Source organism: Sorex fumeus, unplaced genomic scaffold (assembly GCF_029834395.1).
Source record: "Sorex fumeus unplaced genomic scaffold, SorFum_2.1 ptg000240l, whole genome shotgun sequence".
Classification (NCBI taxonomy): Eukaryota; Metazoa; Chordata; class Mammalia; order Eulipotyphla; family Soricidae; genus Sorex; species Sorex fumeus.
Window position 1 is genome coordinate 10,048,056 of NW_026606297.1, and position 72,089 is coordinate 10,120,144.

At 36.6% G+C, this 72,089-nt stretch overlaps 1 pseudogene; it reads right to left on the reverse strand.

Annotated features, from left to right (window-relative positions):
- Positions 1 to 29,300: 29,300 nt before the first annotated feature.
- LOC130018204 (uncharacterized) lies at positions 29,301 to 29,443 on the reverse strand (annotated as a pseudogene).
- Between the last annotated feature and the right edge of the window lie 42,646 nt (positions 29,444 to 72,089).

A 72,089-nucleotide genomic window follows, 5' to 3' on the forward strand; every position in this document is an offset into this window, starting at 1 on the left:
TATTCTTATAGGATCAAGCCACCAAGCAGCAAGATTTAAATTACCTATGGCTTGGTTATTTTCTTTTTATAACAAGAATCTTCAGTTGACATATATATCATAAATTCAGAACTCCGATCCCTTAAATATAATGAAATACAAGGAAATTCCTATGGAAACATATAGTTTCTATATTTTGTATCGTTAGAAGATAATACTTGAATCATGTTTCCTGTGCTTTCCTCCATCATTTCACAATTGGATTCATTTTTATAAGGCATGAGCATACTAATATCTCAGAAACAGTCCTGATTTATCTGCCTGCATGCTAATTTCATAAAGTGAAGTCACTTGGATCTGCTTTCAAATATTTCCCAAATGAGCCTTCTCCTATGTCCACTGTTTGCTTTTTTTTAATTACATGACCTACCTCTCATATCTCTAGTTAAATTAACACAGGGGCCTACTCATTCTGTAGATTTGGATTGAAGTTTTAAATAGACAAAATCATGCCAACAACTGATTAAAATTATCCAAAGACTTCTGAAAGGAATTAGAGAAAATTTAACGTCTATGATATAACTGGTAAATCAGATGTCTATCTCCTCTTGCCAAAGTCTCTGCAGCTTCACTTGTTGTGTTGAAGCTAAACTATCACATTTCCTCTGACTCTTTGGATATTATTAATTTAGTCCTATTTTTGGGCCTTTATTTCTATGGGTTTCCTACTGTGTGTGTGCCTGACTCCTTTTCATCATTAACTAGGTAAAGGTAAAGGTAAAGGCCCTCCCGTTGATCGTCGATTTGCTCGAGCGGGCCCAGTAATGTCTCCATTGGAGACTTTGTTGTTACTGTGTCTGGCATATCGAATACTCTCAGTAGCTTGCCGGGCTCTCCGAGAGGGGCGGAGGAATCGAACTTGGGTCGGCCATGTTGGCTGCTTGTAAGGCGAATGCCCTACCCGCTGTGCTATGGGTTTTTTTTTAATTTTTTTATTTCAATATAAATTTTAATTTAGATTTATCTTAAAAGTTTTAACACAATTTTTTTATTTTTAGTAATTAAAATACATAAATTCTAAAAGATTATTAGATTTTAACTAAGTGTAACATTTAATTTTTTTAAAATTTTTATTGGTGAAACACCATGAGATACAGTTGTAGATTTACAATTTTTTGTGCTTGGGTTTCGATTATACAATGATCAAACACCCATCCCTCCATCAGTGCCCATTTTCCACCAGTGCCCACTTAATTTAATTAAAACATTAAAACTAATGTTTTAATTGCTTCACTTCCCTCATGGTTTTATTTAACTTCCCAGTCACTGCTTAACTCACACTAATTTATCGCCATGATGCTTGCTCTAAAGTCTCATATTTATTTAGATAATGTATGATTAATTTTATACTTGATTAAGTTTCCACAAAGAAGCCCCACGTGACCAAAATCTTTCTCTTGGTCAGTTATGTATGTGCTTCCAGTTCTTACTTGGCGACTGACAATTATGGAGAAATAGTGATACATATTTGACACATAAGATATGGGTATATGGCCAAATATTGATGTTAAGTGACAGATGAGAAATTTAATTTCCCACAAATAAGAGTCAGGCACAGGCTTAAAAAAGAAAGCTTGTAATTGTGAGGTACTTGTGTCATGTCTTAATGACATGGTTTATTTCAGTTGACTCTTAACTTCGACTTACAAGGAAGGTAATAACATTTTACTTTGTATCACATAGGGCATTTATCTTGCATGCAGCCCTACGTGGCAGACCCAAGTTCGATTCCTTTGCCCCTCTCGGAGAGCCCAGCAAGCTACTGAGAGTATCTCATCCACATGGCAAAGCCTGGCAAGCTCCCCGTGATGTATGCGATATGCCAAACACAATAACAACAAGTTTCATGATGGAGACTTTCCTGGGCCCGCTCGAGCAAATTGATGAACAATGGGAAGACAGTGCAACAGTGCTACCATGAAGTAGTTATGGAGAAATTTAATTAATTTACAGAAAACTTACTATTAAGTTACGGAACAAATAATTCATCATTCATACTTACCAGTCCTTCAATTTTGAATGTTAAAGAATCAAACTCACAAGTATACCATATGAGACTCACAAGTATATCCTTTGGGACCATGCATATGACTGACAGGTTTGAACACATTATGTATATGAATTTCTAAGGTCCTGGGTTCAATTCCCAGCACCACACTCACACACAGTGAACATTTTCTAAAGAATAATATTTTTTGTCATTGTCTTCATAAATTTTATCTGGGTGAAATTTATGTAGTATCAGACTTATAGCTTTTTTACATCCTAAAAATATGATTCTTCACAAGGCAAACAAAATACAATTTAAATGATCGAATGTGAGCTTTTCCTCTTCTTGTTTACTCTCACAAATCACTGTTCAAAAGACTACAATAAAAGACTACAATGCACTACATGCATTGTAGTCTTTTGAACTCATACTTCATTGAGCTATTGAGCTCATACTTCATTTTGATTTGTTAACATATGAATTAATAACAAAATGAATAGATTATAAAAACAATAAGCATCATTCCAAAAAGCTATACATTTCACTAATTTTTTCTTAATATCCTAAGAAAGTTATCATAAAACAATGAATTACTGTGTAGTTTTTTGCCATATCAATTCTAGAAAGAAATAATGCTCCCAAACAAAATGAGCCATCAAAATTTGAAAAAAATTAGTAGCCAAGACAAAGGTACTATATAATAACAACAGCAAAAAATTATTTCTTTCAAAATTCTAAATCAATAATTACCTCACTCTCACTGTCACAGTCCTCCTGTTGTTCATCGATTCTCTCGAGCGGGCCCAGTAACATCTCCGCTGTGAGACTTTGTTGTTACTGTGTTTGGCATATCGAATATGTCACAGGGAGCTTGCCAGGCTTTGCCGTGCGGGCAAGATACTCTTGGTAGCTTGCCGGGCTCTCCAAGAGGGGCCGAGGAATCGAACTCGGGTTGGCCATGTTGGCTTCATGCAAGGCAAATGCCCTACCCACTGTGCTCCAGCCCCAATAATTACCTAAATGAAATAATTTTTATAGAATTAAGATTACATATAATAGTACATGTATCAATAATGTAAGAAGATACAAAACTATCTATAAAAACAAAGGTAATTACTGCTACTGAAATTTACATGAATGCCTCAAGGTAATTGTATATCTAAGAAAACATGAAGTTAAGGTTCAAGCATCATAAAAACTGATATATTAGATGGTTTGTTCTCAACCTTTTACCAAAATAGCAATATAAAACAGACCTTTTAAAATATTTTTAAAGTAAAAACAGATTTCACTTTGAAGTTTTGAGAAAGAGGAAGTAAGAAAGAGAGAAAAAGAGAGTAATATGCTCAAGAAAAAAATACAGGCTTCTCCGTAGTGGGAAGGGAGGGCGAGAGAGACAGAGAGAGAGAGAGGAGAGAGATGAGAAAGAGAAAGTGAGAGAGAGGGAGAGAGATGATGAGAGAGGGAGATTGAGGGGGAGAGAGAGGAGGGAAGAGAGAGACTAACATACTCAGCGGAAAATGTGGGCTTCTCCAAAGTGGAGAGAGATTGAGAGAATCCCAGTACACTACCTCTTTTAACTATATATTGAAGAGTCTCAAGGAGCTTTTAGGGATATGTATACACATATATGTATACAAACATCTATCTATATATACATATTTATATATATGTATATATATAAAATCACAGTATTTGAGCGAATGTGTGAGGAGGTGTGAGGAAGGTGGATTGATACTTAGTTAATATAACATTAAATTAATCATTTGGCTATTACACATGCAATTCTGCACAATGAGTATTTTTACATTTTTATAGCCATTATTAAAGGTAAAGGCCCTCCCGTTGATCGTCGATTTGCTCGAGCGGGCCCAGTAACGTCTCCATTGGAGACTTTGTTGTTACTGTGTCTGGCATATCCAATACTCTCGGTAGCTTGCCGGGCTCTCCGAGAGGGGTGGAGGAATCGAACTCGGGTCGGCCATGTTGGCCGCTTGTAAGGCGAACGCCCTACCGCTGTGCTATCACTCCAGCCCACAAAATACATCCCGGGGAGCTTGCCAGGCTCTACCGTGCGGGCGAGATACTCTCGGTAGCTTGCCAGGCTCTCCAAGAGGGGCGGAGGAATCGAACTCGAGTTGGCCACGTGGGCTGCATGCAAGGCAAACGCCCTACCGCTGTGCTATCGGAGAGCCATTATTAGTGCCCATTCCTGGAAATTCTCATCATTCCAAAGTGGAAACTCTTATCAACAACAAGTATATTTTTAATTCTAAAAGTGGCTTTAGAATCTTGTACATATGCACATATTATAGTCTTATTTTTGAGAATGTGCATAGTAACAATCCACAAAAGAAGTGCATTATGACAGTAGGTTTTCTCTACATGCATTGTTATGCCAAGCCAAACCCTGTGAACACTTAGTAAATCAATATTTACAAAATTTTTAAATAAAATGTTAAGCCTTGGCAAGACACTATTGTTAAAGTAGAAGCATTATTGGAAACAGATACAACAGCGGCGTGCATTCATGACACCTGTATTTTGCTTTCATTGGTGGAGGATTTTAACCTGACACTGAAAGCATTCCCACCATAAGAGTTGAAACTATACTCTCTTTCTCTCTCTCTCTCTGTCTCATATTTCACTTAGCCCTTCTCTCTCCTCAATCTTGTTATATCCTTCTACCATTCTCTTTGTATGTGTATATATATTTGCTTGAGCGGGCCCAGTAACGTCTCCATTGGAGACATTGTTGTTACTGTGTCTGGCATATCGAATACTCTCGGTAGCTTGCCGGGCTCTCCGAGAGGGGCGGAGGACTCGAACTCGGGTCGACCATGTTGGCCGCTTGTAAGGCGAACGCCCTACCCGCTGTGCTTTATATAAACACACATATGTATAAAATGCCATGCTACACAGATCAAAGATATAGCTAATAATATTTAAAGACATACGGAGATATGGGAGTATTTATATAAATATATATGTATATATTACTTATACATTTAATTACATCTCCGGACAATTCAGGATGAAGAGAAGGCTTCCATGATTCTAGGATTCTTCATTTTCCAAACATGTAATTTGGAAAAATTCTCAAAAACCTCCTGTTGATGCTTTTTCCTTCTTCACCTTAAAAAAAGAAATTTTAGTTAGTGGTACTTACTGAATATAGTTGTTCTGAGAATATAAATAGGATACATTTTATCTGTTTACAATAATACTTTGGATAAACAATGTAATAAACATTAACAATGGTAGAAATATTACCATGCCACTTTCTCATTTATGCAATGCCTTAGAGTGTCATTCTTGACAGAAATACTTCTGTACACAGTCACATACAAAGTTTCATTTTACATAGTTAATGTGGCTTATGCAGTATTCAAAATCTTTACTTTTTCTTTTTAAGATTGTTTATGACATTTTAGTATTAAAAGCAATGGAATGATAAATATCTTGGTACACTTTTCTACAAATTTGAAGACTAATGGGTTATAGAGTAGCTGTCAGCCTGGGCCTATAGGTTCCTAGAAGCAGAATTCTCTGCTACGGATATTTTTAGATTGTTTGTCATGGAAGCATGGAATACTCTACCCTGACTGATATATAACCCATACTTGAAAAAACACAAAATGTTAAGTTTCAGGAGCTAAGATAGAGTGTAAAGGATATTCTTCCTTGGCCTGCAGCTTGCCCGTAGGTTGGGATTAGACAGCAGTAGGACCACTCTCTGCTCGTCTTGGAGCTGCTCTCTGCAGTAGTTGTTGAACGATGCAATGCTTTGAATTGAGCCTTAACTGCCTCAGCCCTTTGATTAGCTCTCTGGCTCCAAGTATATCTTTCCTTGAAGGCAGGTTGGTTCTGTTATAAAATTCTTAAATGTTTTATGATAGAGTACTTTGCATTTTCTTGTCAGCATTTAAAAAGACTTATTCTGAGATCAGAGAAATAACTCAAAGAACACAGTACATTTTTAGCCCCACAGGAGGTTCAGTTTTGATCACCACCTGGTCCTCTGAGTACAGCCAATCAATCACTGAGCACAAAGCCAGGAGTAGCCCTTGCACTGTCAGATGCAGCCAGTTTCTCAGTGCCCCAGCCCCCAAGATTATTCTGATGGAATATCTTCTTCACGTATTATTAAGCTACTTTTAATTTAGACAATTTCATGAAAAGTACCAAGTTTTTCTAAAATCAATAAAACGAATGACTTCAAAATCAAACCCTATAATTGCTGAGAATCTACATAGATTATTTGTATTTAAAATATTTCAGTTATTGTTTAAAGCATATGAGCCATTGTAGAGGCAGAATAAAGTTCTTTTCTCACAAGTTGACTATTATTATCTGACTATTAGTATATTAAATAATGATAAAATCTTAATCAGAACATTTGCATGTAGTAGACCCAAGTTAAATTTTAACTTCAACTTTCATTTTTAGCTTAGTTTTAACTTCAACTCACCTGACAGAAAATATAACATATACTGTGACTCTTGAACTCTCTGTGGGTTTTAAGCTACAGGAAAAGAAAATAGTTTAAAATTGTTTTTCATATTCTAAGATTCTCCTTCTCTTCTCTTCTCAGCTCCCGGAGGAGAAGAGCGCAGTCTCCTGTCCCCGTGCCTGGCTATTCCTTGCCGGGGCCCTTGGAGGGGAGCGGGTTGAGCTTTCCTCCCCACCCTGGCCAGGGTCCTGGCAGCCGAAGACCTGCAGGACCAGCCACCACCATGCTGAGACCACTCTCCGCACACATGAAGGTACCGGCAGAGGGACAAAGCCACGTGGGTTCCGGGGCCGAGATCTCCAAGCCTACTCGGATTGGAGTCGAGCATCCTCCACCCAGATCCTCCAAATTCCAGTAGGCGGGAGTCACACCCACCAACTGGCCCCCTGGCGCCGTGTACTCCCATCAGCGGCCAAGACTCTGAGACTATAAAAACGAGCTCCCGGAACCGTGCGGCCGCATTTGCGGCCGCGCGACATCTTATTATTACACCTCATTCCTACTTTGACAAACTGGCAGGCTACCGAATGTAGCCTGCCCACACGGCAGAGTCTGGCAAACTCCCCGTGGCATACCCAATATGCCAAATACCAGTAACAATGATGGGTCTCATTCTCCTAAAGAACCTTGAATATAATCTCAGGGCTAGGATGAAGGAGACGTTACTGGGGCCTGCTCGAGGCAATCGATGAATAACAGGATGATCTGTGATCTGTGATATGTGATTCTAAGATTATTTTGTTTGTTCAGCCCAATTACAAAAATTGTTTCATTCAAGAATACAATGGATAAGGTGAAAAAATGTATAATAAAATTATCACAGGATAACAGAGCTGAAATTAGTAGCTGAAATTGGGTTGACACAATAATGTATTAAACAAATTAGGATCAGAAAACTAAGTAATAAAATAATACTGAATCAGAATTTAGGATATCATGAAGAAAATTCTAGAAATATCACTAAGCTAATTAATAATACTGAAAATAAGCTATAGGATAATATGGAGGAAAAATAGCACAGCGGTAGGGCGTTTGCCTTACACGCGGCCAACATGGCCGACCCGAGTTCGATTCCTCCACCCCTCTCGGAGAGCCCGGCAAGCTACCGAGAGTATTCGATATGCCAGACACAGTAACAACAAAGTAACAATTTATATTGCAAACTTTATTTTATCTACTCTACTTCTGGGGAACATACCAGCAAATGATCAGCAGTTCCTCCTGACTGCACTCAGGAATCATTGCTGTCTGTGCTTGTAGGACCTTAGGGATACTGGGAATAAAACCCTTATCAACCTCTTCTAAGGTAAGAACCTTATCTACTGTTGATCACTCCATCCCTACCATCCCTATGTAAACATTTAAATATTGTGTAGCACTGTAGCACTGCCCTCCTGTTGTTCATCGATTTATTCGAATGGGCCCTATAACGTTTCCATTGTGAGACTTGTTGTTACTGTGCCATATCAAATACGTTACAGGTAGCTTGCCAGGCTTTGCCATGCAGATGAGATACTCTTGGTAGCTTGCTGGGCTCTTCGAGAGGGGCGAAGGGATTAAACCCGGGTCGGTTATGCTGGTGCATGCAAGGCAAATGCCCTATCGCTGGGCTATTGCTCCAGTCCTTAAATATTATAATTTTTCTTATTTGGAGTGCTTCTCTGTCTTCATTACTCAGGGCAGGGGAATAATCTTGAATAGATGCTTTAGGATTGCTCTTGACAGTGCTCAGAAGGTACCATGCAAAGTTTGGGGTTTTACATGGACTTTCTGAATGTGAAGTTGACATAATAAACTCGAGGTGTCTCCTTAGATCAAAGCCTTTTCTTATTAATGTTCAAATTGTGAAGATTTTTGGTACATTTCTTGATCTATGCTCATGAACCATTCCTAACGGTGTTCAGTGCCAGTATGTGGTAGTGGGGATAGAAGCAGATTGTCCAAGTATAAAGTAATGATCTTAACCCATGGACTTACTATAGCTCAAATTCTCAGAGCCTTTACTTATTAATCAATTCCAAAGAATAGGAAGTACAGTAATATTTCCTCACATTCAATAGAAAAAAATCTTATAAACATACTCGACATATTTTGGCAGCATCACTTCTTAATCACTTAAAGAAGTGATCACTTAATCCCCGTTATTCATCCATTTACTCAAGCGCGTGCTAGTAACATCTCCATTCATCCCGGTTGCATGCTACCGTAACCCAATGGTATCTGTTTGTTCTAGGAACATGCAGAGCCTCAAACCCATCATTCAGCGTCTTGATGAAGAAGTCTGACCATCTTGTAGGTGGGCGTCCACGCGATCTTTTGATGTCCCGTGGAATCCAATCAGTAATGGCTCTAGTCCAGTGGTTGTCTGTAAACCTCATTAAATGTCCAGCCCATCTGATTTTTGATGCCTTAGCAAATGAAACAGCGTCCCTGATTCTTGAGCATTGACGAAGATCAGAACTCCGGATTCTATCTCTCATTTGAGTGAAACGTGATATTCCAAGCATAGCTCTTTCTATTCTTCTTTGGGAGACCTGAATAGCGTTCTCATCTTGTTTGTGTAGGGCCCAGGTCTCTGAGGCATATGTTAATGCAGGAAGAACAGTGGAATCAAAGAGATGTGCCTGGAGCCGGAGGTTCTTCATCCTCTTAGCTATTTCTTCGACGTTCTTGAAGGCGTTCCAGGCCGCTCTCTTCCTCCTGCGCTTCTTGGGTGCCAGGTTATTTGTCATGTTGACTTCTCGACCTAGGTACACATAGCTGTTGCATTCGGAGATGGTCGTTCTGTTGAGAGTGAACGGGGCATCAGGAATGAGGCTGTTTCTCATAAACATTGTCTTCGTAAGATTCAGCTGTAGTCCTACATTTCCACACTCACGGTCAAAGTCGGCCAGGATGTTTGGCTTGGCTGATGTTTGGTGTTATTAGAACAATGTCATCAGCAAAGCGGAGGTGGTGTAGTTGCCGACCATCTCTCTTCACTCCCATGCTTTCCCATTCCAGTCGTTGCATGATGTTCTCAAGGGTGGCACTGAAGAGTTTTGGTGAAATGGTATCACCCTGCCGAACCCCTCTCTTGACATGGATGATTATTTCATTGTAGAATGGTGAGATCCTGGTAGTGAATCCACAATACAGGTCATGGAGGATCTTGATGTATTGGGCTTGAATGCCCTGATTGGCTAGGGCTTCAATGACCGCTTCCGTCTCAACAAAATCAAAGGCCTTCTTTAAATCCATGAACGTTAAACAGAGCAGCATCTTGAACTCCTGAGAAACCTCAATGAGCTTAGTAATCGTGTGGATATGGTCGTTGGTACTGAATCCTTTTCGGAATCCAGCTCGTTCACATGGTTGTCCTTCATCTAGTGTTCTGCTAATCCTATTCAGGATGACTCTAGTGAACAGTTTGTAGATGACAGACAATAGGCAGATTGGGCGATAGTTGCCAATGTCGTGGATGTCTCCCTTCTTGTATAGTAGTACAGTCCTGCTGGTTTTCCATTGGGATGGAACCTTGCATATATATATATATATATATATATATATATATATATATATATATAATTTTCTCTCCTTTTTATTTGTATTTTTAACTGAAACACCACGAAATACACAGTTAAAACTGTTCATAATTATTTCGCTCATGCACCATTCTAACATTCAAACTTTCACCAATATACAGTTCCTGCCACCAATGACCCCAGTTTCACTCTTGTCCCCTCTCCCACCAGCCAGCCTTGATGGCAAATATTTTTTCTCTCCTCTCTCTGTCTCTCTTTGTCTCTCTCTTCCTCTCTCTCTTCCTCGCCCCATCTCTCTATCTGTCTGTCTGTCTGTCTCTCTCTCTCTTTCTATGTGCATATATACATATACATATATATGTATATATATATATTATATATCCTCTTAAGCACTGTGGTTTGCAACACTGCTACTAAAAAGTTGTCATGCATATTATTTTGCTTCCTTTCAGCACTCAGTTCTTGTCCAGAGTGAACATTTCCAATTATCATTGTCACAATGGTCCCTTCTCTACTCCAGTGTGAAATCCTCCACAACTTGTGGGAAGCTTTCTACCATTCAATGGACTCGTCTTCCATTTCTACTGTCTTTGGGTATTATACTGCTTTTAAAAAATATATCCTGCAAGTGAGTGTGATCATTCTATGTCTGTCCCTCTCACTCTGACTCATCTCATTCAACATAATATTCTCCTTGTACATCAATCAAAATAAACAAATTTTATGCTTTTATTTTTCCTAGTGGCTGCGTAGTGTTCCATTGTGTAGATGTCCCCTAATTTCTTTATCGAGTCATCTGTTCTCAGGCACTTTGGTTGTTTTCAGATTCTAGCTATTGTGAATACTGCTTAAGTGGTCATAGAATTGCAGATGGTATTTCTGCACTTGGTTTTGGGGCCTGCAGGCAGTATTGCTATCTCAAATGGAAGGTCAATTTCTTTTTTGGGGGTAAGACTGTACTGTTTTCCAAAAAGACTAGACCTAGACTAGATGATATTTCCACTAGCAATGGATGAGAGTCTTTTCTGTCCACATATGTACCAGCACAGGTTGGTCTTGTTCTTTTGGATGTGTGACAATATCTGTGGCATGAAATGATTTATATCTCATTTGGTTTTGCATTTTCCTGATGATTAGTGATATAAAGCATGTCTTCATGTGCCTTTTGACCATTTGTATTTCTTCTTTGAGGAAATTTTGGTTTTCTCTTGTCCATTTTTGATGGGTATAGAAGTGTTTTTTTTTTTTGTAAAAGTTCTATTGGTGCCTTAAATATCTTTGATAATAAGTTTTTGTCAGATTGATGTTTAGTAAATAAAATCCTCAATCTGTGAGCAGTTTTATCATAAAATTTTATCTTGTACTTATATAAACATATTCTTTAGACTGTTCTATATCTATTCTTACATAATGTGTTTGTTTTGCACTTAGCTAATTTACAGTAACAAATAATTATTATCAGGAGTAGTAAACATTTTATATAGGTCATAGAAAATTTCAGTGAATTGATGAAATATTTACATAGTTTAAAATAATTAACCGGTCTGTAGCAATAGCACAGTGAGTAGGGCATCCCATATGGTCCCCCAAGCACAACCAGGAGTAATTCCTGAGTGAAGAGCCAGGAGTAACCCCTGTGCATCGCCGGGTGTGACCCAAAGAGCAAAAAATAAATAAATAAATAAATAAATAAATAAATAAAAATAAAATAAAATAATTAACCGACTGAACTGAGACTTAAAATTCCCATTAAAAAATAAATATAACTATTGCAATTCTATGTGAGAGTGAAATCTCAAAATCATGCTAAAACACATGTACATTTTTATTTATAAAAGTAGAAGACTGTCTCTTATCATAATTCAATCAAAAATGATTCCAAAAAATATCAAAAATTTTATCTATTTATGGGAATGTAGATAAAGAAGTATATGATTAGTTTCTTCACCAAATGAAAGGTGTTTGGAGGATCCTCCCAGGAGGGGAAATGCATGTTGAAAGTAGACTATGGACTGAACATGATTGCCACTCAATGCCTCTTTTGCAGACCACAACACCCAAAAGGAGAGAGAGAACAAAGGGGAATGCCCTGTCACAGAGGCAGGGTGGGAGGGGGGGTGGTGGGAAATGGGCACTGGTGGAGGGATGGGTATTTGATCATTGTATGACTGAAACCCAAGCACAAAGATTAGTAAATCTACAACTGTACCTCATGGTGCTTCACTAATAAAAAAAAAAAGTATATGATTAGTTTCTTATAGCAAATGTATTTCTTATAGTAAATAAAATGTTTCTTTTTTCATCAGTTGCATTGATATCAATTTATAAATATATGTAAGAAATATTCACTAGATATTTCATGAAATATAAATACAATTGAAAGGAACTACCCAACATTATTATTTTTACTTATTTTCTATAGAAATAATCAAAAAGTATGATGACTAACTTTTTAAGTTTGTCTTGTGTTAATTACAGTGCCAGATCAGAAAATACATACAAAAGTCAGCTTCAAGTTGCTTGTTGTGATATTTAATGGGAATTAGCATTATATATATATATATATTTAACATATTATTTTTCCTTGTGAAGGAGACATGGAAAAATATTTGTATGTATTGTGTTATATATAGAAAAAGAAGAAAATTCTCTCAAATATGCAATTTTTAAACAACTCTTTCCTAGAAATTTATCATAAATAATAACATAGAAATTATTTCTAGATTTGGGAGTAAAGGTGGTTTCAGTAATAATAATGAGAAATTAATAGCTTTTTTAAATCATTGGTCATTATATGCTCCTAACTCCTCTGGGCCTTTGCCTTGTATGTGACTGACCTGGGTTCACTTCCTCTGTCCCTCTCAGAGAGCCCGACAAGCTAACGAGAGTATCCCACCTGCAAGGCAGAGCCTGGCAAGCTCCCTGTGGCATATTCAATATGCCAAAAACAGCACCAACAAGTCTCACAATGGAGACGTTACTGGTGCCCAGTCGAGCAAATCAATGAACAACGGGAGGACAGTGTTACAATTACACAACACCTCTGGGAATTTAAGAATTATCAAGCTTGTTTCTGATATAAAAATATGAAACCAAATAACCAACCACTAAATAGTCCCTTGAGTGTGAGTGATTAACAAATTCATTTCCTTGTGTGACTCTCTCAGGGAATAAAACTTTAAATCTATTGAAAGTATCCACCTATTTAAGTCTTTAAATCCTTAAGTTTATATCTGGTTTACGTACATTCGAATACAATGGCTATCTGATAGAAGGTATAAATTGTGACATTTGACACTTTGTTACCCCTCTTTACATTGTGTGGTAGTGTTTAGACATACAAAAGCATATATTCTGTCAAACAATCCTGACCATATGTGTATGTTAATAACAGAAAAAAACTTCTGTGTTTAATTTTTAAAAGTTTGATATCCACATATAGAGTGCCATAGCTTTTTACCGTTTATATAAGTTTAAAACACCTCACATTTTTACTAATTTTTGAAATAAAATAATTTGGAATAATGTATATTAAAATTCCACTACTATATAGTTCAAGTACTGAGAATAATACATTCCACAATGATGACAGTGAGAACTAAAAGCAAATTATATTTCAAATTAAAATATAGGAACTCGGCCACTTGCTTTTCCCTTACAGTTGGCCCTCCCGTTGATCATCGATTTGCTCGAGCGGGCCCGGTAACGTCTCCATTGGAGACTTTGTTGTTACTGGGTCTGGCATATTGAATACCGCCCCTCTCGGAGAGCCCAGCAAGCTACCGAGAGTATTCGATATGTCCCTTACAGTTAAAGTATATTAAAAAGAATCTTAAAAAAGTTGTGAAGAAAAATATGGCTTAGAGTTCAAAGAGTATTGTATAAAAATCTAGAAAATGTCCTATTCTTATCATAGAAAATATCTATTTTCTTCCGTCTCATAATCTGATTAACCAAAGATTTGAAATATTTTATCATTAAAATTTGACTTTGAAGAAATTTTAACTATTTAAAATAATAGAACATTTCAAAGTTCTATGGTACTCATCAGAAGATTATTATAAAGTAATAATTAAATGCACAAAATAGTTCTCATATTCTAGACTAAGATCTGTTACTAGAATTCAATTTGTTTTAGGAAGAATTACTGCATAATAGATAAGTTTTGAGGTTACACAAGTTATATTTCATTTTTCTTATGTTATGATAGGTGTTAGTGCATAGTTTTTTGTTTCTTTTAACTGGTAATGTACTATTATAGATTTTGGATATAATACTTGTAACGACAATGCATAGCCACAGGAATAAGGATAAAAGCATTATTATAGTAGCCTTTCACCAGTAACAGAATTCACTGAGCATTATAAAGCTTCCTTAAACAAAAATACAACATAACCATAACTACCTTTCCATCAGCAGAAGGAATAACCCACTGCCATTTATCGAATTAGATGCATTTCAGTAGTAATGGCATTCTTGAATCATTTTACTAGCTTTCAAGCAGTACTCATGAGGAATTCAGAAAGGCTGAAAATGTCTCTCTTTTTCTTGAGTCATTCATCTCTGTAGGCAGGCATCAATATCTATTATACTATCAGTGTGAATGCTTGCTACAGATTCAGTTGGATGCCTGATTTCCATTTTTCCCTCAACTTACCACTGTTCCAAAGTTCATCAGCTCTGAAGAAGTACAGTCACTTCCCACAGAGCCCTTGTCCAGTCCCTCATCGGACTTAAATTTTTTGCCATGGAAGCATAGTGATTATTCAGTGAATTAAGGCATGTCTGTGAGAAACCTGTTCTCGTTTCAGCTAGTCGATTTTCATTTTAAGAGGAAGACAAACAATGCCTTTAAATTCTCACTCCATGAAATATCTTCTCACCATGGGAGATTATGATTGAACTGCCATTATGCATCTCTGATCACATTTGTATTCACCTCATGTTATTCTGTCTTCTATAAAGAAATAATTCAGGTCAATGTTTTAAAAAATCCATACTTAAAATTAATTTTAATGATGTCATTATAAAAAACTGTATCATTTTAGAAATAAATTATGGTACATTTAGCAATTAAATATTCTGCTTTTAACACAAAAATCTGCTAAATATAAAATAATTCTGTAAATACTATGACTAATTTTGTCATGTAATTGTAACACAATATTTTTCATTGAGAGTTCAACAAATGTCAGCAATATGCAGTTTCATAATATCTACATATATGATACTTCTAAATTATAACTTATAAGTCATGGCAAAAATTATTTATTTATTTTTAATTTGGGGCCTCCCCAGCGGTGCTCAGGGTTTCCTCCTGGCTCTGCATTCAGGAATCACTCCTAGTGGGTGAGGGGGACCATATGAGATGCTGGGGATTGAACCCGGATTGGCTGTATGCAAGACCAATATCATATAAGCTGTACTAGCTTTTACTTCAGCCCCTACAATTAATATATTTCAGTGATATAATAGTAAAATTACCACTTTAAAATTTTAAAAAGTATAAGATTACAGATTTAGATCATTTAAAAAAATTGTTCTACTCACAATTAATGTAATTGCTTTTGGATGTTATTTCATCTTTTGTTCAACTGAAAATTTAAAATCTCTCCAAAACTGATTAAAGATATTTTATGATTTCCCAAGTATTTACAAAGTAAAATATTAGATTAATTATCTACATTTTTAAATTTATATACATTCCATAAATATATCATTTATCTATAGGGTAAACAGAAGAATAAGATAAATATGCATATTAAGAATAATCATGTCAATTAGTTGCCACTTGATATATGAAATGATGGCTATAGTTTAAGGATTAGTATCTTAGAGAGGAAGTGGCCCAGTCACAACTCAGATACTTTCAGCAGATTTAGTAATATGTATTATATTAATCATTGCATAGTAATTCTGCACAAATGTTAGCAATTTTCTTTATAACTTTGCTGGAAAACCATGATTGATGCTTACACACAGAAGTAAATGAAATCCATTTTTATGCTCAATAATTATGTATGTCACTGTCACTCTCCTCCTTGTGTTCATCGATTTTCTCGAGTGGGCCCAGTAATGTCTCCATTGTGACACTTGTTACTGTGTTTGGCATATTGAATATACTCTTGGTAGCTTGCCGGGCTCTCCGAGAGGGGCAGGGGAATCAAACTCAGGTCAGCCGTGTTGGCTGCGTGCAAGGCGAACACCCTACCACTGTGCTATCGCTCCAGCCCAGTCCAATTATATATGTATAAAACATATATATGTTGTATAAATGTTATATATATGTATATATATATATATGCAACTCAATTAGTTTACCCTGTCTATATAAAGGTTAAACTTTTTTTTTGTTCTTTTTCTACATTAATGCTGGCATTCTACTAAATTGCAAAGTCAGGTAACTTATTAGAGAAATATAAGTGAAGAAAAAAAATATGTAACCAGGAGGTGGGGAGGACCTAGTACTTACTGTCTTTTTGTTAGCGACCCAGGGGAAATGCATAGTCAAAATGAGGAATTGCAGGTAATATAAACAACATTGTCACTGTCACTGTTCTCCTGTTGTTCATCGATTTGCTCAAGCGGGCCCAGTAACATTGTGAGACTTGTTGTTACCGTGTTTAGCATATTGAATACTTCATGGGTAGCTTTCCAGGCTTTGCCATGCAGGAGAGATACTCTCAGTAGCTTGCTGGGCTCTCAGAGGGGTGGAGGAATAGAACTTAGGTCGGCCAGGTCTGCCACATGCAAGGAAAATGCCCTACCCGCTGTGATATATATATATATGTATATATATATATATTAGAGATATGCAAATAATTATCAAAACTTACAGAATGTAAATGATTCATCTTGTTCTCTATGCATTATAACTATCCTCTCCTTAGATTTTTTTCTCCCAATAATTTTCAGTCTATTATGTCTCTTCAATTCCAGTTGTGCTTCTAGGATTCCGGTTGTGGTGCTGAGGATAGAACCAGAGTTGGCAGCAGGCAAGCAAAGAGCTTTACTTGCTATCCTATTACTCTGACCCTTACAATTCCAGATATTTTAGATTATAAGTAGCAGATAATTGGAATCTTATGTGTCCAGACTTGTTCCTAAAAATCTACTTACAGTGATAATGTATAGTAAATTTGATGGCCTGTCCATTCTACACCTATGCCTTATCACATGTGGCTGTAAGTCCCTTTGCCTATAAAAACCTTTCACCAGAAAGTGAGAATGTCTTCTAAATGTGTCAAAGAACTACACTATAGAATGACGACTAAACACATGTTTCTGCAAAACATCTGAAAAAATACCATATTTCCTATTCTTTCTCATAAATTTCATTATTTCCACCTTTCTAAGTTTATACATTTGTCTATAGAAAAACAGTTATTACATCCTCCCTTATTTCATGGAAACCGTACCTGTAATGATATGCATACATGAATAAATAACATAGATGAGTCTCTCTATATTTTTAATCACTTAAAATGACACATGGATAAAACATAATACGTAAATATTTTGAAAATTATGCCTCATTTCTCAAATTTCTTTTACATTTGAGTCTAAAGGAAATAATTTTGACATTGTACAGAAAGTAAACCTAGTATATGACTAGGATTTATGTCAAGTGAAAGTCCTAGCTAGAGGAATTTGAGTACTCCCCCTCATTTAAATTATTTTCTGATTATTAAATATGGGAAATTACTACAATTAATGACATATAAAAATACTAGTGCTCATTAAAGTATTTCTTATTCAGGAGCACAGCAATAGAACTATAGTAGGACACCTGGGGCCAATCCCTGGCACTAAGTCTGGTACTTAGCCCTATCAGGAGTGATTTCTGAAGGTAAAGCTCGGAGTAAGCCCTGATCACTGTTGGATGTGACAAAAACTAAATAAATTAATAAAAATACTGTTAGTCACTAATACTATATAAGGATCAGTATTTGAACCACTAAATATTAATCACCTTTATTTTTCAGACCAAATTCTATACTAAGCATGTTCATAAAGTGTTTATCAAGGCATGCAGAAACACATACAAGCCTTGTCTTAATGGAACTTAAAAAAATTAAATCAAATAAAAATGGTCATTTTATTTGCATTTTATTTACTAGACTATATTAATTAGACACATCTATGTGTAAATAAAAAATAGAAAATTTCTTAAGACTTTTAAAACCCTCTTTGAAACCAGATTAAAACTGAGTATCTGTCATCCTCCAAGAAACATTTTTCTATATACAGAATCCTTTTCTATGTAAAATAGTAATTTTCTCAGTAAACATATTTCGTAAAGGACTTGCTGAATACCTGAGTTGATGGCTTGAAAATATTTATTCATGGGAGTTTTTCTGTAAAAATCACAACACAAAGGAGACCAACAATTCTGACAATTTAAGTAGCTGAAATCGTTCTTTTGAGTCATATAACACGAATGAATTTTTGCTGTAGAGGAAGAAGTCTTGCATTCAAAACAGGCTTTTGGGATAATAATTTGGATGCTACAATACTCTGAGTAGCTTTAAAACTCATCTGTGAGCATTTAGCAGACTTTTATGCTTTTTAAATTTGCTTTAAATTTATTTATTTTATTTTTCAGACTTATTGCCTCAATGGAAGTAGCCACAAAAATGCAGTTAACTGGTTATAAAAAAGACCTTGACATAATTTTAATTGGCATTTTTGGAATGTGTAAAACACGGCTATATTGGTAAATCTGATGTTGAATAAAAAGGCAAAGTCCATTTCTTTCCTTGCTGTGCTAAATTCTTTCCTTCCCCAATTTTCATTCTCTCCGTTTTCTATATTTAAAATACCTTGTCAGTATTAACTAGCCCCAGGATCATCTGAAATGAAAGGCAATTTGCCCATCTTTGCAGCAAAGGAGATCTTTGTTATAATGTCACTCTAAAGTGGTCTTTTTTAATTTTTTTAAAATTTTATTGAATCACTGTGAGATAGTTACAAGCTTTCACGTTTGGATTACAATCACACATTTAAAAGTGGTCTTTTAAATGATAGAAAAAGCTATACCTTGAAGTGAACCCTCTCCCCTTGCATTGTTTAGTAAAGGATATCAAACCATATGTACTAGAATGTACAAACTTTCCTACTGAACAAGATAAAAACAAAAGATGAAGCTTTTTCCTGATGGACATTAAAAAAAATCCACGCTAACCATGGCTTGTTCATATAAATGTGAAAAAATGTGAAGAGATCAATACACTTAGTGTATGTTGGGCATACCCTCCTGAAATGGCACAGCTTTTTAAGCATCACCCGGAGGAATACACACAGAATGCACACAGAGCTGGAGATAGACTCTGGAACTGTTGAGTAAGGAGTCAAATGCTTATCTTTCCCCAAAGGAAGAAAGGTGCACTTAAAAATAAATAAATAAAAATAAATAAATAAATGAAGGGTAGGGCTGGAGCTATGGTATAACGGGAAGGGCTCTTGTCTGGCATGCAGCTGACCTAGGTTCAATCTCTGGCATTCCATATCATCCCCGAGCCTTCCCAGTACTGATTTATGACTCTAGAACCAGGTGCAACCTCTTAACACTGCCAGATGTGACCACCCCTCATTACCAATTTTGGTGGTAGGGCTACAAATCAATTTTCAGGGTCTCCAAGGACCATGTCTAGTAATAATCAACAAGGCAGGTTGACTCATTCACTCAACAATGCTGCGAGTGGCCAAGAGCTCCTTGTTCTACCATAACAAGGACTGTCAGTTCTCACCTGGACACGTGGTGTCAACTTGAATTTGAGCCCTCGCACATGTAAATCATGCACACTGACCACTGGGTTATCCCTTCAGCCCAAAACTTCTTTTTTTAAAACACTGCTGTGGTTGATCAGCATGCAATTTATCAGACTTAACATCCAACTTATTTATCAGCGCTAATTATCACGAATATGCTCTCCTTACTGGAAAACAGAGCCATGCTTGTCGCCAGTGTGTCGCCAGTTAATGATCTCCGACTTTTGAAGAGACAACCTTCAAGTAGCATTGTTTTAGGCACAATTACACTGAGTCAAAGACCTGTATCTATAAATGATTTCTTGATATATCAATTGATGTATTAAAGATTGGCTTCTAGAACAAACATGAAGGAGAATAGAAGAAGCAGGTTGAGTGGAAGAACCAAGAATATGACAGAATTTTGGCATGGTCTCAGCTTCACCTCATTTGTAGAGCAGAGTATAAATTATGCTTCAGAATTTGGTTGAACTTCAAGCAAGAGAGCTATGCTTTCGATCCTTATAATAATTAATCACTGGGGACTGGGTGTGTGGATTGACCATCTAATGCTTCTGAAACTGAACCTCCAATCTTGTGGCTAAATGACTTTGGTCAAGGGAAGATGCAAATAAACATATAATAATAATTATACACATACATTCCAGACTTCATGTATGAACAGAAAAAAGCTTCAAAGATTATTGTTTAGAAGGACTGCAAGGTATCTGCATTATAATGAATATAGATTTAAAAATCCAAAAATCATTTCACAAATAAAGCAATATTTATAGTTCACTGTGATCCAATTAAGAAAACAAAACAACACAACCTTTGTAAATAATACAAGTGCAAAAAGCAGCACGAAAACTTCTTTAAATTAAAGAATTAAGCCTTGACCTTAACTTTGAAATTTGAAGGGTTATATCCTGTATTGCTGCATGTCAACTGCTTTTATGAATTTTTTTTGAAACCGAAAGATAAACATCCGAGTTGTCAACCACTATTATTATTATTATTATTAATGTAAAATTTTCACTTAGCTTTACATTTTTTCACTCTAATATTATGGCTTCATTTCAGAAAATTGAAAAATAGTCATGTAAATGTGCATTTTGATAAAGCAACCCTATTGCAATGACTGGTTTTATTTACTTGGAAAAACTAAGCCTATCACAAAGAATTGCCTGAAAGGTACCAAGAAACTGAACAATAATTATGAATTTTTAAAATTATAAATGTAGGTAAGAGTTGAGATGTACCCAAAAAATTAACATGTGTCACTGAGGAAAGTTGTAAAATGAAAAACTGACTCATAATAGTAAGGTAAGAATAAAGAAATACATGCCAATTTAAATGTCTCTAAAATGCAAGAATCAATACAAATAAATATGCATGTACATGTCTGCAGGAAAAATGAAAACATTCTGACTCCCATTCTATGTATTTTCCTTTAATAAGGAAAAAATCTTAAACAAGAATTATAAGAGTCTAGAGCATATATATCATCATATGATTATGGCCATACAAAATTTAACAACAGCTGAAGTAAGCCCATAGCAAGTGGGTATGACCTCATAGTTTCTCTTTGTATCGCCACCAAAATAAAAGTTAATGCCTATCCTGTGTGTTATTTTATGCATAATGTCAAAATTAAGTAATGTAACATTTTTTTGAATTTATTGAAACTAAAGTTTTAGATTGGCGTATTAGGTGATATAATAAAATCATATCTTAACTTAGGTTTCAGAATTATGTGTTCAAATAATAATAAACAACAATTATAACAGCTTTTATTCGAAATTTTATTTACATGTATATTTGATATCTAAAAAAGAAAAGAAAAGAAAAGAAAAGAAAAAGCAACATGTTTTCTAGAATGGTTCAAATATTTGTCTGAATTCAACACAAACTTAGTCACGAGCATTGATTCATTTGAATGCCTAACAACCCGAATCGGACGATTACACTTGAATAAATGTGGCTCACTACCGGCAGTTTCTATCTTTGTTGTCTATGCACCAACATCCAGTTATGATGAAAGAGAAACTGAGAAATTCTACATGGAGCTGGAGAAATTCTATAAAGAAGATCACACCTTCTACAAGATCATTGTCAGTGATTTTAATGCCAAGATAGGACCAAGAAGATCAGTCGATGAACTCCACATCGGTACCCATGGCCTGGAATGGAACGAACAGGGTGACAGACTGTCTGAGTTCATCATGTCAACCAAAACCTTCCATGGTAACTCACAATTCCAAAAGGCTGAATCTAAACGTTGGACATGGGAGTCTCCCGATGGACGGTTCCACAATGAAATAGACCACATCATATTCAATCGGCGGTTTTGCCTAACCGATGTTGCTGTTGTCCCAAAATTCCAAACGGGATCAGACCACCGTCTTCTTCGTGCAAAATTCTACCTCACAGAACGAGGAGAAAAGAATACAAGGTTTAAGAAGAGGACTCCCAGAACAACCACCAACTGGGAGCTCTTTGGCTCTATTGCGGCAACATGGGAAGATGCCGTCATTGACAACATTGATGAGGAATACGATCGAATGATTCAGCACCTCCATGATTGTGCAAGGAATGCCAAGAGAGAGATAACCACAAAAAAACGTCTTTCTTCGAACACTCTTGAACTTATTCGCCAACGTGGCTTGGCACGTGCCTCAGGCAACCACAAGCGAATGTCCGAACTGGCAAAACAGTGCAGAGAAGCCATCAAGGATGACCTCAAAAACAGGAGAGCAGCAGTACTGGTAGATGCAGCAGAAGCTGGGAAAAACATTCGTAATGCCCGCCTGTCCTTCACCAACTACAGAACCAAGATGACTGCCCTCCGACATCATGATGGATCTATCACATCTTCCAGAAGGGCAATGGAGAAGATTATTCATGACTTCTACTCAGATCTCTTTAATAACCACATCCACTTGCCCACATACCACATACCATATGATGGATATGTCGTTCCCAATGTTCTCCCTTCCGAAATCCAACATGCCATCTCGTCGGTAAAGAAACAAAGAGCACCTGGCCCAGACAAGATCAGACCTGAACACCTGAAGAACTTACCATCAGTACTCATCAATACATTGGCTCGACTCTTCACACGCTACCTGTCTGAATGCAAGGTTCCATCCCAATGGAAAACCAGCAGGACTGTACTACTATACAAGAAAGGAGACATCCACGACATTGGCAACTATCGCCCAATCTGCCTATTGTCTGTCATCTACAAACTATTCACTCGAGTCATCCTGAATAGGATTAGCAGAACACTAGATGAAGGACAACCATGTGAACAAGCTGGATTCCGAAAAGGATTCAGTACCATCGACCATATCCACACAATAACCAAGCTCATTGAGGTATCTCAGGAGTTCAAGATGCCGCCTGTCTAATGTTCATTGATTTAAAGAAGGCCTTTGATTCTGTTGAGATGGAAGCGGTCATGGAAGCCCTAGCCAATCAAGGCGTACAAAGTCAATACATCAGGATCCTTCGTGAGCTCTATTGCGGATTCACTACCAAGATCTCACCATTCTACAAAGAAGTAATCATCCATATCAAGAGAGGGGTTCGGCAAGTTGATACCATTTCACCGAAACTCTTCAGTGCCACCCTCGAGAACATCATGCGACGACTGGAATGGGAAAACATGGGAGTGAAGATAGATGCTCGGCAACTACACCACCTCCGCTTTGCTGATGACATCGTTCTAATAACACCAAACATTAGCCAAACGGCACAAATGCTGGCCGACTTCAATCGTGAGTGTGGAAAGGTAGAACTACAGCTGAATCGCACGAAGACAATGTTTATGAGAATCAGCCTTGTTCCTGACGCTCCATTCGCTCTCAACGGAACCACCATCTCTGAATGCAACAGTTATATATACCTAGGTCGAGAAATCAACATGATGATTGACCTGGCACCTGAGTTGCGCAGGAGGAAGAGAGCGGCTTGGAATGCCTTCAAGAGCATTGAAGAAATAACTAAAAGGACAAAGAACCTCCAGCTACGAGCACATCTCTTTGATTCCACTATTCTTCCTGCATTAACATATGCCTCAGAAACCTGGACCCTACGAAAACAGGATGAGAACACTATTCGGGTCTCTCAAAGAGGAATCGAAAGAACTATGCTTGGAATATCACGATTCACTCAAATGAGAGATAGAATCCGGAGTTCTGATCTTCGTCAACGCTCAAGAATCAGGGACGCTGTCTCATTTGCCAAGACATCAAAAATCAGATGGGCTGGACACGTAATGAGGTTTACAGACAACCGCTGGACTAGAGCCATTACTGATTGGATTCCACGAGACATCAAAAGATCACGTGGACGCCCACCTATAAGATGGTCAGACTTCTTCGTCAAGACCCTAAATGATCGGTTTGAGGCTCTGCATGTTCCTAAAATGAACAGATACCATTGGGCTACGCTAGCACGCAACCGGGATGAATGGAGATGTTACTGGCACCCGCTCGAATAAATCGATGAATAACGGGGATTAAGTGATTAAGTGATTAAGTGATTCTAACTGGTAGATCTCCTTTAACCAAGATGGATGATTATTAACTCAAGCCTTATTTCACCACAGAAACAATAAAATTACAACAATGTCCAGGTGTTTGAAAAGAAATATAATGCTTTTCCAACAACAGAAAAAAAAACATGACATGCTTTTAAATACATTAAAAGTGAGATAGTTTTAAATTTTATTAACTTTCAATATTAAAATTTCTTCGACACATAATTATTCAATCAAAGTCAATTTAATTAAATGACAAAAACAATGTTTAAACAAATAAAATTAGAGTACTAGTACCAGTTAAATGTGCTTTACTCCTATTGCCACTAGTTACCTTTGTGGTAATAAATCAATGCTGGGGCATTTGGGCATTTACCTTGCTCGCGACTGACCCAAGCTGGATTCCAAGCATCATATATGGCCCCCCCTAGTATAACCAGGAGTAATTCCTGAGTGCATGAGCCAGGAGTAACCCCTGTGCAATGTCGGTGTGGCCAAATAAGCAAAAAATATTAAATAAATAAATGCTGGAAACAAAAATGGAAACTACAACAACCAAACGTAATAATATGCCTGTCAGGCAGGCCGACTTGGGATGGAAGGAATTCTGAGTATATGGTGGAGGAAAGAAAACGGTTGTTTGTGGGATTGGTGTTGGAACTTTGTATGCCTGAAACTCAATTATGAATAGCTAGTAAATTATAATTATTTAATATACTCCATAATAGCAAATCGACGATCAACGGGAGGGCCTTTACCTTTTTCCTTTACTCCATAATATAATATAAAATACTACTAGTGTTTTTTTCTAATAACACCAAACATAAGCCAAGCAGAAAAATGCTGGCCAACTTCTACTGTGAGTGTGGAAAGGCCCTACTACAGCTGAATCTCACAAAAACAATGTTTATGAGAAACGGTCTTGTTCCTGACACTCCATTTGCTTTTAAAGGAACAAACATCTTTGAATGCAACTGTTATGTGTACCTAGGTCGAGAAGTCAACATGACGGATGACCTGGCACCTGAGTTGCACAGAAGGAAGAGAGCGGCTTGGAACGCCTTCAAGAACAACGAAAAAATAGATAAGATGACAAAGAACCTCCGGCTCCTGGCACATCTCTTTGATTCCACTGTTCTTCCTGCATTAGCGTATGCCTCAGAGACCTGGGCCCTACGAAAACAGGATGAGAACATTATTCGGGTCTCCTAAAGAGGAATCGAAAGAGCTATGCTTGGAGTATCATGTTTCACTCAAATGAGATGAAGAATCCGGAGTTCTGACCTCTGTTGACGATCAAGAATCAGGGACGCTGTCTTGTTTGCCAAGACATGGAAAATCAGATGGGCTGGACACGTAATGAGATTTGGAGATGGCAGCTGGACTGGAGCTATTACTGACTGGATTCCATAGGACGTCAAAAGATCACGTGACCGCCCACCTATGAGATGGGCAGACTTCTTCTCTCAAGACCCTGGAAGATTGGTTTGAGGCTGTTTGCATTCCTAGAACAAGCAGACGCCATTGGGCTACACTAGCATTCAGCAGGGACAAATGGAAACGTTACTGGCACCCACTCGAGCAAATTGATGAGTGATGGGATGTCAAATGATCAAGTGACTAATAGTTTTTAAGAAAGTGATAACCTCTACATCATATTTGAAGGTTATATGAGCTGGGGAATACACTGAACTCTAATAGATGCAGAGTAAATGGTAACAGACTTAAAAAGTACATTATTGATTAAAATTAATATTTGGACACTTGCCAACACTCATTATTAATTGCAGGCATAGTACTTAAAAGTTTTATTTAAAAAAGACAAAAAGACAGAGTGCTCAAATAAATGACTTATTTTGAGATATTACTCTTGAGATATTGCCATATATTAATAGTTCAGAGCCTTCACTTCTAGATAATGTGATTTGAAATTTTACAGTAAAGAATGAAGGTAAAGGGGTATGGTGCCACCAGCAGGTCAATCTATACCTGTGAGGCAAGAGCATCAGCAGCCTGATGGCGCCTTCAGACTTCCACATACCCCCAAATTGCAGCTGTACCTTTGGCCAGACCCCAAAAACTTGGAGCAAATATTACCAAGAAAGTAAATGGCAAAAGTTAGGAATGTGGGAGACCCACTCACAAACGACCTCGGGCTCAACTATATAATTGAAGGCATGGCCTCTCTGGCTCCTAATCAAGCTGTTTAATGGCCATGATCCCAGAGACTCAGAAACAAATCTTGAAACCCAATGGCTATTGGCAGATATGTATCCTGTCCCTGCAGTAGGTTACCAGTGCTGGGCCAACCCAGGTGGGAATAAGTTTCATGCCTCGGCCTGTTCCACCTGGTGGCCCAGTGGCCCCCATCCTCCAGAGGCCACTGAATAGTCAGGTTTGGGCCCGCAGTGACGAGACATGCAGGGCCTCAGGTGAAGGTGGTGGAGCTGGTTCTTTCCTCCCCACCCCAACGAGACCCTGAGTCACCGCCCACAAATGGCCTCTCTGGCTCCTGATCAAGGTGCTTAATGACCATGATCCCAGAGACTTAGAAACAAATCTTGAAACCCAGTGGCTTTTGGCAGAAATGTGTCCGGGCCCTGCAGTAGGTTACTGTCACAGGGCCACACAGGTGGAGAAAGGGTGTTGTCCCTCTGCCTGCTCCCCCTAGGCGGCTCGGTGGCCGCCATCCTCCAGAGTCCACTGGAAAGTTAGGTTTGGGCCTTCAGTGACGAGACACATGGGGCCTCACGAGTTGGGGGTGGAGCCGGCCCTTTCCTCCCCATCCCATCGAGACCCCGAGTTGCTGCCCATGAACGGCCTTTCTGGCTCCTGATCATGCTGCTCAACGGCCATGATCCCAGAGACTCGAGAACAAATCTCGGAACCCAGCAGGTTTTGGCAGAAATACTTCCAGATTTAAGTGTTGAAATTTCAGAATTTCAAAATCGTGTGGCCACTACAGCAGCCACTCGACATCATATGTTATTCTTAACCAGCAATAGAAAACAAATTGTCTACTGTTGCCTTTTCAGCAGATCTGAGTGTTGGGGTAAAATCCCAAAGAATAATGGTGGGTCTGATGTCAAAATATTGAATATGATCAAAGTAGAGAAAGAGTAATGTGGAAATCATTTGCCCCACAGGTAGGGGGAGGGTGTGGGCTGGTGGTATACTGAGGTTTTTGGTGGTGGAGATGGGCACTGGTGAAGGTACTGGTGTTTCATTTTATGACCAAGACTTGGACCCAAAAGCTTTGTAACTGCTCTCACGGTGATTCAATAAATAAAATTATTAAAAATGAAAAAAATAATTAATGTAAAATTACAGCATCACAATCACAGAATTATCCTGCTCCCACCGTTTTACCTCATATACTTTATAAAGTTTTTATTTTAATCTAGAACATAATATAAAAAGCAATATTTAAAACAGACAGATCTCACCATTTTATAGTCCACTGATCTTCATTCTTCTACTACCAATATGGATGAGAATTGGAATATTAAATGATTTAAAAAATTTACAGAATAGGGAACAATATAGTCTTGCGACAATAACTCCCAACTTTACTGAACTATTTTCTTTCAAGTAAAAGTGATTTCTTTTTTCATATTCTAGGAAGGAAGATTAGAAAGAAATAAAAGGTAGGATGCTACCCATGGGTAATATAAAATAACTGTGTTTTCTTTGAAGTCTTTTTGCTGAAAGGTCATGCTTTAATTTATTTTTTATTGTTGGTTTTTGGGCCACTCCAAGCAGTGCTCAGGGGTTACTTCTGGCTCTGCACTCAGGAATCACTCCCGGTGGGTCTCTGAGGGCTGTTTGGATCTTAAGGGATCGAACCTGGGTCAGCTGTGTGCAAGTGAAGCTTTCTGCCCACAGTAATAACCCAGGAAGACACATTTTAATACTAACAACAGAAAATGATGCTGGCTTATAAAAATGTCTTCTAATTAGCATTCTAATTCAGGATTATATCTTTCTATATGATCCAAATTTATTTTTATTTTTGACAAGTTTCTACACATTTTACTGTATAACTTATAAATCAGTAATCTGATTATTCCAAAATTGTCTCTTAATTCAGAAAATCTTCTATGGTGTTACATTCACTTTAGCAAAACTCTATAGTTACCTATTATAGAACACATTTGAATAATGTCTAGCTTATTTGTCTCTTACCTATGACAGGCAGAATAAATATGTCTAAATAATTTTAGGTGTATCCATTTTTTAAAACTTTTACATTTTTTGCATTTTTCAATTTTTGATTCTGCTTTTGTCCTGTTCTTGCAGCCACATCTGGTGATGCTTGTTGAGTCTGCGATACTAGTTTTCATGAGACTCCTCTACACAAAACGTGAACTCCAGTTCTTTGTGGCATCTCTGGGCACAGACACTTTTATCTTTTTTAAATCAGCATGACTCGTTGCTCATTTTCAAAATGCATTCTAAAATTTATCTTGTATTGGCATACATCCAAAGCTAAATACATTAAACTAGAGACCAATATTTTTCAAATTACCTTTTGTAAATTTTTACTTAGTACATTAAATATTGAGCTGCAGTTTTAGGGTATGGTCTTCCAATTCACCATACTTCACCATCCTTTGCTACAACTCTTTAATGCAAAAATAATATTTCTCTATCGCTAAGATTATTATTTCTCACAAATAATCTTGCATATTACTGTAGGATTTTTTTTCTGTTTCAAGTATTTCCTTTTTAAAGTATATTGTGCTTAAATTTGAATGTCTAAGTTAATATAAGTGATCAGTTGATTTTTAACCTTTATATAGAACTAAGAAAATTTTGTATTTTTGTCATCATTGGTCAGACAGCTACTGTTGTCCCAAGACTTAAGCATTGGGCCCCTGTGAACCAATAGATGCTACTAAATAAACTGAGACAGAAATATTTATTTTATTCTTTCTTCAGGGGATTGCAGATGAAGTTTCCCACTACCACAAATTCTGCACTGAAATTGCAGGGGTCAGCACATCTGGAGTGCATTGGATAAGCCTCACCTTGGGAAAACCACCTTTGTGATCATGGTCTCTCCCCTGCCAAGTAAGTATATAAATGTTTATTTTACCATGGACACAATACCTTTGCTTTGAAAACACTAATAACTTGCTTAGTAATACACTTGCCAAACCATCCAGAATGACAGATTATCACTTACCAAGTAGCACTAGTTCATGGACTTTAACTCTGGCATATAAGATTTTATGTGGTTTTTGGTATTCAAATAAGATTTTCTGATATTCAGTTACAACAAACAAAAAACCTGACTATTACCAAAAGGTTTCAAATGTGATTAAATAAAAGTTAAGCCCCCAGTATTACTGGAAGCAGCAATAAATGCTGGGTTTCTGTTAATAGGGAACACATGGAGAGAGGGTGTATAAAGTCATCCTCTTCATTTATACTTCCTTGTTTATCATAAGCTTTTAAATTCGGCACAGTGCTGCAACTAAGTAAAGAATTAAATTTCCTTCACAGAACTTTGCAGAAGCAGACAAAAAAAAAACCCTGATTCTAATAAGCATTTTGTTTAGAGATGGCTGTATTAATTCTATCATAAGGATTCCGAACCCACTTTTAGCAAAGTGGGTTAGTAAAAAATTTACTCATGAGATATATGCACATAACGACATTGAGTTTCATTGCATTTTATGGTACTTTGCAGCTATTATTTTCAAAAGTAAGTTATTAAAATAAAACCGGCTTACACGTGTGTTTTTAGTTCAACATTTCAGAGTGTGATATTTGTACAATGTTAGGAGCTACATCAGTATAGTTTCTCTCTACCCATAATAATCAATATTCTCTGCCTCTTCCACCTGGTCCTCATCTCCATTCCCTAAATGGTAGATTGCATGTGTGATCCATTAAAAAAATCTACACATTTAATGAAAACTGACTTCTGTCTTTCTTCATTTGATTTATAATTTCCCTCAATGTTTAGTAACCACATTTTCATAGCCATGACAAAGGTAAACCCTTCATCTTGTTATATAAGTTTTCTCTAATGAAGAAGTGAGTTACCATTTAGCTGGACAACTAAATAGCTGATTTAGGCAGGTGTTTGTTGATTGCAGAAAGACCTTCTAGTGCCAAAGTAGCAAGCTCACTTGATAACTACAGCACCTGAATATTGTGTCACCCATGCTTCTTTGGGTTTAGCTACACCCATCTCAGGTTGAAAGGCTTGCTATGGGGCAATGTACAGTGGGGTCAAACATGAGAAAATCCTGTTAGCTTCACATATCAGTTGGAAGGACTGCTCAGTCTTACTTATGCAATAATGCATGACTATGACAGTGTTTGCATATAAATATACTAAATAAATATGCCATTAATGGAGGAAGATATAGGACATTACATTGAAAAAGAGTTCAGTCAGCATTCTGTTGCATAACAGTGGAGTAGAAGAAATGAGAAAAGATTTCAGAGAGGAAGGAGAGGAAAGAAGGATAAGATTCTAAAATGTCAAAATGGGGAAATTAAACACATTTGGCGGTGCCTGTTTTTGAAAAGTATGTATATTTTCAACTAAAATGTACAAAAGATGAGAAATAGAGGAGAATTTACACCTTTAAAAATACTTGCTATTACACTATATGATTTGAGAAACGGTAAAAAAATACACCTTAATCTATTATTTTCAGTAAATTGAGAAGAATGTCTCTGACTTGGAATGGATAGGGGTACTATGACATTCTCGGTAATTCATATGATTGCTTAAGGTCTTTTGTGAGGTATGACCTGGATCATATCATGATGGCAAAAGCAATCAAGTTACAAAAAAAAAAAACAATCATTTTCCCTTAAAATAGAAAAATGATAGAAGGAAAAAAAACATTCTTATAAATCAACATTTTTTTAATTGAATTGTTTATGCTGATTGAAAACCTAAATTATTCTGCATATACTTATCAACATATAAATGAATGTAACTATAATAAATATACATATGTGTGTTATATATAATAAATGCTTATTACAGTTTATGAATTTTCTCTAAACAATTGATTAAAATGGCCAGCAATGTAGTGTAGTGAAAAAACACTTGTCTTACCTGTATGAGGCCATGGGTTTGATCCTGAGAAACACAAATAAATAATCTTTACTTTTAAAGATCTTTTCTTAAGCAGAAAAGAACTAGCAGTATTATTCACAGGTAGCACATCTTTGTTAATCTTGCAACTGTGATTCTTTTCTTGCAGTAATCTATGTCAAATACTTGGCTAAAACTTAAATATTTCTAAAGGATTTGGGACACATTAAACATTCTCCCCTCTACAGTCTGAAAACATGTAACTGAGTTTTATCATGTTGCTTTGTTATAGTTTCATGGAACTTATGAACAAATTAGAAAAAGTAGAAATATGTTAATTATTCAATATAGTTTATATTTTATTAGTATCCATTTCTCCTTTATTACATAAAAATGTGACTTTTGTTATACAAGAATCCCTTATTTAAGGGCCAATCACTATATTTTTATTTGTTGATTTATTTTTGTTTTGGAGGGCCATCCATGGCAGTGCTCAGAGTTTACTCCTAGTTCTCTGATCATGAATCACTGCTAATGGTGCTGGGGGGACCATTTTGGAAGCTGGTGATTGAACTTGGTTCAGCTGCCTGTAAAACAAATCCCCTACTTGCTGTACTACTGCTCTGGTCCAATAGATTTGTTTTAAATGTAGATATATGTCAATTCAATTCTTTTCAGATGCCCTATAATATTCCATATCTTGATCTAGATTCTAGCCAATATTCTAGACAGTGGCTGTAATGTTTTTCATGATTTTCAACGTTTCTCACCCAGACCATTGTCTTGTTTTCTGGTGTCATCCCCAGGAAGTAACTGCTGCTCATCCCAGAAAATATTCTTTTGGCTTAGAAATAGTACATAGTTTTAAAAAGTGTACATCTCAGTACTTATATTAAAGTATCTCCATGGAATTCAATCTGCTGTTCAAGTGGATCAGCCTGGTGACAAACACGGGATTGATTACTTTTGCTATAGTTACGGCTAAGGATAAAGAGTATGGGTCATATCATTTGCCATTACCATGCTACCTGACACCGCGCCAGGCTGCTTCTCTTGGGGTGCCCCAGAGGGGTGTGGGTGAGAGTTCTCCCTGCCACAAGTGACCCAGCCCCGGAAGCTGAAAATCTTCAGAACTCAATCGCCCCCTCGCTCAAGTCCATACTCCACACGCTCAGGCTGAGGCACACCCACAAGTGAACCTATTCCTGGACACTTCATAGGACACACCCTACCCATACTCCATGAGTACCGCATCACGTTTTATGCAGTTCAAAGTAGGAGGCAAGAAATCTTAGAGAAAATATTTATATATAAATTTATTTATTATATGTTTATATATGCATATATAAGCATATCATGCACACATACACACACACACATATATATATATATGCATGTATATATATATAAGCACACAACATGTTAGTGATCTCCTATAGAAGGGATTAATGGTCTTTGAGTGATATACAACAAAAATATTCACACTCTTTCCTCTAAGGATGACTTTTTTTGTAGCACTTTCAGCAGTTTTTCATAACAAATAATACAAAACATAATATTTCGGTTCTGCTTTGGGACAGAGATTAGTGTCCGGGATGGAAACATCTGAAATATGGTGGTGGGAATGGAGTTTGAATATTAAATGTAATAAATTATTGTGAACTAATTTATAAAATAAAAAAATTAAATAGGATATTAGTCATCTGCTTGTACATATTATCTTTCTTTAGTTTGTAACAGGTAGTCCATGCTACTATTTAACAACAGCTTTACTTTTCATTTAACTTAATTCTTATTGAGTCTGTCTGATTGAAAATAATCTTAAGGTTTATTCATTTGACTTAGTCCCTGCACCACTACAACCAAAATGGCAAAACCCCTATAACTCCCTACCTACTTTTCTTCTAGTTGGGCCCACCCCTCCACATCCCACCAACACCCCTGTTTGTTCAAAACACTTCTTTGGTCAGAGTTCTTTCCTTCGATTCTACACTGCCATTTCCTGTTTTGTTCCTTTTCATATTATTCCACCTAATTTTTTTATTGAATTGTCATAATTTACAGTGATGTTGGTATGATCAATAAAACTGTAGACTGAATTATGTTAGAGGGGGATGATCTGGGACAAGCATGGAGGAGTATTGGCATTCTTCTGTTGGCAATTGTATAGCAGCACTATAAGTAACAAAAACCTTTAAACTATAACTCTGTGATATGTGTACTTTAAGGTTCCCACAACATCCATTTTGCAACTTCATTTCTCCTCCTCTCAGTGTTACAGATAGACTATCCATTTTAGTTCTATAAATTTCCTGCATCAAAGTATATTTCAGCGTGTTTGCTTGATCCTTGAATAGGGAGGTGTATACTGTGCAGGTCCGCTTAAGTGAGGATTCATCTTGTAAATAGATGATATAAACGTATAGTACCAATAAATATAGTATGGTACTGTGAATGTAGTTTTTTTTTATGAATTTCTTGTTAAAAGCTTCTTTTGCTTAAATTAAATATATGGAATATAATATACATGCCTACCATTCAAAATATATGAACATGGTTCATGTTATCAGTCATTTTCTGATCTATAGCAAGCTATTAGTGATTAAGAGTTTGGAAATCAAGAACATTTCAGGGATGTTTGTGTGGTCGTTAATGCCCACAGTCCTGAGTTTTTCAAATCTCAACTAAAGTTAAAATATTTTCAAATACATCCTGACCTCATTGATATGTGCTAAGCAATGAGTGATTGTCAAAATATGCCCAATCTTCTGTCTTGACCTTGAGGTTGATAGCTATGGCGTTTTCAATTTTTAAAAGGCCAGATACATGCAGGGTTGGCACAGCCTCTGGCTGCCAATTAGAAACACAGTTATGATTGCGATTCAAAAATTGTAATATTTATCACAAAATTATTAACTGCTATGAGTGAAGTGTTAGTTCAATATTCAAATTTGGAAAGAAAAGAACTACATTGGTAACATTGGTAATTCTCAAGTGCTCTGTCTGTTTGTACAACATAAGAACAATACTATTGATGCAATATCAGTAATTATATTGATGCTTAACATTTACCTGGTACTGGTTATGTTATAAATACTCTTCTGATGTGCTGGAACGATAGCACAGCAGCTAGAACATTTGTCTTGCACGTGACCAACCCGGGTCCAATTCCTCCATCCCTCTCGGAGAGCCTGGCAAGCTACCCATGGAGTATTCAATATGCCAAAAACAATAACAACAGGTCTCACAATGGAGACGTTAATGGTGCCCTCTTGAGTAAATCGATGAACAATGGGACAACAGTGATACAGTGCTACTCTTCTGATTATTTTAACTCCTATCTTTATTAATTCCATGGCAATCATTGGAGGTGTGATTTTTTTTGTCCCCATTCCAATGATAAAAAAAATGATTCAATGTATATGAGAGCAAAAGGAAAGTAATTTACGTGAGATCACATGGTCATTCGTTGAAAATTGAATATATAAATCTAAGGAGACTTAAGCCAAATGTTAATAGTATAAATTATCTGCCTCCTCTTTGGAGTGCCTCCTGGTCTATGCTTCGGAGTCCAGGGATCTCTCCTGGTGATACTGTCAATAAGTTGATGCTACTGAAGTTGCACTCCTGTTTAAGCCCTACATTGCTAGGGATATTCTGGAGCTATCCGCACAGCTGTCTAGAATGTTCTGGAGATGAGGATTCTGGGCTATACTACCGGTGTTCTGGGAGTTCTGGGAGCCAGATTGCCTGGGGATCAAACCAGGATCTCACATATGCAATGCTTGATTTCTAAGTCCGTACTATCTTCTGAGCCGCAAGTACAAATTATTTTAACATATTGAGAATAATGTTGATTTTTTTGTACACATTGATAGAAGTAAATCAGACTCAGTTCTGGGACTGAGATGGCAAAACCCTGCTTTTCACAATTTTACTGCACTGCATTATTCACTGTCCCATTAGTAATGATCTATTTATAGTTAAGAGAATATTATTATTACTACGTTTAAGTGGAAGTGATTGATTAATTGGCTACATAGGCTATTTTCTATGGAATCATTTCATTAGTTATTTCAATAGTAAGTTATAGACTCTTAAAGTGCAAATAGAATTCCTTTCTTGGAGAAAAAATACTATTGTCATTAAACAATAAGCCAGACCAAAAATACATTAGTGGAAATAGATACTATTTTCAGAGGTTGTTGGGGACATTTTCTGGAAACATTTCCTTTTCCTTTTTAGCTTTTTCTATACAGAAATGGCTTTTAAGCACACCCAATGTCAGATGCCTTGTATGGAGAATATTCTGATTGTGAGAGTTTTCAATGCATGGGTCCAGGCATAGCAGCATTTAGATGGAGGCGTTACTGTCCACCAGGGGAGGTTAGCATCCTTTTTGTTTGCTTGACATAAATCTTTGTGCAACAACAAATGAGACTCTATTCCTGCTGTTTTTCAAATGCAAGCTTTGTTCCTTTTTTGCTATTTCAAAGGCAGATGTATCACATGAGGGAGTGGAAAGAGAGGGTGACACCTCAAAAAAACATTCTTAAACTGAATATTGCTTATGCTGAGACAGACACCACATCTATATTGAATCAGCAATTTGAATTTCTTTGCTTTTAATAAGATTCACGAGTCAAAAAAAATAGAACACCTCACTAAAAGCTAGTTTGAATCACCACTATAATAGACATTATTTTAGTGCAATTATTTCTACACAAACCCAATAGTGTTTAATACTTTTCTTATAATAGTGAATCATTTGTTAAAAATTATGAAAGTATTCATTATGCATTTGTTTTTATAAGTTGAATCTTTTTTATTATATGACACAATATAACTAATATATACATATGCATGCATACATAAAATGTGCTTATGTATATGATTGTAATTTAATGCTAGATTGAAATTTTTATTTAAACAAGAGAAAGGAAGCAATGTTCTGTAATTTATGCACTGCTGCTTGATTGAATTTAAATTTTTTTATCTAATCACTTTTCTTTGAAATATGTTCTTTCATCTTTCTTCCATTGTTTTTCCAACCATCTTATTTTTTTCTGCTTTTCATTCACTTTGGATTTTTACATAATTATCTTTGTTTGTCTTATGTTTAGGGGCCGCACCTGGTCATGCTCAGAGATTACTTCTGACTGTGTGTTAGAGGACTGCTCCTAGTCTGTTCAAAGAATTTTAAGGACCCTGGATCGGCTGCTTGCAAGACAATTGCCCGACCTGCTGTACAGTCTCTGGCCATGAATTTCACGCAATTTTTCCAAAATTTTATAAATCCTTGTTGACTTTAATATACAATGGAATGGAGTTAAAAATATACTTTGAAACAAGTAACTTTCATTTTATTTATCAAGCTATACTTATCTTAAAATACTACAATAGAATTTCAGTAAAACAGGTTTTGTTGTTTTGTTTTTGGGCCACATCTGAGTGCTTAGGAATTACTCTTGCCTCTGTGTTCAAGAATTACTCCTGCCTGAGTATGGGATACTACCACACATGGGATTGAACCCAAGTCTATGCATAGAAGATAGATGTACTATACTATCACTATATTTTCACTCTTACCCTTAAAAATTACTCTTAATTTAAAAAGTTGAGATAATTATTTGAAACTCATTTTAAATTTAATAATACATTTATAATATACATTTGATGTCTTATTAGATGCCTAGCTGCTTACTTACTCACATATAGATTCATCTGTCAGTCAAAATTGTACTGTGCTATTAAATTCTGTGTCACTGTCCTAATATATCTAGTCAATATTTTTATTCTACAAAGTATTCTATTAAAATTTTATTTAAAACATAAATGAGAATGTTAAAAAGTAATGGATTTTATTTGAAATAAGTAAAATTCTGTGCCAATATGCTACTTATGTTTCTGTACAAATGGTAAAGACCATTGTGTATACTTGAGAAAGAGATTTTATTATTTCATAATAGAAAAAAGCAATAATAAAATATGTTTCTAAGACAGAATAAAATTTTTAAAAAATCATAAACAACAAAATCAGAAACTTCAAGTTCAATAAACAGTATTTCCTAAGTTTCTGTGCATGGAATGTTTTGTAAACTGGTATATTAAAAGTAAGACTCTGACTATAAGATGTAATTAAGGTAGTTGTTAGTCTTTAAAATGAGTGCTGGGGCTGGAGTGATAACACAGTGCGTAGAGAGTTTGCCTTGCAAGTGGCCGACCCGAGTTCAAATCCCAGCATCCCATATGGTCCCCTGAGCACTGCCAAGAGTAATTTTTCAGTGCAGAGCCAGGAGTAATCCCTGTGCATCGCTGGGTGTGACCCAAAAAGCCAAAATAAAATAAAATGAAATGAGTGCTTATGAGAATAGTTGCTGCCAGAGAGAAATTAAGTAAAATTGGCCATCTTATTATTCTTTTAAAAAGAAGCCTTACATTGGTTATGGTTATCAAAGGTATTTTTATAGGATAACTTTAAATGTTTGTAAAATAAGCTATATCTAATTTTGTTTACATTTTGGGAATAAAAATGGGGAGACTCCATACCAACAGTGCTTGGGGCCTATTCCTGGCTCAGTACTGAGGAATAAGGTGTGGTGATACTCAGGAGACTTTATATGGTACCAAGTATTTGTCAAAGTTTGTAGCTGATGCAACCACAAGCCAAGCCAGTGTTTCTATATCCTCTGCTTATCTATCTCTCCAGCCCTTTCTTAAATGTCTTAATTTGTTTTATTTGCCCAGAGTGTTTTCTAGTTTCTTCCATATTTTGTACTTAAAATTAGCAACTACTTAATTTTTTGTTATTGCCTCATTAAACCATGAGTATGAGCAACTGAACTAATTGGTCCAGTGTTACTTTTGGTTATCATCTTGGACACCACAAAATACTACAGAGTATTAACAGAGCGGTAGGGCGTTTGCCTTGCACGCAGCCAACCCGGCCAAGCTGGGTTCAATTCCTCCGCCCCTCTCGGAGAGCCTGGCAAGCTACCGAGAGTATTCAATACGCCAAACACAGTGACAAGAAGTCTCACAATGGAGATGTTACTGGGCCCGCTCGAGCAAATCGATGAACAATGGGAGGACAGTGATTAAGTCTTTAATGTCTTCACTTCCAATTGTGATGGTTGTTGAATATTGAAGCTGTAAGAAAATCAAGACATAATCTTGAACCAGCATACACAAGTTAGAAAATAAATGATTACATGGGGCTGGAGAGATAGCACAGTCGTTAGGGCATTTGCCTTGCATGCAGCCGACCCGGGTTCAATTCTCAGTATCCCTTATGGTCTCCTGAGCACCTCCGGGAGTAACTCCTGAGTGCAGAGCCAGGAGTAACCCCTGTGCATTGCCAGGTGTGACCCAAAAAAAAGCAAAAAAAAAAATGAGTGATTACAGTACTACAAAATGTTTTGAAATACTGGACTTTTTTAAGCGTTTTTATGTCCTTTTGTGATGTTCTTGCAACCAGGAACATGCTTTAAAGGAAATAGCTTCAATATATGCATAGGTGGAATTAGTTTATATGTGCTATCTGTGTATGATTGGGCAATGGATTTCCAAGTAAAATGTTTTCTCATTGCATGCGGAAATGGAAGTTTGGAAATACATTGACTTAGACATGTAATTTTCCATGCCCATAAAAACAACACAGTGGGTATTTTTTTATGCTGGGGAAATATACAAAATCACAATGACACCACAAAGAAGAGTTTAATTAGAAATTTATAAAACATTTAATTTCAGGATCTGGAGAGATAGCTCAATGGGCTAGAACAGATATTTACATGGTGAGACTCACATTGACTCACTGACGCCACATGGCTTCCTCAGCGGTGTGGGAGCTAAGCACTTCCAGCATGCCTCCGCCAATAACCACAAATAAACTAATGCTCTAAGAGTAACACACATACACACACATATATGTATATGTATGTATACATGACCACTCTCCACACGCATGAAGTTACCGGCAGAGGAACAAAGACATGTGGGTCCCGGGGCTGAGATCTCCAAGCCTACTTGGATCGGGGCTGAGCATCCTCCACCCAGATCCTCCAAATTCCAGTAGGCGGGGGTCACACCCACCAACTGGTCCCCTGGTGCCATGTAATCCCATCAATGGCCAAGACTCAGAGACTATAAAACCCAGCTCCCGGAAACCATATCTTATTATCTCATTCCTACTTTAAACAAACTGGCAGTCTACCAAATGTAACCTGCCCACATGGCAGAGTCTGGCAAACTCCCCGTGGTGTACCCAATATGCCAAATACCAGTAACAATGATGGGTCTCATTCTCCTAACCCTGAAAGAGCCTTGAATATGGCACTTTTTAAAAAATGTTAGCTCTAGGGCAAAGGAGACATTACTGGGACCTGCTCAAGGCAATCGATGAACAACAGGATGATTGTGATACATGAATGTGTATATAAAACCTTTTACACACATTAATATCTTTTAAATATATATTTTGATTTTTGTTTGTTTTTGTGCCATAACAGGCTAGCACACTCCTAGCTCTGCACTCAGTGATAATTCCTAGTAATGTTGAGAAGACCTGGTGAAAGAACCCGGGTCCCCTGCACTCAATGCCACCATTGAATTTGCTATACTACCTTTCCAGACCATCTATATCATTTTTATATCTAAAAACTGATTTATTATAAGTAATTAGGTCACACACAACTAAAAACCACATATTCACAATACACACATTATAATAAGCAGAATGTTGCAAAAGTCTGAACCAATATTAAAGAAAGACATGATGTATTTTGCTGTAATAAAATTTATTTTTAACATTAAACTGGTATCATACTTCACTCAAGTAGTTAACAATTGCATTGGTAGAAAAATACATCAAGTTGTTGAAGCTAACAGTCAAATACAAAAAATGGAAAATTGGTAAATTATAAATTTTTGAGAAAAATTATGAAATCAGTCTAATTACCTCAAGAACTCCCTTTGCCTCCCAAATGATCTTTTAAATCAAGGATAATGAAAGTAATGCTTCCTTACAATTGTACAATCATTGCAAAAAGACACATCTGATTAAATTTTCACACTGGCAAATTTTAGGAATGAGAACCAAGCATTGTCATTTCCAATATATAGTGAAAAAGTGAGACGGTAGGCTTCAGAAATTCAAGTGATATCAACAATGTTTACTTAGAATCACAAGTCACATGAAGACACATCACATTTAGTTTTGTATCTACTTCTAATTTTCAAGAAATAATCATCCCAATCATTGTCAGTACAATACCATTTGTCATTCATATCGTATTGTTTTATTTTCAGTAAAAGAGTTCGTTGAATCTGATTCAAAATGTATACATTTAAAAGTATAGTCAATTCAGCAATATCTTACGTTCTCAGACTACCATTAGTGTATTATTTCTGTTTTACATTAAAAACTTCAATCATATGGCCAGAGGGCACAGTAGGTCAAACATTCGTCTTGCACACAACAGACACAAGTTTGATCCCTGGTGCCATATATTGTCTCTCATGCTCCATCAGTAGTGATCCTTGAGGACAAAGACTGGAGTTAGCCCTGAATACTGCAGGGTGTGGCCCCAGAAAAAAAACATTTAGATGAGAAATAGACCAATAAAAAAATCTATGACATTACTTCAGTTTTACATGAATCTTTCTACTATGTATAAATTTCACTGCACTGACATCCCATTGTTCATCGATTTGATAGAGCAGGCCCAATAACGTCTTCATTTTGAGACTTGTTACTGTGTTTTGCATATTGAATACATCATGGATAGCTTGCTAGGCTTTGCGGTGCGGGCAGTAGCTTGCCAGGGTCTCTAGAGGGACGGAGGAATAGAAACCGGCTTGGTCGGGCTGGCTGCGTGCAAGGCAAATGCCCTACCGCTGTGCTATCGCTCCAGCCTATGTATAAATTATAACATAAAAAAATCCATAGATCAAAGTAAAGCCCATTATTCTTTTTTATTATGCAACATAAATTCTTTGTGATTTTATAATGAATTAGTATACCCAGAAAAAAACTTTATGAGATAACAGAACTGTAAGTGTCAATTCTTGAATGCGAGGTTTCTAAGTCTTAATTTAAAATGTAGCAATCATAGCACAGAAATTCTTCACTACATTGACAAAAATAGAAATTTTGTATTGTTTATAGATTTATGATGATCTAAAGCATTGAGAAAACAAGTCACTTTGGACAGCTGGAAACATGCTGTCTTTGAGAGAACTAGGAGTATTATTGTTGGGTAAAATTTTTTGTTTGTTTGTTTGTTTGTTTTGTGCTTTTGGGGTCACACCTGGAAATGCTTAGGGGTTACTCCTGGCTCTGCACTCAGCAATTACTCCTGGCAGTGCTCAGGGGACCATATGGGATGCTGGAATTTGAACCCGGGTCGGCCGCATGCAAGGCAAATGCCATACCTGCTGTGCTATCGCTCTAGCCCCTTTTGGATAAAACTGTTTGGACTTTCTCCTTCAACAGGGAGTTTAGATTCATTGGATTACACCCATCACAGTGACCTGAGGCACTGCTATTCCTCTGTGTTTATCTTTAACTTTTCCTCTGTGCTCTGCTTTCCTTGTATGTTAATCACTTATATCCCCAAATCAGATCTCTCGGATTCTCCTAAGGAATCAGGATTTTATATATGCAAGTGAAATGTTGTTTTCCTCTTTCCTTTGTCCTTTGTGTAGTCTACTTTACAACAGTTTCCTTTTTGTATAGACCTAGGAAGACAGTTAATGCTATGCTTTTGTGACTTGGGAGTTAATTGACTTCAAATATTTACTCCTAGACTTCTGTTGTGTTTACTCAATTTAAGCCTCAGTTACCCTTAGTTCCTAAAACCCCCAAAGGAGGATTGTGACCGGGGACTTGGGTGTACCCACAGCAAGTTCTAAGCTTCCCAAGCATTGGAAAGGTGCAAGCTACAACTACCCTGGAATCGAAAAGGGATAGGCCAAGCACATAACTCTTATTATGTTAAGAGTACAGTCATGGACAAACTCTCTCATAACCCAAAAGGAAATAATTGGATAAGGATCCTGCTAGGATTAGAAAGAAATAACCAGCCTGAGATCTGTAGCCAGGGATTTACAGCAACATGTCTCCAGGAGAACAACCCTTCAAGCTTAATATATCTCTTACTGTGTCAATAAAAAATGACTAGAAATATTAAGAAGTGAATTTAAGATAAGTGTTTAAATAAATTTGAATTAAGGAAAGGAGAAATAAGCCCTTAAGGTGGAGTTACGCCCTTGAGTAGATCTTCTGGCAGGATGAGATTTTGTTCTAGAAGAAGCTTTCCCTGAGGGAAGGGCTAGGCAACTGTTGAGTGTACAACCACACTTACTGTAAACCCCAACAGTTCGTGATTTCTCTATAACTAATGCAGTGCGATTAGCTTTGAAGGCAGCATGAGACTTAAATAGGACAGAGTTTGGAATAAATGGCAACTTATCACCAGTCAGCCTGTCCCCTGTTTCCTTCATTCACCCATCAGTGTCCATCTGTTGTACTGGGGAAGTGGCTCCTGACCACTTGGCTCACCCACACCTTTTGAACTTACATATAATGATTACCAAATCCTAACGAAAGCATGTAGTCACAGAAGCCCATGGTGTGAGATTCAATGCTGTATACTTACAGAAGCAGGCATGTAGGACTAGTGGACAAGTAGAACCAGCCCAGCAAACTGAGCCAGTTGACCATGCTGGGCCAGAAAGCCATCCAGGCCCAAATGTTTTAACTATATCAAAACGTTGCCAGGAGGAAATTCTATATTGCAGGAGCAAAGATAGAATAAAGGAAAATCCAGGTACTTCCATGAGAAAGATCAGGGGGTATTCAGTTGCTGTACTGGACATGAAGATGATACATTGGGTACCAAAACCAATGATATATTTGCCCTTTGGTTTATTTCATCAGTTTCCTGGGACCATTCACTATAGCTCCCTCTCACCCTGAGATTGCCTAGCCAGGGTAACTCATAATATCACCTCTGGATCCTTGCCCAGAGGCTATGGATCAAGGGTGTGGAGGTGTGGGGGGAATGTCAATCTTTAACTTTGTTTTCTCTACTTAGAAACTAATATTACATTCTAAGGACTTTAACAGTATTTAAAATGGGTCACATATAAGGTTAAGTACAGGGATTAAGATAGATGCAAACAGACCTATCTAGATTGATTCCAATCTAGGTAGTTCTTCAAGCATCAAGTATTGTAAGACAAAACCTGGAGGGCTTTACCAGTCCAAGGGGTGCACCAGCACTGCAGGACCCCAACAACACCCTCCTCCATAGATAGCCCCTCTTAAGACACTTACATTGATTCATCACGAGTTATACAAATGGGGGCTGGTCACTGAGTTCTGCTTGCAAGTCTTTCCTCGCCCTACATAAAGTGAACCATATTTAAATAGCAAGGAGATGTTTTAGGTTTTTTGGGTTTTTTTTTGCTTAAAAAAATTAGTAACTTCCAAAGAACTGTAGATAAGATTTTAATTCAAACACCCCAAATAGGAACCTCGTGGGGGCCAATCCACACCGAAGGAAGGCCATTCTGATGAACAATAAGGGGCTGGAGCAATAGCACAGCGGTAGGCCGTTTGCCTTGCATGCAGCCAACATGGCCGACCCGAGTTCGATTCCTCCGCCCCTCTCGGAGAGCCCGGCAAGCTACCGAGAGTATCTCGCCTGCATGGCAGGGCCTGGCAAGCTCCCGTGACGTATTCGATATGCCAGACACAGTAACAACAAAGTCTCCAATGGAGATGTTACTGGGCCCGCTCGAGCAAATTGATGATCAACGGGAGGGCCTTACTTTACTTACCCCAAATAGGATCCAAATGCAAAGGCACTTGTGAAAATTACATCTTCAGCTGGATAATCCAGTCCTACATAGATAAGTAAAGTCATTTTGTTTGCTTGTTTGTTTGGGGGTCACATTCAGCTCAGGACTCCTTCTGGCTCAGTACTCAGGTAACACCCCAGGCAGTGCTGGAGGACTGTATGCAGTGCTGGAATTAAACCACTGTCAGGAGTCTGGAGCAATGGCACAGCGGTTAGGGCATTTGCTTTGTATGCAGCTGACCTGGGTTCGATTCCCAGCATCCCACATTGTGTCCCTGAGCACTGCCAGGAGTAATTCCTGAGTGTATGAACCAGTAGTAACCCCTGTGCATCACTGAGTGTGATCCAAAAAGCAAATTAGATAAATAAATAAATAAATAAAACCACTGTCAGTTGAATGCACTGCAAGAGGTCAATTCACAATACTATCTCCAGGGTTGCATGACAAGAAATGTCTTAAATCAAAACATTAATGAAACAAATTGTTGAAATGATAGCATTTGGGGGCGAAAATCATGTATTTATTCAGAAATAAAGTGTCAGTTTTTAACACATTCATATGCTGTCACTTACCCATATTTCAACAGAAAATGACAAGAATATTTTCTCATCTGTTCAGTTACATTCCAGCTTTAGAAAATGCTTTAGCTAAAATATATTTTAATTTATCCTGTAGTGAAATGAAAAAATATCTATTTTAAATTCAATGATTACTAAATTAAAGATGTAAATCCCGATTTTATAAATTACTAAGGTTTCACAACCTGCAATTAGAGGAAAGCAAAACTTAATTTCACTATTGTTGCATGATTTATTACCAAATATTTAAAAATTATATTTTATTATTAAACAATAATAGTAAAGTTATGCAATATTGCTTGTGTTTTTGTCCTGATATCATAAGAATAATTGTACTCATTGTAAATGAAATCAATTCTAAAGTATATCAAATAATTTCGCATGTAAATGACTATGAACTTTGATACCATCCCTTAGTAAACCACTTTGCCACCTGCATAGAACCACTTAGTAGTTTCTAGTTTTTCTAAAATAAGGAACATATTATCAGTTCTCTCCAGATAACACAAAATTAAATATTGATGTTAGTTTGAAGTATTTTGTTTACTGAATTTTATTAATCAAATAACTATGCTTTAATCAAATTTTATATAATAGCAATATTTTCCAAAGTTAAACAAACATTCTGAAGAATCATAATACCTTTATGCAATAATGCGGTATTCACAATATACAGATCATTTGATTGCAAGTCAAGAATTGTTTTCCCCTGCCTAAAGTCAATATCAATTAAATACTGTGAGATATATATATACATATATATACATATATGATGGGAATAAATTTTTTATTTTACAGATATATGAGTGAAAATGTTCTTTTAACATTTCTTCATCCTAATAATTTAAATAAAATTTTGAGTTTTTATTTTATTTATTGGGAGAAAACTGCTATACTTCCTTAACTTTGTGTGCAATATGTTTTCATGTAAGCTATTATCTTCATCTTCAAATGGTGCAGTAGCTACTATAGTTTTTACAAATATACAAATTATAAAATATCAGATGACTGAAATATACACTGATTTCCTGTACAGAAAATAAAATGGATTTTATAGATTGTAGTAAAGTTATTTGGACAACACATAATTAATCATATGTATTTATTCAGACTACTGAATTAATTGTAATCAATTTCTATTAATACTTAATTGACAGGATGTATTTTCAGAGCAGAAAAAATACTCTTGGAGCCATCTACATTCTTTTTTTTCTAATCTTGCGATGATACTTCTTATAAATCAATACTCTAAGTTTCTTGTTATAGAGCTCCCAAAAGGAAGTTGCTGTTTTAAATGTGCAAGCATGAAGGTACTGTAAACTACCAAATATTATTCCTGGCATTTAGCATCTAAAGGAAGTACGTATCCTGTATCTTCTCTGTCTGTGTTTACTAAAGCTAATGGAGGGTGAAATTTGTTTCTTTAGATAATTTTCAGTGAACTGATTATCATCATCAATTTTATCTCTATGATTCTAACTTTTATTCTTGATCTTCTTCCTTTAAGTCCTTTCATTTATCATTGCAGTACCTCAGCCACATAATACTCCATTTCAAAGGGAATTGGAAAATGGAAGTTAAATTATGAGTACTTAAAAATTATGCAAAACTACTGATTTTATCCACTTCTTAAGTGGTTCAGAGATAAGTAAACTATTTTTCAACTTGAAAGCTGAAATTATTTTGTTTACACTTACATTTAATGTAGAGAAACAAGCTACAGATAACCAAAACAGTAGCAAATCGTATTTATACTTGCTATAGGCAAAAACTCAAAACATGCTTATAATATGCTCCCTGGAGTTATTATTCTTATTGAATATTTTTATCATTCCTAATTTCAGTAGTAGAAGTATCAGTTTTGGACTATTGACTTAAAAATTTATTGAGGAGAGACTGATAGAAACTACTCAAAACCTTATGTCCAGTTAAGTGCTTCTAGTGAAATAATAGATATAAGATATAAAGAAATTAATCATATAGAATAATAGCCTGCATGAGTGCAATTTGAATTTCATACTTCTGCAATGGAAACAACTTAGTTCTTACTGAATTTCACCACATCAATGCAAACTTCTTTATAAGTATCACATGAACTATCACGTATGGTTAATTTTATTAATTTTAGAATATTTCTTACAGAATGAATACATCAGAAATTGATTAAGAAATAAAAAAGAAAATGAGATTAAAAGCTAACATTTGTTCAGTTTATACTTATGTGCTAGTCATTGCTCTAGATATTATACACATAGTTTCTCATTTGTACTTCCTAAAAAATGTTGTAAGAGGTTTGTACTACGATTATTTTCAAGTCATTGTTAAGGAAATGTAGACTGAGGGCTTTGAATAAACTCCCTCGAAATCACAGAAATAGGAAGTGAGAGCCAAGGTTCAGTCTTTTCATTGTTTGGGGGCTTCACCCAGCCATTTTCTGGTGTCACTTGAACTCTGTGCTTGGAAGTTACTCTTTCTGATCCTGTGAATATGATGGAGATCAAAACCAAGCCTCCCGCAAGACATGCTTTGTATCTACTTCTCTCCAGTCCAAACTTCACACCTGTACCCATCATTAAATATTCCATTATTAATAAAAATAATTTTTAATAAAGATTGGAATTGGAAATACCTATAATACCTATAGTTATAGGTATTATAATACCTATAATTTTACATCTCTTTGAGAAATATAACAATTTGTGAAAATTATTCATGAATAATTTATTTATACAATAAAATAAAAACTTTTCTACCTCATATTACATTTGAATTTCATACTTGATGATTTCTCTTAATATCCCCAAAATGGTACTACTAAATTAGTTCCTACAGAATATTTAATTCTTCTAAAAGAAGAGCATTAATTTGCTTTTGACTGTAGTCAACACAACTTAGTGAAGACCCTTTTGAAATGTTTTCCTACTACAGTAGGAATAAAAATATATATTTGTACTTTAATATTTAAAACACTAGAAATGTAGGAGGGAAGATTTGTTTTCACATGAGAAAAAAATCATTTCTATTTTCAAAAACATTATGTGAATAATAAATATTATTCATGAGTTCGACTTTAAAACAAAAACTCATAAAATATAAAAACTTCACTGGGGATGTTTTGTTGTTAACTGAGACTTGCACTTTATGTGAAGTACTTTTCTGGAACTCTAAATGAGTGTTCCACAAACTAGGAAAGTATTTGTAAGCATTGAAAAATCACATTAGTTTTGAAAATACTAAACAATAAGTGGCTTATGTATTTTATTCATTCATGAAGCTTATGGAATGGCTCTTTCGGGGACTGGGTTTTATAGTCCCTGAGTCTTGGTCATTGAGGGATAGCATGGCGCCAGGGGCAGTTGGTGGGTGTAACGCCTAGCTCCTGGAAGATGGGGAATCTGGGTGGAGGAGGCCCAGTCCCGATCCGAGCAGGCTTGGAGATCTCAGCCCCAGGTCCTGCACACCTGGGTTCCTCTGCCAGTTCCTTCATGCATGAACCTCATTTGAAGGTGTGGAGAGTGGTCTTAAGCATGGCTGTGGCTGGTTCCGGAGGTCTCAGCTGCTGGGGCTCTGCTCGGGGCGGGGAGGGAGACTCAACCCGCCCCTTTCCATGGGGCCCTGGAGAGGACAGCCTGGTGCGGGGGCAGGAGACTTGGCCTCTTATTGTCTAGTTCTCTCTCTTGGAGAACCCTACAGGCTACCAAGTGTATCCTGCCTGCATGGCAGAGTCTGCCAAGCTCCCGGTGGCATATTTGATATGCCAAAACCCAATAACGATGGGTCTCATTCCTCTGACCCTGAAGGAATCTCCAATGTGGCACTTGCTAAAACCTCAGGACTAGGACAAATGGAGACATTACTGGTGCCTGCTCGAGGAAATCGATGATCAACAGGATGACAGTGATACAGTGATACAGTGATGGAATGGAAACATATGGCATGATTACACATACAGAAATATCTGGTATAGAGTGATTTTCATCATCAAAACCTACCATTTGTAATTTATGATATATATTGGTCACATCAAATTGTTTTCCATATCATGTCATTTATTCACTCTGTTATATTCCAAAATAGTTTGAAAATAAAACCTCATAAGACTTTATTTTTAAAATAGACACTTTTCCATAAAGTACTTAAATTTATTCAAATGTTTAATCAGCAAACTTATTGCTAATTTACTACTGTTACTGGTGAAATGGAAAATGATTGCACAATCATACAAAGATTCAAATTGGTGAGATTTGCCCACGTCTCTGGCATAAATAATCCTACCGTGGTAGGTTTTAGTTTGTTTTCTGCCCATACCATGTGGTATTTGAGTGGCTACTTTCCACACTGTGCTCCAGTGTCAATCCCAACAGTTGAACCCTGGTGTTCTGTGTGAAAATTATGTGCTCAGCCCTTTGAGCTATTTCCCTGACTCCATATTGTGGCAGATTTACAACTACTAATACGTTGCAGTTGAAGAGATGTGAAGAGAATCACCAGTGTCTGTCTCGGTTCTATATGCACCATCTTAAATGTGCCACGGATGATGCCAGAAAACTCTGAGACATCTATGAAAACACATGGTGATTTACCCCCAACAGAGATGTGGAAGAAGTTTCACTGCTGTGTTAGAAGACTATCAAGACTATCTAGTAGTTAAAAGTTGTAGCAGTTCAATACATACTATAGTTATTTAAAGTATGAAAATGAAACCAAACATGCACTTCAAGTAAAATTTCTGTGAAATTTCTGTATGGAAGTAAACGAATTTATTATTCTGTGTTCTTTGAGATATGAAAATCTTCAGCTATTGACTTTCATGAACTTTACAAGCAAACACCTAACTTGAAAGGATATTTGGAGAACTAATGTTCCTGAATGATAAAGGAACAAAAAAAAGAGGCTGATTCATAAAATTCTGCCACTCTGTGGAGACACTTGCACCAAACAATTTCATGCCCTTCAGGTATCACTAACTGAAGCCTCCATAACACATGTACAAAATATATCTTTCTGGAGATGAAGTACATTGGGTAGGTGCCTTGCACGCAGTCAATGTGGGTTTGATCCCTTGGCACCCCATTTTGTTCCTCAAACCCTACTTAGTAGTGACCCCTGAGCACAAAGTCAGGAGTACGCACAAAACAACACTTTCCTATTTGCCATGGTTTGTATTGTATCTGCCCAATACTATAATATATCCTCTGAAGCGTAACTATCACTCATGTAATGAAAGTGTTTGTGAATACTTACTACAAATTACTAACAAATTCTACTTAATTAAGAATATTATTTAAGAGTTCTCTTTATTTAGGATTTATGCTAGTTTTATAGCGACATCACTAAAAATAAAACTGACTGCTAACATGTCCTAAATAAAAACCATTGCCATCTAATTCAAATTGATTTTGACATTAGTTTACATATACCATGTCATCATTTTCATTCATTCATCATCCTGTTATTCGTCGATTGCCTCGAGCAGGCCCCAGTAACGTCTCTTTCATCCCAGCCCTGAGATTTTATTCAAGGCTCATTAGGAGAATGAGACCCATCATTGTTACTGGTATTTGGCATATTTGGTACGCCACGGGGAGTTTGCCAGACTCTGCCCTGTGGGAAGGCTACATTCGATAGCCTGCAAGTTTGTCCAAAGTAGGAATGAGATAATAAGATGTCCTAAAAAGATGTCCTGATAAGATGTTGCACGGCCGCAAATGCGGCCGCGCGGTTCCGGGATCTAGATTTTATAGTCTCTGAGTCTTGGCCGCTGATGGGATTACACGGCGCCAGGGGGCCAGGTGGTGGGTGTGACCCCTGCCTACTGGAATTTGGAGGATCTGGGTGGAAGATGCTCGACTCCAATTCGAGTAGGCTTGGAGGTCTCGGCCCCGGAACCCGCGTGGCTTTGTCCCTCTGCCAGTACCTTCATGTGTGCGGAGAGTGGTCTCAGCATGGTGGTGGCTGGTCCTGGAGGTCTTTGGCTGCCGTAGCCCTGGTCGGGGCGGGGAGGAAAGCTCAACCCGCTCCCCTTCAAGGGACTCCGGGAAGGAACACCCAGGCGCAGGGGCAGAGACTGCCATCATGAGTTTCTCAAAAAATAAGCTAAACATTTCAACACTATTGGAATTTTATCAGCAATATATGGAGCGATAGCACAGCGGGTAGAGCGTTTGCCTTGCATGCAGCCAACATGGCCGACCCGAGTTCGATTCCTCCGCCCGTCTCGGAGAGCCCGGCAAGCTACCGAGAGTATTCGATATGTCAGACACAGTAACAACAAAGTCTCCAATGGAGACGTTACTGGGCCCGCTCGAGCAAATCGATGATCAACGGGAGGGCCTTTACTTTACTTACTTTATGTATATGTATGTATTCGATATGCCAAACACAGTAACAACAAAAGGCTCCAATGGAGACGTTACTGGGCCCGCTCGAGCAAATCGACGATCAACAGGAGGGCCTTTACCTTTTATGTATATGTATACAATATATATGAATGTATATATATATGTATATATATGTGTGTAGATATATATATATATATATATTGCACTGTAGCACTGTCCTCCCATTGTTCATCAATTTGCTTGAGCAGGCACCAGTAAAGTCTCCATTGTGAGACTTCTTGTTACTATTTTTGGCGTATCAAATATTTCATGGGGAGCTTGCCTTGCTCTGCTGTGCGAGCTACTCTCAGTAGCTTCTCAGGCTCTCCGAGATGGACAGAAGGATCGAACCTGGGTCGGCCACATGCAAGGCAAACACCCTACCCTCTGTGCTATTCATTCCAGCCATATATATGTATATATACATATATATATATATATATGGATACAATTTGAAGAATAGTTTACATTTCAGATTATTTTTTCTCCAGGTATCATTTAATTATATAATCATAATAAACATCTGTAATTTAAGTCATGCTTAAAGATATCAACTTAGCAAATATTTGGCTACCTCAAAAATCCATTGATTCTGGTAGTCTACTTACTGATAAGAGGAACAAAACCTGTTTTTTTCAAGACAAGATTTTACTGCGGTAAATTAGATAATGGTTTTCTGATTCTACCTAATAATTTTCTGTGAGTATGGTGGCATTGCATCCATTTTTAGTAAATGAAAACGTTGACATTTTTAACCTGAGCCTATCAACATGCTAAGGAGGTACTGTTATGAAAAGCCTATATGAAAGGACCTTATTTAAAAAAGAAAAAAATCTATAAGGAAATTCAAATATCTCAATATGGATGCATATATTTTTTTCTTGACTCTTAAAGAATACAAGAAATAATCAGGTTATAAATCTGTGGGAATAACACCAGGGGATATCAGATGTTTGTTAACATCATATAATTTCATGGATATTTTCTAAAATTCTCATGAGACAACCTGAATAGCAGGATTAGAGTTTGCATTATGTTAAAATTTTCACCAGGGAATTTTTTTCTAGGTTAACAGATAATTTGGCCAGTTCATGCATCAATTATGTTTGACATAATTTTGAAATAATGACAAAGGTAGAAAGTAAAAATTGTCCAAAAGGATACTTACAGAATGTACAAGTGAATTTTATGCAACTAATTCTTCTTCCTCGTTTTATAAATATGACATACTAATAATATTTTAATTTTGAGTAGATGTTAACAGTCTTATTTCTATAAGTATAAATAAGATTATGATTTTTCTGAATTTTTAAAGAACTTTAAGACCTAATAATCAGTAAATTTGGAGTGAACTGATGTAGAATATTTTTATGCATTATTATTCATAAGCATGGAGTGTACAAAATTTATTGAAAGACTAGTAACTGCTGATTTTTATAGTAGAAAATATATAGAAACAAAAGAATTATAGTCACCTGATAAAAGAATTTGATGGTCTCAGTTTAACCTGCAAATATATATATATATATATATATATATATATATATATATATAAAGGATATATTATGTATATCCTTTGTGTTTCCTATTTTGCTCTCAAATTTTCAGGTACAAAGACACGTTCTACCCTGAATTAGCTTTTGGGGGATGTTTTTGACAGTACTGGCAGTGCTCAGGGGCTATTCCTGGTTTGGTGCTTAGGGAACCAAGTGGTGTCTTAGATCTAATGATGGTGAGCCACATGTCAACTCTGGCCCCTGAATTAGCAGTCTTTCAATAACAGAAATGAAAATTAAAACCTTTGAAAACAGAACTGCAAGTTTTTAACTAATGTGAAAAATACACATTAATAAATATATATGTGTATTTGGTTTGAAAAATATTTGTGAGGGGCAGAGAGGAAGTAGAGCAAGTAAGTTTCTAGCTTGCATGTGGCCGGCCTCCGTGGGTTCAACCCTGGCACCACATATGATCTCCTGAGCTCCACCAAGAGTGATGGAAACCAGCAGGAAATCTTGAGCACTGCCAGACATGGTCCCCAAATCTAAAACAAAAATACAGTGTAGGCCTTATGTATCAGAAAATGTTGTTTTGAGAGAAGCCATACATGGGCATATGTAAGTATTTGGACTTAATTGCCTGAAGTGTTTCCTCTTTCTATGTATTCCCAAACTATTTGATTTGTGTTTTAATTGCATGCTCCTGTGTGTTTGTGTTTGTCATCCAGGGAAATAATGACATCAAAAATAACTCCAGTTTCATTGGAAGGTGGCAATGTAGTTATGTTTTACCATATTATATAATTCTGTGCCAAAAAGTTTTTTTTCATGTTGAACATATATTGCTTTTGTAAGTAGAAAATGTAAATAAATGTTATGAAAATTTAAGTGTGAAATTTTTCTTATTGATTCAGCAGTATTTCAGGCTTATAAATGAGTACATTTCTTATTTTTAACATTAATGAACTAAGTCATAAAATATTTAATATTTTTCCATATTCTGCATCATATACAATTCTCAGTTATAGCAAGTGGCTGCTTTTTAGTGGAAAATAAAAGGAATATATACAGGTTTGCAACCAGTTAAATACTAAAAAAGCAACATGCATTGTGTTATGTAGTTCTAGCCAGCCAAAATTGAAACAGACAATTTTAAGTTTATTTGACTTATTTTCATATTGAATATAAGTTTTGTGTTTGTGTTACTATTTTCATTGATAATAAACTTAGAAAATATTACTAGTAAAATATTTCTTGCATTAAGACTAGTTAATATGTCCAATAATAATTATTTCTAGGTGTTTACCAAAAATAATTACACATAAAATTCTGATACTTTAAGTCTTCAATTACTTATTAAAATAAAAAGAAAAAATTGTCCTATGTTCTTATGTCATGAAATATAAATTAACACATTAAAATAATATTGTAAGCTTATAAAATATTTAATACTATTATAAATTTATACAATATTATGTTTATAAAATACATAATAATTTTTGAGCATTTTATCTAAGCATACTTGTAAAACAAAAAATTGCTAATTTTTGTGAAAAAAGCTATAAAGTGGTGTGAATTTTAGATTAACATGTGAACAGCTATGTTTAAGAGAAAAAAGGGGAAAACATGTGTTTTGAGGGGCTGGGGACTTATGACAGAAGTTTTTGTAGTGGTTTCTGTCTAATGAGAGTGAAAGTGTTTGAATATGAGTGAAAATATGGGTTTCTGGGTTCACGCATGAGTGATTGGATGGTGTTAGTTGTGCCAGTGTTAATCACTATGAATCATTATAAATTCAATCTGTTGTTAAAGTACAGAAATTGACTAAATACATCAAATTTAGTCTCATTTAATAAGTTTATTCAAAATTGTCACTTACCGGGCCCAGAGAGAGAGAACAGTCTGTAGGGTTCTTTCCCCGCAAGCGATTGACCAGGGTTGGATTCCCATATGGTCCCTCAAGCACCACCAGGAGCAATTTCTGATATTTATAGGCTGTAGCCCCAAAACAAAAACAAATATTATTATTAAATCCCTAGAATAACAACCTTCATCTTCTGACCTGGAGAGAAAGACATTTTGCAAACGTGCATAACACTGCCACATTGTCGCACTGTCCTCCCACTGTTCATCAATTTGCTGGAGCTGGCACCGGTAATGTCTCCATTGTGAGACTTGTTGTTACTGTTTTGGGCATATTGAATAGGACACAGGGAGCTTGTGTGGGCGGAATATACTCGGTAGCTTGATGTGCTCTCCGAGAGGGATGCAGGAATCAAACCCGGGTCGGCCGCATGCAAGGCAAACACCCTACCTGCTATGCTATCGCTCCAGCCCATGTATAAGGACAGGATAATGAATCCATTAGCTGCAAAATGTTACTTTAAAAGATCAGATTCTGAAAACTTTGGTAGAGATAAAATTAAGTATTCTTTAGGTCTCAAAATATTTGGTATTCTTTTGAAGCATGGTATAGTGAGGCCAAAAATAGAGCTTTAGCGCTAGAGAACTTGTCTTTATATCCAAGATCCTGAGTTTGATTCCTGGTACCACACTAAATAAACAAACAGATGAAAGGTCTGCTATATTTATATGCATGTATATACTGGAATCGCTTTACTTTTCTGAAGATAGATTCATATTTTTCTGCAACTCTGGCTTTATTTTTATAATGCATCTCACATCTCTGACATCTGTAGGTATTCTTATATATCAACTGTCTGTGAACACACAGTTCCCTGTATATATTTTCTACCATAGTCTTTGCTATACTTACTGTCATCATATAGTTACATAATTCAATACATGTTTTTATAATCGTATAAACTGTAGAAAGTATTTTTCTTGAGGCAGAAATTCTCTCTTCATCTTTGCATTCTCAGCAAGCACACAGCATTCAAAAATGTTTCTTTGAATGAATGATGAATGGCTGAGAATACTTCCACAAAACTGCTTCCATGGACAGAAAGATTAGTAGGCATTTCATTTTTCACTAAGATTTTTCAAAAAAATAATCTTCTCTGAGTGCTAGTAATTTCAAAGTAAAAAGCTCACTGGTTATCACAATCTATGCCTCATATCATAAATCAGAAGAGTCAACATTCAATCATAAACTTTGGCATAGTAGATATAATCTTGGATAGAGTCAAACAAGTAAAAAAGTGAATTATAAAGTGGCTGGCATGATTGTAGTTATTTTAAGCAGAAAATGTACAGTCATAGAAGGGTTAGTTTAATTTTTGCCAGGACATTTGAGTTCTATTGATGACAAGAAGCTAATTTTCTCTAAATTTTGAAAAAATATTACTTATCACTTATTACTTTATACCTTATATAAAGGTATTTATTTTCTCACATGTTAAAAATGCAAAATATTGATGCTTTCTATTTTAATTCTGACTGAAAAAAGTAAGGAAAAGGTAAAGGCCCTCCCATTGTTCATCGATTTGCTCGAAAGGGCCCAGTAACGTCTCCATTGGAGATTTTGTGTTTGGCATATCGAATACATCACAGGTGGCTTGCCAGGCTCTGCTGTGTGGGCGAGATACTCTCGGTAGCTTGCCGGGCTCTCCGAGAGGGGCGGAGGAATCGAACTCGGGTCGGCCATGTTGGCTGCATGCAAGGCAAACGCCTTACTGTAAATTTTATTTTTAATTATCATTTGAAAGTTATATTACTTGTAAATCTTACATCAGTATGATTCCTTTAGTTTTTTTCTATTACATATGCTATATGCAATATAGGTCAATTAAAATATAGGTAAATTATACATATTCTACAGTCACAAGTCATAGAGTCTAGAAGAATTAAGAGGATTTTCAGAAATAGTCACAAAATTTAGATTGTTTAAACAAAAATACAAAGAAATGTTCTATCATTTAAAATATCAGGACTGAAGTCAGAAAGATAGCACTAGTAGCAGAACACATTGGTAGGGCATACAAGATAATATTCTGTGGTAGTGCATGGAACTCTGAGCACCACTGCTTGTCCCTGGACACAGTTCCATTTCATTCACCAACCTTTTCCTCATAATGCTGCTATAAACTTGCTCTAAAATTGAAGTCTGCAGGGCTGGAGCAATAGCACAGCGGGTAGGTGCATTTGTCTTGCACAAGGCCGACCTGGGTTTGATTCCCAACATCCCATATGGTCCCCTGAGCACTGCCAGGGGTGATTCCTGAGTGCAGAGCCAGGAGTAACTCCTGTGCATCACCATGTGTGCCCCAAAAAGTAAAAAAATAAAATAAAATAAAACTTAAAAAAAATAAAATTGAAGTCTACAGGGGCCAGAGATATAGTACATGGAATGAGGTGCAGATCTTCTGTAGGATGACACTGGTTTGTCCTTTCTACTTTGTCACAGTGAGCTTAGGTTTATTGCGTTGCACCCATTCACAGTGCTCCTGAGGCATTCCCATTCCTCTGTGATTATCTGTAACCTCTTTCTTTGTGCCCTGCTTCCCCAACCATTCAATCATCTTTCTCTCCTAATCAGACTCTGTTAACTTGCAAATACTGTTTTTCTCTTCTCCTTATGTCCTTTGCATAGTTAAATCACAGCAGTGTCCTTTTTGTGTAGAGAAGGGAAGACAGTTAATGCTATGCTTTTGTAAATTGGGAATTAATTGACTTCCAATGAGCAACAGCATGGTCGGTAGGACATTTGCCTTGCACATGGTCAACCCGGGTTGACCAGCATCTCATATGGTCCCCTGAGCACCGCCAGGAGTAATTCCTGAGTACAGAGTCAGGAGTAATCCCTGTGCATCGCCGGGTGTGACCCAAAAAGTAAAAAGCAAAAAATTTTAAAAAAAGAGCATGATCATGGACATTGATATGTTTAAATGTGTTCATACCAAGCAATGTGCTCTGCATTTTGTCCTTAGATTTTGACCCTCATATTTCATACATACAACACTTTCTTGAACCCTGCGATCTAATAATTTTGTTGCCTATTTTTCAATACATCCTCTCCAAAGGAAAATGTAGTATACATTCTTTATACTATAGCTGACTCAATTTCGGTGCGGGTTCTTGATTTCTATATGTAAAATAAGCATGAACAAATCCAGATGTCTATGAAGTTATAGTTATTCATTGAAGAGCTTAAAGTTGTTTTGGATAACCCATGTCCTATATTCAAATCTTATCCTGATTCCTTCCTGGATACTGTGTACATTACCTTTGAGACATGCTGGGGACTCATTGATTTTGTCACTCATACCTCAGTTATAGACAAATTTGAAAAATATGTGATCCTTATCTGTGATCTGCCATTCCTTTCTGGTGTTAGCTGATCTTTGACACTTTGGTTTCCCTTGATTATCAAGTCATCTGCTGCTTCCTCTTTGGTTACTTAGCCATGATTATCAAGTCTAAGAGAGGTTGTCATGTGTCTGGTAGAATTCAAGAGGAGAAAACCTGAGTTGTGTTGCGACTTTTAATTATTCGAATTCCCACCCTTTAGCTATGTCCATCACTAACTTCTGGCTACCTTTCATGTAGGTGAGAATTAAATAAGAGCAGTTGAAAGAACAATAACTGGCACTCTTCTACTTCCAGTATAACTCCATCATAATCCTTTTTATCGAGTGTGTAATGGCATATTCATCAAAAAAGCATAATGGCATATCCATCCAAACTCAGCCAAAACTATACATTCTAAATTAGTAAAAATGAATTTTTTCTTTTATCTTCCTGAGAATTTCCAAACTGTTTCTTCAATTTATTTAGACTAAGCTTCCTATTCGGCTGAAGCAATAGCGCAGCAGGTAGGGCGTCTGCCTTGCAAGCGCCCAACATGGCTGAACCGAGTTCGATTCCTCAGCCCCTCTCAGAGAGCCTGGCAAGCTACCGAGAGTATCTTGCCTGCACGATTCCTCAGCCCCTTTCAGAGAGCCTGGCAAGCTACCGAGAGTATCTTGCCCACACGGCAAAGCCTGGCAAGCTACCCATGACGTATCCGATATGCTAAACACAGTAATAATTGTCACAACGGAGACATTATTGGGCCCACTCAAGCACATTGATGAACAATGGAAGACAGTGAAGTTCCCTATAGTGTAATATTCTGGTCTTTTCACTGGAAATGATTTTATTAATCTAATAACAACCCGTGATTCATGGAATTGCCATTTCCTGTGAACATACAGGACAGTTTTTGCCATTCAGTTCCATTCTGAGAAAAGTATGGGCTCAGTCTTCCTAAATGCATCATTGTCTAAGTTATGACAGTTTCTAAAAAATCTTAAAGTTTGGGGGTGGTTTAAAGAAATAATGTCCTGTTTTGTATCTGGGACTTCAGTTGTGAGTTTTTAGTATTTATAACAACACTCTTCTAAGTGTTAGTATAAATACATACCATATACTATCATTCTATATTTGGGGAGTATATTGCTTCCAAATTCATACAAAGTTGTCTAACATTGAGAATATTTAAAAGATAAAACGATTTCTTTTGGTAGTTACAAAATTACATGTTATGATAGTAAGAAGGTAAAGACAGACATTCAGTCCTATCCTAGGTATTAAACTCATGCGTCTCTGTAAGCATTTATTTCAGGGCAGAGTAAGACATATTTTCTCACCTTATTGAATCTGCACGTAGATGTCTTTCCTTTTGATAGGTAAAAGTCGATGGTTGTGCAATGAAATCAAAATGTCTATTCATGTGCTTGTAAAAGTATATTATGACATATGTCATCCTCTTCCTCTTATTCTTTTACAATGATTAGGAAGAAGTTAAGAAAGGACTGTTGTAAATCAAGCAAACTTGCAGCTGAGAAAATCATAGACTTGGTACTTTCCCAGATTATTATTTCAACTTCTACCAGTGCTTATTTCTGATCTTAATGTGAATTTAAAATCGTGTCAGTAACCGGAACTTAATTCTTGATTTTACTACTCGAACACTTTTTTCTAAGCATGCCACAAGATTGTACTAGTCTTCATACTTAATTAAATGTTCTGCCAGATCACTTCCACATCTCTATATTATTTGATAATGGAAAAAGCTACAATGAGTGAATGAACTACTTCAATTTGGTGTGGGTGAAAGAGATTTTTGTTCTTTTGTTTGCTTGTTTTTAGATGCAATTATCATAAAAGCTAATTTCATATCATCTAAATATTTCCTCCATGGATGGAATAAGTCTTACAAAACATGCATCATCTCAGATGAAACATCATTGAAAAAATACAAATGCCTTAAAATGTCTATATCTCTAATAGCTTGTAGACTCATGGAAACTTGTACAAAAAATCAACCATACATTATATTTCTCCCATTAGATGTTCTTGAGATTTTACGTGATTTAGTTATTTTTCAAGAGTGTAACTTTTAAATTTCCAAAACCTTTAAATAGAAAGCAAACATTTTCTAAATTTAAAAAATGGAATCTAAAATTATATTTGATTAGCTAAAAATTGTAATTGCTATTATTAAAACATACCAACAATAGCTATAGTTAAGTAAAAGTTGAGATAATGCATAATTATTGGGAGAAAAGCCCCTTTTGGTCTGCTGTGAAGTGCAACACTAATCCCTGGGCTCAGGTGCTCTGGGTGTATTGGAGAGAAACACCTTTTGGTCTGCTTTGAAGGGAAAACTGTTGCAACGTACATCACAATTCAATGTTACCTGGGGACAGGATGATTCTGTCAAGTGTGTGGTGAAGGAAACATGCTTGTTCTGCTCACTCTGTGTAAGTGACCAGTAGCACTCTCCCACCACCCTCCTCAACCTATATAAAGGCTTGATGTCTCTCAATAAAGTGAATCTGCTGTACAGGACCCCCACCGTGCTCTTGTGCTTATTTCTCTTTCCTTGGAGGAAGGAGAGGTGGCCAGGTTTGCTCTTTTCCCCGGACTCCTCCCAGTCGGTGGGGAGAAACTCGGCCCTGTCCTCAGCACCCTGAGACTCGGCCCCTTGCTGAACAGAGCCCTGCAGAAGACCCCCACACAAAATTATGAACAATAAGATATTAGCCCTAACGAATAGGATTAACATTCTTTTTTTTCTTCTATTCATTTTTTTCTAGAAAAGTGAAGTAGCTTTTATTGAAACTTATATAAAAAGACATAAGGGAGAAAATGGGAGAAATTCATGTTCAGGAGAGAACACGGACTTCCCCAGAGTGGAAACAAGGGAACAAAGAAAGAAGCAAGTGCAATACTTGTTCAAAGGAGCACATGGGCTTGAAGAGAAAGCTATATTTTTTAGGGTAAGAATTTGTATGATTTTTATTGTATTAGAATGCATATTCCCATAATAGTTAATGCTGTTTTATTATTAGCTTCAAATAAAATAGAAAACAAGTATAAGAAATTGATATTTTTTTTAAATAAATCTAGGTCACCCAACATTTCATCCATTAAAAAAAAAAATAAATAAAATCCACTATAAATAGATTTGAAGGCTCGAGGAGAACAAATCCCAAGGGTTCTCTCCCACTAGGAAGAATAAAAATTTTCCATGAGTTCTGGGAAGTTCAATTATAGGAACAGACAACAAGAGGTTTTCAGCCAATTTGAAACTAATTCAGCATGTTCTGAAGGAAAAGGGCACTTGCACAGATAACATCAGCTTGAAACTGAAAGTTGCTGCCTTAGGAGAGATAGAGACACTAAAAAATGGGCTTTATAGTTCATGCTCCAAAAAAACAAAGAGGATAGTGATAAAGAGAGAACCAAAGAATGGGAGAAAATTATATTCTAGATTTCTCTTGTGCTCCAGTTTAATGAAGTAGTTGGAACTACTTAGGTAATACAATGAACATGATATGTGCTTGATTTTATTATAATGAATCTGCAGCAAAATAAATTGGGGGCATAAAAAGAATCATGACCATGCAACAAAAGACAAAAATTAGTAGAGTAATAATTTACATTCTTGCAGAATGAAATAAAGCTCTGCTATTTTTTTATTATGGCAGAGATATACTCCTTCATGTCTTTGCCAAATTCTATGTTTTACGTTATTGTTCAGTATTCATATTTTACTAAAAATACCAAAATATTTTGAAAATATTATTGAAAACTGTAATTGCAAACTGATTGGTTTTAAGTCTCCCATCCAAGTACTAACCAGGCCCGACCCTGCTTAGCTTCCGAGATCAGACGAGATTGGGCGCGTATTCGATATGCCAAACACAGTAACAACAAAGTCTCCAATGGAGACGTTACTGGGCCCGCTCGAGCAAATCGACAATCAACGGGAGGGCCTTTGGTTTTAAGTCTTCCTTGAAATAATACAATATAATTGAACAGATTTTTCTAAACTGTAATTAAATAGCAAAAATATTTATCAATTGCAAGACAGAAAATGTATATGCTATTTTCCATTATATAATGCAGTAAAAAATAATTTTCTTATTATAAGATCCCTTTGAAATATATTGTACTGGGGCTGGAGTGATAGCCCAGCGGGTAGTGTCTTTACCTCACACCCCGCTGACCCGGGTTCAATTCCCAGCATCCCATATGGTCCCTCCAGGATTCCTGCCAGTACTCACGGGACAATATGGGATGCCAGGGAACGAACCCAGGTCGGCCACATGCAAGGCAAACGCCCTACCTGCTGTGCTATCGCTTGGCCCCCCTTTTTTTTTTATTTCTTATAGACAAAATTTTTTAAAAGTTCAGAAGATCAATTGAAATCAACTTAAGTAGCTGATTGTTTTCTTGGGGAATATTCAGCCAGCAACAGATCCATGTGTTTTGTCACACATACTGTGATGGTTAGAGACACATCCTAAAACAACTGCCAATGACCAACACCATTGTGCTATTTTGTACCCCCATCTACACTCATCCCATGTGTGGGGTGGGGGACTTTGACTTGTTTCTAAGTATTTGATCACTGTGATGAAATATCACTGCTGTGTTATTGTTCGATTACAAGGAGCTTAGGTCTATCAGGTTACACCCATCACAATGCTCCCTAGTCACTTGCATTCCTTTGTTTATCTGTATCTACTTCTATGCTCTCTTCCCCAAGCAGTTAATCAGCTTTTCCCCCAATCAGAATCTGTTTATTTGTAAGGTCGTATCCTTCTAGGACATTGAACTTGTATTGTGAGTTAATATTGCCTTTCTCCTCCCCTTATGTTTTTTGAATGGTTTACTTTAATGCAATGTCCTTTTTGTATAGTTACAGGAAGACAATTAATATTATGCTTTGTAACTTAGGATTTAATTGGGTTTGAATAGTATCCACTCCCAGGCATCTGCTTTCTCAACTTAAGCCTCAGTTGCCCTCACTTCCTAGCACCCCAAAAGCAGGGTCCCGATGAGAGACTGGATGGAACCATGGAGAGCCGGTAAGTTATGTGCTACCCTGGCATCGAGATGGGCCAGGCCAAGGTGCCACGATTCTTAACTGTAGGTTAAGAGTTTGATCATACGCAAATGCTGTCATGATCCAAAAGTAACGAGGAGACTAGGACCCTGCTAGAAATAGGAAAGACCATTTGGCCTGAGCACTGTAATCTGAGGTTGAGATGGCCCTAGGAGAGCAATTCTATAAGCTTAAGGTATTTCTTACTATGTCCATACAAAATGATTTATATTATGTATGCTTATATGTTGATTGGACAAGGAGAGGAGAAACATACCCAGGGGATTCCCTTCTAGGGTGAGTCAGTCTGCCAAATGAGAATCTGCCCTAGAAGCGGCTTTCCCATGTGTCCTGACTAGTTTGGATAATGCTGAACATTTCTCCCCTTCAAACTGCCTTCAGTAAATAATTTCAGTATATTGTAAGAAAGAGGCAGTTCCCCTTTTCTCACAGAAACCTAGCTGGTCTTAGGTATGCAGATCTCAGGTGCTAGCCAGGCTGATCTTTTGGATGTAGATTCCCAGCTCTAGCCATGCTAATCTTTGGGATGCAAAGCTCAGATCCTTGTCTTTGGGATGTAGATTCCAAGCTCTAGCAGACTGATCTTTGGGATACAAATCCAAATGCTTGTAGCTTGTGAAAGTGCTTGTGAAAAGTTTCAGTCTTGTATCTTCTTTCAGGAGGCCAAAATTACTGGCCTGCAAATGAAAAGAAACAATGTATGTTTGGCTGCCTCAATGTTCTTTCTGTAACTCCTTTTGATGAAATCACTGTGTTGCACCCTTTAGAGGTACCATGATTTATATAAGGAAATTTTCTGGCCTCTCTGGGAAACATGCTTTAGAGAACCTGGGGTGATGTGCTGAGAGAACCAAAGAGACAGATCTGAGAGAACGGGGACAGAAGCTGAGAGAACAAAAGAGCATGTGCTTGAGAGATCTTGGGCCTCCATGACATAGACTTTTTCCATGTAATAAACTGCTACTAAGACCAACCAGCCTGGCCCTCGTTTCCTTCCTTCGCCTGCCCATCGCCATTGGCCTCCTTGGAGTGGGAAAAGGCCTGAGACTACCCAACGTGGGCAGCAGGAGAGATAGACCTCTGCCATCCCCTTGCTGGCCCCTCTTTTTGTGTTTACACATGTTATGAACCACGTATTCAAGATGCCATGGCAATGAACTCTAGGTGGGATATAAGGAATGAAGATTTGTCTGTCAATAGCCTGGATATTTTTGTAAGAATATTGATGGCTACAGAGTAAATCTAACATTTTCACCTCAGCTATATATATATATATATATATATATATATATATATATATACTATATATAAGCTATATAAGCTATATAAGAGGAACCAATTCACTCACACCTGACTTTGTTACATTGAGGAACAGTGATATAGAACATATGTGTGCTACTTTATTCCCCTAAATGTATGTTTACATATTGTGCAGTAATGAAAAAGTCATACAGAGTATTACTGGCATCTAGTGGGTAGAAATCAGGGACTTTATAAACATCCACAAAGACACAGAAAGTCCCTTGAGAACATGGTGATCAAATGACAAAGTGCTGATCATACTGATGTCGGTGGGCCCCACGGGTGACTTATGTGAAGTGGGGAGGAGAAAGACAGTCACTTTCTCCCCACCCGCCTCTGCCACCCGGAACCCTGGGTAGGCTAGGACCGGTAAAGTCTGCAGTGAGCACCTGCTCGGCACGGGCCTAAGCCCCGCCAGCCCCACAAGGTGGCCGTCAAGCCACACCTGAAGTCCGCTTGATCTTCTCGGCATGGGAGTTAATCCCCGCCACCCGATTGCTCGGGGAGCCACGGACTCAAGCTGGGGCGAGAATTCGCTCTTTGCAGGAAAGGAGAGACCAGTCCCAAGCCTTACCCGAGGTTTCTGGGGTTCTTGTCTCGCTCGCAGAAAAGAATTTCAGGAGTAGACGAGCAGTGAAGTAACAGGTTTTATTTGGAGGCTTTTGGAGAGGGAGAGAAAGGGATAAGCAGATAAGCGGGGGAATGGAGAGGAAGAGAGAGAGAGTAACGCGTCCAGAGGGAACGCGGGCTTCTCCGAGGGTGGAGAGAGCGCCAAGTGGGCTCTCGAGCTGGTTCTTATAGGTGCTTCTGACTCGGAATGTTCTGGAATCTCCTTGGGGCTTGGTCGCTGGAGTTAACCGGATTGAAAGTGAGTTCGAGAATCATCTGACTTGGAATGTCCTGGAATCTCCTTGGGGCTGGGTCGCTGGAGTTAACCGGATTGAAAGGGGGTTCTCGGAAAGGAGGAATTTCATGGGGAGGAGGCCCATATCTTCAGGGTCTGGGGATGGTCTTATCAAGTCTTTATTCTCTGTGTCCATAGGGTGGGTCGGTCCTAGAATTCTTCTTCTATGAGACTTTGTTTCATTGCAGAGAGCCTTTCCCTATCTACCTGCCTACATCAATACCAAGACCTAGAAAACAAGACTGAAGACACCAAAGATAATCTTTCTCTTACTGCACACCTTCCCCAGAGGTGAGTCAACAGGGAGTTCTGAGATTCAACTGTGAGAGAGTCAAAATGTGATGCTTTCCCACACATTTTCTTGCCCAAAATACAGAAATGAAGCAGAGTTTGAGAAAGGAGGGCACGGTATAGAATAAGGGTGCTATTTATGTATCCAAGTTCACTCATCCTGACTCAGATGGATTCTTTGTACTAGCTAGACTGAAGAATAGTACACCTTCATTCTAAGAATCTGTTGATGTTTCCTTATCAACAAAAGAAACTTGCATTTATAAATAAGTTAGAGAGCTTATGGTAGGAAAATTTTGCATCATCCCTGCAGCACAATATAATGACAAATGTTATTAACGGAGGGTGATGATGAATTTGGAATGCAAAATGACCTCAAGACTCTGACAAAGGACAAGAGAATGCATCTTCCCTCAGACTCAAGTCAGTAACAACTAACCCTGCTGATGCATGTCTTTAATTAAAAATAAATAAATAAAAATTCTTAGCAATGTAAAATGCAGATGTTTCAACTCCAGAGATTCCATTTAAAAATGAGTGTTGATTTAAGGAACTGAATTTGTGATGAATTGCTAAGGAAAAGTAAAAGCTAGGACCAGTTCTGCAAGAAGGCCTTATACCAATAACATCTGAAAAGACTAGAACTGAACAGTTGGCCTTAGATGCCTGAAAATGGATGGCAGATGTCAAGAATAGGAAATAAGGTAGCTTTTTAAAAGTTGTTATATTTTTATTTGATTAAAGAACCATGATTTACAAAGTTTTTGAGAGTTAAATTTTAGGCATATACTATTTCAACAACAATCCCATCACCAGTTGTCAACTTCCTTCCATAAGAGTTCCCATATTCCTTCCTCACTCCGATTCCTCAACCCCCAGCCCCACATGTCACCTTGACAGGCACCTTACACAGTTCCAGTGGTTGCAGCTTAGATCTGATGTTTTCAGTGTAGTTGAGTCTACTTTCTGTATATACAGCTATGCCATTTTCACACATCATTTGTAAAATTGAAGCCCCACCCCTGTCAACCCATTTCTATCCTTGGCCTTGAATTTCGAGAGGAGAATGATAGAGAGGGAAAGAAATCATGGAGGTGGTGGGACAGACATCAAATAAATCATAGGGGAGAAAGTAGAATAGAAAGGAAGAAAAGATCATTAAGAAAAAAAACAGTTTCAACTAGTGACTGTAGAAGGAACAAAGCTTGAGACTATAAAGCAAACACTAATTACAGTGCTCCAGAACCCCCAAGTACCACACTTAGAGATAAGTATCAACAAGAAGTTAAGTAGTGCTAAACTGTCTATACATTTGCATATCAGAACAATTTTAAAATCTCTTGACCGGGATTACGATGATTAGGATTTACTATCTACTTGTCCATAGATATTATCTAGAAAGTTCTAAATATCTGTATTTTTAAGTTTTAAGTCTTCAATTTAGCAATATGTTAAGTTGTTTAGAAGGCAATTTTAAGGCATAATTTTTTATCTGATTTTAATCAAATTAACATAGAATTACACCCCTCCAACAAAAGCAGCATGGGTTTTTAAAAGTTATGAAAAGTAGTATAAAGCCTTGCACATGTTTTGCATATTGGAATAGAGAGATTTCTAAATTTTTGCATATTGGAGCATTTTAAAAAGCATCTCTTGATCAGGAGTATGATGACTAGGACTTATTATCTAATAATTCACAGATACAATCCAGAAAGATAGGAATATCTGTATTTTTATTTTATGTTTCTGCAATTTTGCAATAATTTAAGAAGGCAATCTTTAAGGCATAATTTATATCTCATTTTAATCAAGCTGATAAAGCATTCTCTTCCTGCCTACAAGGCTTCATGGGTTTAAAAAGTTTCAAGGGTAGCAGACTCAATATCATGTCAGGATCACATAGATCCCATAATCCACATTCTATTTCCAAGTTTGTAGCTAGTTACAAGAAGAAAAAAAATCAATAATTGCTTTCTTCTAGAAGACCCTGCATGAACACAGGTTTTCTTTCTTGCCTCCTAATCAGTTATTGTTTGTCCCAGATCAAAGGTTGCTGTTCTTTGCTTTAGAAGTATTACACAAGTGATATTTGATCATAGATCTATTTTTCCAGTATCTGTTCTCCAAAAATAAGATATTTCATTTTCTTTATACATGTGAGAAATATGCAGATATAACATAGAAATAATTTACAATATAGCAAGTGGATTTTCGGATCGAGTCCATGAATTTAACTCTCTCCATCTCTTTTCTAAAGAATTCATTTAGATGGCTATAAAACTCAAAACAAGTTTCTCCAAGGAAATTGGAGAAGAGACAGTAGTAGATCAAGTGGTTGAGCAATTTTTTTAGGACATGGAATGCAGACAGTGAAATTGATTGGTCTGAATCAGTAGAAATGAGGAAGTGACATTTGAAGTCCTCCAGAAGGAAATGCTAATAAAAACAAGTCACAAACAAGTCATAAGAATAGGAGCCACATATATTGAGTGACTCACCAGTCATCACATGGGATGTCTCAGGTTTTGTAGAAAATACCAGAAGCATGCAAAACTCAGGACTACTGATGAAAAACATTTCTTTTAGAATATAAATATTATTTCCATCATCATCACATGATTCTATCCTCTGATATTTAGACCTCAAAACAAAGGCAGATGTGGCTGTTTCTAGACTCTTCCTTGGAATATTTCTTTTGCTATATTTTTAACAGCAGATATGGAGAAACCACTTTGAGGATCGCATGTAAAAATAAGAAATGAACTTAGACCCTCACCTCAATAAGGAAACACCACCTATAGATTCATCAGAGAAAGATAAAAGCTTTCATAACAGATGGTACCGAAAACCCAGACATCACCCAGGCTATAAATTCTTCTGGGCATAATCATGCTTTTAGACTGTAAGGCATAGCAAGGCAAAAGAACGTCTTGTCTGGTGCTTGAGTAATAATAAGCAAGCTGTCCACTACATGAGTCTCCTGCAGCAACACTGTCATCCATCTCAGGTGGGTCTTGTGCTGTTGCTTTCCACTCGGTATATACCACCTGTAGTTTCATATGCTAGTCTTTCGAAATAGACAGTGGAATTGCCAGATTGAAAGATTATTAAAGTCCCTGAATTTTTTTTTCTTAATGCTTTTTGAGTCACACCTGTAAGTACTCAGGGCTTACTTACTGTGCTCAGAGATCACTGCTGGTGAGTCTTGGGACAATATATGTGGTGCAGCAGACCAAACTGGGGTCCGCTACTTGAAATGTTAAGTACTTTAAACCCATAATATGTCTCTGGTCCCACATATCAATTTATAGTGCACAAGGTACCAATGAAACAGGGATCCAAAAAAAAAAAAAAGAATGAAAATGTACAGGATAACATAAAAGTTGATTTTTGCTTTGTTTTAACAGTTGTTGGTTCTTCCTTATCCCATATCCCAGATCTTTACAGAATCCAAGAACATGGTAAATTCTCCAATGACAAAAAAATATTATTCACCAAAGATACAAAATCCAAAAACCAGCATATTCATAAGCAAACAGTTAGATTATTTTATATAGGTAAAGGTAAGGTAAAGGCCCTCCCGTTGATCGTCGATTTGCTCGAGCGGGCCCAGTAACGTCTCCATTGGAGACTTTGTCGTTACTGTGTCTGGCATATCGAATACTCTCGGTAGCTTGCCGGGCTCTCCGAGAGGGGCGGAGGAATCGAACTCGGGTCAGCCATGTTGGCCGCTTGTAAAGCAAATGCCCTACCCGCTGTGCTATCGCTCCAGCCCAGCAAGCAAAATAATAAAAGCAAAATAATAAAGATTATTTTATATATGATCGCAAAAATAAAATGACATTAGCACAAACATCACTAGGAAAATTTAACCTTGGATTCATTTTTACATATTTACTTACCTTACAAATATATTTTGTTTTCTTTTTACAAAATTTATCTGTGTATTTTCATTTTTCAGTTTCTACTTATCTTTCAATTTAGCTCAATTATTTTAGACAAAATTGGAAAATAAACTGTCACCATGCTTTATTAAACTGTACAATAGATGGTCACTGTATGAATTCATAATTTGTGATTCACACTTAATTAGATTTTTGAGGGGCATTTAAACCAGTCGTTCTCAGGGAGTTAACTCCTGGCTATGGACTCAGAGCCTCACTCCAGGTGGTGCTCAGAGAAACATATATGGTGTCATTATTGAAATAATTTCATGGACTGTGTGACAATCATTTTTCTTTCTTTTGTACTATCACTCCAGGCTTCACAATTTTTTTTCACAGCACCATGCTGTCTCAGGTGTCATGCAGAAATATTAATCTGTAATTACAATAAAATAATTTTAATATCAAATATTTTCTGAAATACAACTATATACTCCATTTTATATGAAGTACCAATTTAATTGTCACCTTATGTCTAGTAAAAATATTATATAAATTGATCACAATACACATAATATCCATAAACTACAATGTAACAACAAAATATGGAGAAAGTGAGTTTCAATTTAGAATAAAAAGTAGAGCAGAATACTATAAAAAGGTAAATGTTATATTTGCTATTGTATTCATAGGAAATCATTATATAAGCACATTTACCCAGTAAAGCTTAAAAAAACTATTTGGTTATTTATAGTAAGTATTTAACGGAATCATGCTGTGAGAACATGAACCATTGATATTATTTATATTCATTTTGTCTACTCATGCTGACTTATAATTAGCTTCTACACGGGTTTAAAAATGTTGCAATAATTGAAGTGGAAGTAGTAGTTCACTAAGTCTTTTTATGATAATCAAAGGACTTTATCCATAATCCAAATAAAAGGGTTATGACGTCATTGAGAAAATCAAAAAAGAAATCACATTAAAGAAACATAATGATAATTGTGTTTGGAAAACAAATGTGCCTACTAAAATTTTTGAAAGATTGCTTTATCTCCATTAAAGTATTCTTGCATTTGAGTGGGAGTGTTTTGATATAATGTGGGAATTTAAATGATGAAATAATCACTTGGGTCTGTGTTATTTACAATGTTAATAACTGTTAACAAATCAAACAGTTTACTAAATCTCAAATTCTGCTATGGTTTAAATGATCAATGATAAGTTCATTATCACTTAATCAAACCTTACCCTATGCAGAACAATTAAAATAAGTGCAATGAATTTTGCTAATGGATTTACTATTTTCAGATGTCTCTTTTTAACACTGAAAGCATCAAAGTTTTACATGAGTAGTTTTTCATTTTCTTTTGAGAAACAAGATATACAGTGAGATTGTACAGTAGAATATATATTTATTTGAAGAAGTGCATTCCTTATTTTCTTTTATCTAAATAACCTGATAAAGGAAATCTTTTTGAATCTCATGTGAGTTTAATGATTTGTATTTAATTTTTATTAAATTGCTCTTTTCGGTAGCCCATATACATGATTTTGCCATAAAAATGTAATAAATAAATCTTATTAGCTTCATTAAAAATTAAATAGGAATTTATCATGCATTTGAGATTACAGTTTCAAAAGTAATAATATATGAAAGCTATGGCAATCTGTGTGACTGAAATCAAAATGATGATGAATAGAAACAAAATGAGATTTAAGTTAACACACAAACAGTTTTAGTGGTATATTCATAATGCTTGTAAAAGGAGTTTAAAATGTGTCAGTGAATTAGGATCATATAAGAAAATACTGTAGCACTGTAGCACTGTCCTCTTGTTGTTCATCAATTTGCTTGAGCAGGCCCAGTAACATCTCCATTGTGAGATTTGTTGTTACTGTATTTGGCATATCGAATACGTCACAGGTAGCTTGCCAGGATTTGCAGTGTGGGTAAGATACTCTTGGCAGCTTGTTGGGCTCTTAGAGGGGGGCGAAGGAATAGAACTCGGGTCCACCAGGCCGGCCTCTTGCAAGGCAAATGCCCTACCACTGTGCTATCGCTCCAGTCCAAGAAAATACTATAGAACAAAATATTTTATTGTGAAAAAACTTGTTTTCTCTCATTTTATATCATTACTGATTAGCATTAGAGAATTTTCATATTTGGCATGTGTTTATAGCTATTTAAATATGACATGAATAGCCACAAGATGTTTGCAATGTGAGACACTTTTGTCTTAATTTTTTAATGCATCTTATAAGCAGAATTATAATTCATGTTGATGTTTCACAGAAGTGATATAAAAGTCTTAGTAGAGAGTACTGTCCATCACTGCATCACTGTGACTTTAAAATAATTGATATTATTAATAAATATTCTGAGTGGTGTACGAACCAAAAGATTAATAAACAAAATCACTGAGAGGAGTATATATTCCTACAAATGTTCTGATGTCAATGTAAAATAACATACCAACAAAGGAATTAATAAATAGAGCAGCTAGACTGGAGACCATGGAGTGTTCATACTTTTAGTGTTTTTAAGGAAACATACTTGGATACTCTAGTATAATATTATCAGGATATTAAT